Below are 67,273 nucleotides of genomic sequence, written 5' to 3' on the forward strand. Positions count from 1 at the left end.
ACTCAGCTCTGCAGCTGCATCTCAATCCTTTCCTGCTTGCCTTCTTCACAAGTCCTAGGCTTGGCATCTCTCTGTTTTTGAAAGGGTCCTTGATTCTTTCCACCTGAGTGCCACTGAACATGCTATTCCCTCAGCCTGGAATGTCCTCATCTCTACTTAGTAAACTCCTTTTCCTTAATATTTATCTCAAGCACCTTCTCTCTCTGGAGCTCAGCTCCTTGCCTCCTCCCGCTCCTGTGCAGTATAAACAACATCCTTTTCAGTGTCACCTGGACCTTAGGCATCCCTGGAAAGGAGTACTTCTTCTGCACAGCAATGATTTGTTGGTTCAACCAGTTTGATGGCCAGACCCTTGGTTCCTTGAGGAAGAAGCCTTGTCTTTTTTATGTTTATACTATAATGCCTAGCAGAGGGTGTGGCACACACTTGGTCTTCAAGAAACCCTGTTTGGTACATGCTAACTGAAGACAAAAGCAGGGAGGAGCAAAACAGAGGGGAACAGAGATAGTAATATCAGGTAAGAGTGGTCAAGAAAAGCTTTACAAAGTAGCTGGTTGGAGAGAAGGTTAGAATTAGGAAAGAATTTGAATTGGTTAGAATGAGGCATTGGACTCATGGTCAAGATGGTGTTGGTACCATGTTTTAACACATAATTGTGGTATGACTGAAAGAAAAAGAAGAAGAAGGGGAGAATGTAGATGCATTTAAAGTATATATATAACCCAAATTGGGATGTAAATTCACTCCAGAAGAGACGCAAATTGTGTAAAGTCTAAAAAGAGTTTAAAATAAACAAAACAAGAGCATATACAAAATGCAGAAATTAAGCAAGAACAATTGAATAGTGATATATGTTGAGCATACTGGAAATGAAAACTTTAGGTAAACCAGGATATACTCTAGATTGGACATAGTTGAGGGGGTAATTAGTAAAATGGAAGCTAGAATGAAGGAATTCACAGAGAACATAAAGCAAGGAGATAAACACAGAAGCAGTAAGGACAAAAGCAGTTTGAAAAGTTGTTGAGATGTGGAGTGTGAAATGTTCAGTACTGTGAAATGTTTAATAGGATTTCAGAAAGAAGAGAATAAAGGGAATGAGGAGATGGAATATTGGAAATGATCATGGCTGAAGGTTTTCCACAATTAAAGACACAAATGATCTCAGAGTGTCAAATAGGATAAGTAACAATATATACATCTCTGAGCATACTAAAGTGAACCACAAGGCATCAAAAGCAAGAGAGGAAGGCATCCCAGGAAGAAGGCATCCTAGGAGGAGGGCATCCCAGGAGGAGGGCATCCCAGCCAGAGGAAGCTGGGACAGTTTGAATTATGCTTTGGGGATCCTTAGTTGAAGCTTAGATGGGGTAGAGAGAGTAAGAATCTTGTCTCACCTAGCAATAAGCAATATTATCTTAGAGATTCATTAACTAATTGGACATATCCAGCTCTTTAAGAGCTGAATTTTCCCTCAAAGTTACTTCTTAACCAAACTTTTTATTTTGAGATAATTGTAGATTGACATCGCAGTTATAAGAATAGTGCAGAGAGATCCTGAATTCCCTTCACCCAGTTTTCCCCAATGGTAACATCTTGCTTAACTATAGTACAATATCACTAAAGGTGACTTTTTAGGTTTAATAATTAATTTTCAAAATGTGTAACTTATTCATGTTTTTTAAATAATTGTACGAGTTTGAATAAAGGAGTAATCTAAATAACTTTTTAATGCTTAGAAATTTGTGGTTACAGGAAATAAAATTTCAGCTTTTGTACATTTTTGGCAGAGAATAATAATCAATAAAAGATCTTCTAGCATATGAATCTATCACATTAGAATAAACTTCTATGGAGGAAGTGGAAGAGAATTTTTAAGTTTAAGGAGAAAAAAGAATGATGAAAAATTGCCAAGTTACAGAAGCACTTGTTCTTGTATTTTTAAAATAGGCGATGGTTGAAATAAAATTTATAGGTTATTTATTTATAGTCTATTAGAAACAAAAAGAGTGATGTAAAGGTTTTGCTTTAAAATATCGATAAAACACGTTGGAAATGACATGTTTTACAATTATTAATGATGAAAAGTGATTGATGTCAATTTAAAACTGAATGAAGAGCACACCCAAGTTAATAGCAGCATTATTCACAATAGCTAAAACATGGAAGCTACCTAGGTGCCCACTGACAGAAAAATGAGTGAATAATTAAAATGTGGTATATCCATATAATGGAATATTATAGTCTTAAACAGGAAGGACATTTTGACATGTACTACAACATGGATGAGCCTTGAGGACTTTATGCTACGTGAAATAAACCAGTAACGAAAAGACACGTAGTGTGTGATTCTACTTATATAAGGTACCTAGAGTAGTCATAATCATAGTCATAATAGAGGTGGAAAGTAGATTGGTGGTTGCCAGGGGCTGGAGATTGAGAGAATGGGGAGTTATTGTCTAATGGGTATAGAGTTTCAGTTTTGCAAGAGTTCTGGAGATGAATTGTATAACAATGTGAATGTACTTAACTATGACTGAATTGTACACTTAAAAATGGTTCAGGTGGTAAATATGTTATGTGTATTCTACCATAATAAAATTTTTTTTTAGTAAATCTAGGAGTACATCATAGCCTTTCATACTGTGAGAGAGGGTGATAAGAGAACAATAAGATTTAATCACAACTGCCACTGTTTATTTATCCATTCCTATGTTGATGGACCTTTAGGCCATTCAGTTTTTGTTGTTATAAACAAATACTACAGTGACCATCCTTATACATATTCCCTAGAGTTCGTGTACAAGATTTTCTCTAGGGTGTTGGCCTGAAAGAGGAATTACTTAAGGAGGATGCTGACTCAAATCATATGCTTCTCTTCAACCCTGTAGTTATTGGCAACTTTTGCTTCAAAGTGGTGGTATCAGTTCATACTCATGACAGCTGCAGATGAATTTTATTTACCCATATGGTTTATAACTCTTGGTTTTGTCAGACTTTCAAATTCTGCCAACCTGATGGATATGAGTTGGTACCTTATCGTTGTTTAAACTTACATCTCTCTAAGTTTGAGCGTAAGCATCTTGTTATGTGTTGGCTATTTAGCTTGCCTCTTTCTGCAAAGTGATTGTTTGCTTCTTTGCCCACTGTGTAACTTCCAGAACTGTCCCCAACCTTCCAGAACTCACAAATTTTGTTGGTACTTAGAGAACTTGATTTTTTCCCAATAATTGTGCACTACTAATTTCAACAACCAAAAGAGCTCTTTTTGTTCATAGTGGATGCTGAGTCCTGTTGTATTCACAGTTAAGGCTCTGGCAAAAAACATTGTGAGACAAAATAAAATAAACGTCAAAATGTTCATTTCTTATCTCTTTCATCATCTCCCTCCCTCCCTCCCTCCCTCCCTCCCTCCCCCTCTCTCTCCCACACTCCTTCTCTCTCTCTCTTTTCAGTTTACCCCAAATAGAAATTTTAAGAAGTCAGTGGAAATTTTTCTTTTTATACAAAATGGTTCATTCTTTAGTGGGCGCTGGCTGAGGATCCATGAAGTAACCTCAACTCAACCGTAAAGCTTTTCACTCTCACGTTTTATGAACTGTGACCATGCCAGTGGGAAGCCTCTGCCCTCCCCATCCCCTGTGCTACTTTCCGAGGGGACCTGAGAGGTTCTCTGGTTCTCTTGGGTGCCTGTAGGGTGAGCTGTGGAAGCTGGAGGACGCAACAGTGGAAACGCTGCAAGAGGGGAGGGCAATTGTTTCCATCGGCTAATGGCCCCCAGCCCGAGGAAGGCTGAAAAGGCTCCAATTTGTCCTGTAGCACGCTGACCCATATTAAAAGAATTTTCTCTTCTGGGAAGAGGAGGAGGGGGAGATGTCACCCTGGAAAGAGGAAGGCAGAAAAAGTGGATCTTGGGAAGGAAAGGGAAGGCTAGTCCTCCAGCTCCTCCTCTTTCTCTTTGGGTGGGGTGGAATGAAGGGGATTAGAGAATTTCTCAGGACTGTTTTCACTTTTTCTGTTTAGCAAAGGAGAGAAATGAGCTGCTTCCTCTATACCTCAGACACTGAGGTGCACTGTTCATCGGGGACGGTCTTACATGTGTCCAGAGGCAGAGCCATGACATAGGATCTTCCCTATCCCCATAGTCAGCTTCTTACTTGGACTGTAGAGAAAGTGTTTCCAACCCCGCCTCCCACCCCTTCCCCTCACGCGAGTGTGCGATGGAGAGGAGCTACATGGAGTTGGGGTGCAGCGGGGTTTGCTGTTCGTGTCCTACTTCATGGCGTGCTGCTTGCTACCCTGGGCACTGAATCTAGTTTTGCAGGTGCCAGAAATGGGGACAATCAAGGGAACACGTGAAACCACCCGCTGTGGGGGTGCCAGGAAGTGGTGAGTGCTGTGAGGACAGGCACAAAAGGAGCCCAGTTCGGGTTGGCACCCTTAGCAGAGGAGGGATGGCTGCGGAGGACGACCAGGGAGACTAGGACCACGGTGCCTAAACTCGATCTTAAAGGAAGCAAAAAAGTAGTCCTAGTGGAGTAGTAGTGGGGAGCCAGGCAGCAGGCAGGCATCATTGCAAAGGCACGATGGCCAGAAACAGCGCAGTGTGTTTGGGAAATGAGCACCAACCAGGCCCATCTAGGCGGAGTTGACACTGCGGGGCGGGAGGAGATTGCGGCCGGTCCACAGCAGCCCATGTCAGGAACTTACACTCCTTCCTCTTCTCATTTGCTCATTCTGTACGATTCTCGATTCTCTCGACCAGCGCTGGCGAGGTCTAAGATACCTACCTACCCTGGTTGATCCAAGGCCTTGATCCCTTCCAGCACGTCTCGGTGGAAGTTATTTTTCTGTGCAAAGCATGCCCCCAATTAGAGGCAGTCAGCACATTTCCCCAAGAAACAGTGGCCCAGTCCTGGTCTCACACAACTGCACCCTTAGAGCACCTAGGTCAGCGGCAGCACTAAGGCATAAACAGGCGTCCCATAATGGGGTGGAGGGAAAGAGCAAGAACCTCCTGAGGGTTCCTGGCCGGAGGAGGAGAAAGGAGGGATGTAGAATCAGGACTTGGAAGTGAATTCAGAGAAGCTCCAGTTCAACACATTAATTTTATAGAGGAAGAAAAACGGAGGCCCCGGGAGAAGGAACTTTTACAAGTAACTCAGGAAACTGACCGAGCTGGGACTAGCTGCCCAGACGCAGCCTACCACACGCCGAGCGCCCGCCCTGAATTAAACGAAAGCTCCATTCAGTCCAGCTGGCGGCGACGTAGCTACAGTTCGGGCCTAGCTGGGGTCAGGGAGAGAATCGAAATTCAGTCCGCGCGGGACCACAAGCAAAACTGAAGCATGTGCACGTTTCTTCCCAGCCAGCCGCCGCCAGCCGGGTTCACGTCCTCACCTAGCCCGTCTCCTCCGGCTGCGGCTCCGGCCCTTGCCTTTCCCAGGATCCCCGACTCCCACGGATTCCTTGTCCTTAGGGTCCTTAGGGTCCTACTTTCTTTGGCGACTAAGGTTACCATTGGGCGTAGGGGTGAGATGTAGGGAGAGATTTGCATTTTGACAAGTGATCAAATGACTTTAATCAAAAATGCAATTTCTGGCCCCACATAGAGTGGGGGATATTTCGGATAGACTCATAACCTTCCTTAACCCTTCAGTATCTACTAATTAGTTCTAAACTGCCTGTGCTATGCACCGTCCGTAGAAATAGCTAAAATGTCAACGCTTTAATGATGGGTAGGAGTCCCCAGTTTGAGAACTTTTCTTTGGCCCAGGCTGAAAGTTCTCCCAACTCTCCTTTTCTCACTTGTCGGAAAATGAAAAGGGACAGACTGGAGATCCAAGGAGACTGGACCGTCGCAGACGCCTGGAGCCCCGCCGGGGCTGACCCAGCCGCTGCCCGCCGGTGCCCCGGCGGGGACCGCTCGACCAAGGAGCCCAAGGGCCGCCGCGGGCGTTTCCTCGCTGGTAGGTTCGGCCCTGCAGCGCCAACAGAGGGCACTGCGCCCCGGGAAGAAGAGGGGAGCATCAGGCAGGAAACAGACAGGGTCAGGGGGCTCGGGGATGTCCTGGGAGCTGGTGGAGTGTCTGGACCCTGGTCCTCGAAGGTTGCAGAGGTGGCTTGGAAGAGAAAGGTCCGGGGACCGGGTCCAGTCTCGCGCGCCTTGGGCTTGGGTCGGCCTGGCAGAGGAGAAAGGCTCGCGGCATTCAAGTGCTAGGTAGGTTTTAGGAACCAAGACCTCTCTGAGGTTCCTTCGGTCCACTCACCGATTTCACTCTGTTCTTATTCTGGCCTTGATGGTGCTTGGAACCAAAGCCCCTTGGTCAATCTGTGTCCTGCTGTCAGCCACTAACAAGCCATTAGGCCCAGCCTTTTTCTTAACTATGTGAATCATGGATTTTGGTTCTCAGAAGTCCCGAGATAATTAGACACAGCAATGGGATAGGGAGTAGAGTGTGTGTGTGTATGGGGGGGGGGGGAGCAGGGGGCGGCGGGGGGAGGGGCGCTAGGAGGTGCAGTGGTTGCCCTGGGCCTTGTTCTGAATTTGTGATTTTAGCAAATCCCTAAATCCCTCTCTGCCTCAGATGTGTACAATTAATATTTAGCCTAAAAAAGTTTGCCTTCTTTTTTAGGTTAAAATATTTTGGAAAATAGAAAATAGAGAAAAAAACGCTCATAGTGAGAATATAGAACTACACTCACTCATAGTTAACATTTTGGCGTAATTTATTTTGTATTATTTTTTGTCTTTTTTGTTCTTCTATAGTTATGTATTTTTAATTTTTTTCCATCATTGTCATCATATTTCCTATTCAGGGTTTCAGGCTGCTTTTCAAAATTCGTACATCATACACATTTCTTTTATATGTAACATGTTCTTCATGAGTCTCACTGGATACCTGCATAACATTCTGTTCATATTTTGCCCATTTATTCCTCAGTTAGTCATTAAGTCGTGTTTACTTTTTCATTGTGATACAGTGATTTCTAAGTAAAATGTAATTTTAATTTTTATTTCTTAAAAAGTGTTACAGTTTTTTAAGTGGGTTAGATTTTCCTCATTTGCTTTTAATTTATTGCCCTGTGGTCTGAGAATTTGGACCGTATTTATGTTTTTTGAAGTGTGTTGAGCTTTTGATTGATGGTTGATTTTGTAAATAACTTTAAGCATAGTTCTGAATGAATGATTGAGTATAAAATTTTATATATTAGATCAAGCTTAGTAAAATATATTATTCATACCTGCTATGTTCTTTATTTTTATATACTCGATCTGTTAATTTCTGAAAGAACTGTAAATTTTCAGAATATGTTTGTGGATTTTTCTTTTTATATTTCTAACAAGTTGTACTTTACATATTTTATTAATTTATCCAGAAATTTCCAGCTTTATTGAGATGTAATTGACATGTAACATTATGTAAGCTTAACAAGTATACAATGTGATGACTCGGTAAAATGATTATCATAATGTTAGTTAACGTAAAATGATTACCATAATGTTAGTTAACGTATCTATCACCTCACATAGTTACATTTTTTTTCTGTTTGTGTGAGTTGAGAATATTTAAGATCTATTCTCTTAGCAACTTTCAAACATAAAATACAGTATTGTTAAGTATAGTTACCAAGCTGTACATTATTATATCCCAGAACTTATAACTGGAAGTTTGTACCCTTTGGCCATTTTATTCCCATATTTTAAAGTGATATAAAGTGTAAAAATCACATGGCTGTTAAGATGATAAATAAAAATATTGGCATATACATTTTTTATGCATTTTTTGAATTATTTTCTTGGGCTGGATTTTCAAAAGAAAATTGTCTTTAAAGCCAAATTGGCTTAAGGATTTGACAAGTGCACAATTTGGCTGCCACATAGGAATGCTTGCTTCATTGAACCTTGGTCATCGGCAGGTATAAAAGGCCAAACCAAAACAAAACAAAAGACCAGAAAACAAGAAACAAACAAACAAACAAAAGAAACAAGACAATGTGATTTCAAGAGATGTAAGAAATGGGAGACTTGAAAAAATTTTTTCTTTGATGTTTATTGACATTGACTTTTTTTCCCCCTGTAAGTCTGATAATCTGTTGAGTTTTGTGTGTGTGTGTGTGTAAATGGTCTGTTCTTGTCATTTTGTGCTTATGTTTTCTAACTTTTAACTTGAGGAGGTTACTCTATTCTAGTTCTTCCATTCTAAGAATTATGTTTATTCTACCATAAAACACCTTATTGAAAAAGAAAAAAAATTAGCCCATCAAACCAGATACCTCAATTTCACCCTGACTGCCTTCCTCCCCGCTGACCTGAGCAGACCTTTCAGTGTGGCACACGAAGCAGGGATGGGTCCTGTGGGGCCTAAAGCTTACACAGTGATGGTGGTGGTGGCTGCGGGGAGGGCTTCTTTAACTCTTTTTTTTTTTTTTTTTTTTTTTTTCAGAGTGGTGAGCATATAAAGTGATTGGGCTGAAATACAGGGGAAAATTATGCTTGGTGAGATTATACTGTTTTCTTGTCCCTCAGATAAAGGGAGTGTGGTAGGAAAGGAGGAGAGGGATGCTGGAGATCTTTGCTTTTTTCAAGACTAAGAAAGAGGAGAAATGGTCTATCTTATCACCCAAAGTTGCCCCTTGATTGACCATATTCCTTCAGTATCCTTTTAATGTCTGTGCGATCTGTAGAGATGGACCCTTCTTTCATTTTTGGTATTAGTACTTTGTGTCTTCTCTCTTTTTTTGTTAGTTACCCTGGCTAGAAAGTTATCAATTTTATTGATGTTTTCTAAGAACTAGTTTTTAGTTTATTGATTTTTTCTATTGTTTCCCTATTTTAAATTTCATTGATTTCTGCTCTAAATTTTTTTCTGCTTGCTTTAGGCTTAAGCTGCTTTTCTTTCTCTTGTTTCCTAAGGTGGACTTAGATTATTGATTTTATATATTTCTTCCTTTTTAATACACACATTAAATACTATAAATTTCCTTCTAAACACTGCTTTTGTGACAGCCCACAAATTTTATTAAGTTGCATTTTCATTTTCATTTAGTTTTAAATTTCTCGAGACTTATTCATTGACCCGTATATTATTTAGAAGTATGCCATTTAATGCTGAATTTTGGGGAGATTTCCTGATATTTTTCTGTTATTGATTTTGACTTTAATTTTATTGTAGTCTGAGAACATGCTTTGTATGATTCTTTTAAAGTTGTTAAGATGTGTGTTTTGGTCCAGAATGTGGTCCGTTCTGGTGAATGTTCCATGTGAGCTTGGAAATAATGTATATATTACTTTTGTTGGATGCAGTATTTTATAAATGTCAATTAAATCAAGTTGGTTGATAGTGCTGTTCCAGAAAATTAACTCATTATGGATTTTTTCCCCTAGTGGATCTATCAATTACTTAAAGATGTTGAAATATCCAACTATAATAGAGGATTTCTATATTTCTCCTTGTAGCTCTGTCAGTTTTTGTCTCATACATTTTGATGCTCTATTATTGGGTTAATATATGTTAAGAATTGTTAAATCTTCTTGGAAAATTGACCCCTTTAACATTATATAATGCCTCTTTTCAATCCTTATATTTTTTCTTGTTCTGATGTCTACCCTATCTTAAATTAATATAATGACTCCAACTTTCTTTTGATTACTGTTAGCATGATATAAATTTCTTCATCTCTTTATAACCCATCTGCATCTTTACGCTTAGGTAAATTTCTTCTAGACAACCAATGATTGGGTTTTTTAAAATAAAATCTGACAACCTCTGTCTTTTAGTTGGTGTATTTAAACCATTCACATTTAAAGTGATTATTGAAGATGGAGAAAAAACATTTGATAAAATCCAACATTTATTTACAATAAAAACTCTCAACAAAGTGGGTATGGAGGAGGGAGTGTAGCTTAACATAATAAAAACCATATATAACAAGCCTACAGTTAACATCGTACTCAAGGATGAAAAACTGAAAGCTTTTCTTTTAAGATCAAGAATAAGACAAGGATGCCCACTCTTGCCACTATTATTCAATATCATATTGTAAGTCTTAGTGATAGCAATTAGGCAAGAAAAAGAAATAAAAGACATCCAAATTGGAAGGAATAAATAAAACTGTCACAATTTGCAGATGACATGATACTATATATAGAAAAATCCTAAAGACTCCATCAAAAACTGTTAGAACTAACAAATGAATTCAGTAAAGTTGTAAGATGCAAAAGCAACATACAGGAAATTGTGGTGTTTCTAGATACAAATAATGAACTATCAGAAAGAGAAAGCAAGAAAAGAATTCCATTTAAAATTATGTCAAAAAGAATAAAATACTTAGCAACAATTTTAACCAAGGAGGAGAAAGATCTGTATACTGAAAACTGTAAGGCATTGTTAAGAGAAATGGAAGAAAACATAAATGAATGGAAAGATATTCCATGTTCATGGACTGGAAGACTTAATATTGTTAAATAGGTTCTACTACCCAAAGAAATCTACAAACTCAATTCAATTTCTATCAAAATTTTAATGCAATTTTTCACAGAACTAGAACAAATAATTCTAAAATTTGTACAAAACCACAAAAGACCTTAAATAGCCACAGTGATCTTCAGAAGCTGGAGGTATCATGCTCCCTGATTTCAAATTATACTACAAACTTGTAATAATAAAAATAGTATAGTCTTGGCATAAAAAACAGGCGCACAGATCAATGGAACAGAATAGAGATCCCAGAAATACCTAAATATATATGAATGATTAATTTATGACAAAGAAGCCAAAAACATACAATGGGGAAAGGATACTTTCTTCAATAAATGGTGTTGGAAAATCTGGACAACCACATGCAAAAGAATGAAACTAGATCATTATCTTATACCATTGGCAAAAATCAGCTCATATGGATTAAAGTCTTGAATGTAAGACCTGAAATCATAAAATTTCTAGAAAAAAACATAGGTGTTAAGCTCCTTGACATCAGCGATTTTTTAAAAAAATTATAACTCCAAAGGCAAGGGACACACAAATAAACATATGGACTACAACAAACTGAAACGCTTCTGCACTGTGAAGGAAACTATCAACAAAAAGGAAAAGGCAACCTACTGAATGGGAGAAGATATTTGCAAATCATGTAAGGGGTTAATATCCAAAATATATAAAGAACTCATACAACTCAACAACAGAAAAACAAAAAACCTGATTAGAAAATGGACAGAGTGTCTGAATAGACATTTTTCCAAAGAAGACATGCAAATGGCCAGTGACACATGAAAAGATGTTTAACCTGAGCATTTTTCAGAGAAATGCAAATCAAAACCACAAAGAGATATCACCCCGCACCTGTTAGAATGGCTATTGTCAAAAAGACAAGAAATAAAAGTAGTAGAGAGGATATGGAGAAAAGAGAACTTTTGTACACTGTTGATGGGCATGTAAACTGGTGCAGCCACTATGGAAAAATGTATGGAGATTCCTCGCAAAACATTAAGAACAGAACTACCATATAACCCCAGCAATTCCACTTCTGGGTATTGATTTGAAGTACTCTGAAACGCTAATTAGAAAATAAATATGCACCCGTATGTTCATAGCAGCATTATTTATGATAGTCAAGATATGGAAACAACCTAAGTGTCCACCAATAGATGATTAGAAAAATAAGTGGCACATATATGCAATGGAATACTATTCAGTCATAAAAAAGAAGAAAGTCTTGCCATTTGTGACAACAGAAATGGACCTTGTGGGGACGATGCTAAGTGAAATAAGTCAGATGGAGAAAGACAAATACTGTATGATACCACTTACATGCGGAACCTAAAAAAAAAAGATTGAACAACAGCAATAAAAACAAACTCAGAGATAACAGAGATGGGTGAAGAGGATCGATGGTATGGTCATGTCTGATAACTAAACTTACAATTGTAAACACTATGTAATGAATGCAAATATCAAATTAAATGTTATATACCTGAAATATATGCAATCTTCTATGTCAATTTTACCACAATAAAAAAGAAATCAGATATTAGAAAAGTAGTGATTATTGATGTAGTTAGATTAATACCTATCAGATTTGTAATTGTTTTCTATTTGTTGCACTAGTTATTTACTTTTTTCTCCTCCTGCTCCATCCATATAAACAACTATTTATTAATGTTTTCCCAGCTCTTTCTTGAACAACATTATGTGTAGCTCTGTGTGCAGCAAAATGTGCTTCCTCACACTCCTACACAATAAAGCAGGTACAGAGATGTTCATGCAACACTGCCTAGAAAGTGAATTTTGGGAGAAAACCAAGGGGGGAATGGAGACTTAAATTATAATTCATTGACCTAAAGAAATACCATGTAGCAGTTAAAAGTAAGCCAATACATTCATATGTCTTGGAATAAAGCAAACTCTAACACATGTTGTTAAGTGAAAAATAAGGTGTATAACAATACATACATCATGATTCTTTTATGTGAAAATTATATGTATATGTGTGTATATGCAAAGAAGCAGCTCTGGAATACAAACTGATGTGCTAATGGTGGGTTTGGAAAAGCAATTAATTGGTGGGCCAAAGCAAATAATTATTAGTTATATTTATTTTTGACAAAATTGCTTTCATTAAGCTTTTAAAAAACGAAAGGAGCATAAAAGCGCTTTTTGTCAGAAGGAGAAGGTTGCCTGACATAAGTAACCTTTTCTAACTTTACTGTTTAGACAGCTCATCTGAAGTGGGTGCACCATCCCTCTGTGGTCCAGTGCCAGAGATGCAGGGAGAGATGTTCCAAAGTGCCTGCCAATCCCAGTCTGCCCTTTCTCCCATTCTCTTGGACTTTGGGCAAATTTATTCAGGATGTACACTCTGTAGTTCACAGAGATGGGGGCATGGCTCCCCAGGGCAGAGTGAGAGCCTTCTAGGATTCAAGGTGACAGTGGTAGGGAAGGCTTTGTGGGTGGGATACTGGAAGTGGGGTGGAACCCCTGATGGGACAGGGAGGGAATCTGGTCAAAGCATGAAAGCTCCACTCGTGTGGACCTGCGCTTTTTGCCCCTGATTCTCAGAGACTGAGGGTCTGAGCAGTTTTGGTGAGGTCACAGCGTGGCTATACTTTCTTGGGAGTCATCAAGAGACTGGAAAAACTGAAATACCTTCCTCTTGAGGCCCTGCAAAAAACCCCAGAGGACTTCAATATATGCACTGAATTGGCAACAGCTGTGGTTACTTGCTAGCAAATGACAGAGGATTTTCTCTGTGACACAGATGCCCAGTCAGATGTGTCAATTTATACATAAAAAGAGCCAGGGTTATGGCACTCAATAGGCCTAGGATTACAATGATATGCAGCTCGTTTAATTCAGGACCTCAAAGCCAGAAAACTCTGTTTCTGTTTCTTCTGAATTCTCCTAAGAGGAAATCATACACACAGAATCACTTATTGTAATTATGCCTCCAAAGTAAGCAAGTTAATCTCATTTGGGTAAGTGAAGTGAGGGTTTTATGCCTCCTTCTTGGGCATCATTCTGGAGTTTTTTTCTGTGGTTAATCAAGGTGAATTTCAGGAGTATGCGACCTGCAAATTAGTTCCTTGTCATTTGGAATCAAGTATGTAAAGGTCTATAGTTGTAAGATACATCCTAATGTTTTTAAAATTTCTCCCAAAAGAGTTGTGAGGTAGGTTGATATTGTCATCTGAGGTTGGAAGACAACCGAAATGTCTGTCCCAAATGTCAGTGAGTTTGTTCTGATGGAAACTTCCTCTCAGAGGTACATTATATTGGACATGAAGACTCAGTTTCAAGGTGTTCAAGATGTCAGTTTCCCCAGGTAATGTACCCATTCAGTATATACTAAATGTCAACCATATATTCTTGACAAGCTGTTTATAAAATATATATGGAAGTAAAGGACCAAAAATAGCAAAAATAATTTTCTGAAGGATAAAGAGGTGCCTGCTTTTACAAATATCATATTTTCCAAATATGATTTATAAACTATAATAATTTAAATGCTAATAGATCAATAGAAGAGAGTAGAGGGCCAAGAAGAAATATATGAAAATGTCAGAGGTCTCTGTTAACAGCAGTGAGTAAAGGATTTGGTCTGTGGTGCTGTAATCATTGGCTTTACATGTGGGAAAAATGTAAAACTTGACCTCTATCTCAAACCATTCACAGAAGTGTATTCCAGGAAGAATAGAGAGTGAATGTGAAAAGCAAAGCTTTAAAACTTAAAAAAAAATTTTTTTATAACATAATGTAAGGACGGAATTTCTTGATCAAGACATAAAAATGCAAACCATAAAGGTCTCATGATATGTTATCATATTAAAAAATATATTTTAAAATTTATTTATTTAAATTAGTTTCAAGTATACAGTACATAGGTTAGATATCTATATAGTTCATAAAATGATCCCCCCAATTGCTCCCTCTCTCTCCTGGCTCTCCGCCCAGCCATCTTATTAATGCTGACTGCATTTCCTCTGCCACGTTCCCCATCCCCGTGACCATCCATCAACTACTAATTTGTACTTCTTTAACTCTTCGCCCCATTCTCCCAGCCTCCAACCCCCTCCCCTCTGTCTGTCACCAAATTGTCCACTATATTTATGAGTTTGTTTTTTATTGATTTGTTTTTTTTGTTCCTTAGATTCCACATGTAAGTGGAATAATATGGTATTTATCTTTCTCTGACTTATTTTACTCTGCATTATAACCATGTCATTGCAAATGGTAGGATTTCTTTTTTAATGGCTGAGTAATATTCCATTGTATATAGGAACCATAATTTCTTTATCCAACCATCTGCTGATGGGCATTTAGGTTGCTTTCATATCTTGGCTATTGTAAGTTGTGCTGCCATGAATATTGGGGTGCCTAGATCTTTATAAATTATTGTTTTGGTTTTCTTTGGATAAATACCCAGAAGTGCAATTGCTGGGTCAAAAGGTAGATCAATTTTTAAGTTTTTGAGAAGCCTCCAGACTATTTTCCATAGTGGCTGTACCAATTTGCAATCCCACCAACAATATATGAGGGTTCCCTTTTTTCCACATTCTCGCTAACACTTGCTGTTTTTGATTTATTGATCATAGTGATTCTGACAGGTGTGAGGTGATATCTCATTGTGGTTTTAATTTGCATTTTTTTGATGATTAGCAAACTTGAGCATCTTTTCATATGTCTATTAGCCATCCGTATTTCCTCTTTGGAGAAATATCTGTTTAGGTCTTCTGCCCATTTTTTAATTGGATTATTTGGGGGTTTTTTTGTTGTTGAGTTGTGTAAGTTCTTTATATAATTTGGATATTAACCCCTTACCTAATGTTTCATTAGCGAATATCTTCTCCCAATCAGTTGGTTGTCTTTTTGTTTTGTTGATGGTTTCCTTTACTGTACAAAAACCTTTTAGTTTGATGTAGTCCCATTTGTTTATTTTTTCTTTTGTTTCCCTTGCCTGAGGAGATATATCTGAAAAGAAATTCCTGTTAGTAATATCAGAGAGTTTACTGCCTATATTTTCTTTTAGAAGTTTTATGGTTTCGGGTCTTACATTTAAGTCTTTAATCCATTTTGAGTTCATTCTTATATACAGTATAAGAAGGTGGTCCATTTTCTTTTTTTCTTTTTTGCATGTATCTGTCCAATTTTCTCAATGCCATTTATTGAAGAGACTGTCTTTACCCCACTGTATATTCTTACCTCCTTTGTCATATATTAAGTGAATGTATAGGTGTGTATTTATTTCTGGGCTCTCTATTCTGTTTCTTTGATCAATATATCTGTTTTTATGCCAGTACCATGCTGTTTTGATTACTATAACCTTGTAGAATAGTTTGATATCAGGTAATATGATACTTCTAACTTTGTTCTTCTTTCTCAAGATTGCTGTGGCTATTCGGGGTTTTGTATGGTTCCATATAAATTTTAGAATTATTTGTTCTAGCTCACTGAAAAATGCCATTGGTATTTTGATAGGGATTGCATTGAATCTATAGATTGCTTTGGGTAGTAGTATGGCCATTTTAACAATGTTGATTCTTCCTACCCATGAACACAGTATATGCTTCCATTTATTTGTATCTTCTTCAATTCCCTTTTTCAATGACATAATTTTCTGAAAACAGCTCCTTTACCTCCTTGGTTAATTTGATTCCCAAGTATTTTGTAGTTTTCAACGCAATTGTAAATGGCATTGTTTTCTTAATTTCTCTTTCTGAAAGTTCATCATTGATGTATAAAAATGCCACTGACTTCTGATTATTTATTTTGTAACCTGTTACTTTACTGAATTCATTGATCAGTTCTAACAATTTTTTTTTTTGTGGAATCCTTAGGGTTCTCTCTATATAGTGTTATGTCATCAGCAAATATCCAGAGTTTTCCTTCTTCCTTTCCAATTTGGATGCCTTTTATTTCCCTTTCTTGTCTTACTGCTGTGGCTAAGACTTCCAATACAATGTTGAGGAGGAGTGGTGAAAGTGGGCATCCTTGTCTTGCTCCTGACCTTAAGGAAAATGCTTTTAGCCTCTCCCAATTGAGTATGATGTTACCTGTAGGTTCGTCATATATCGCCTTTATTATGCTGAGGTATGTCTCCTCTATTCCCACTTTGCTGAGAGTTTTTATCATAAGTGGATACTGGATTTTGTCAAACACTTTTTCTATATCTATTGATACAATCATATGGTTTTTATCTTTTGATTTGTTAATGTGGTGTATCACATTAATTGAGTTGTGGATCGTATTCAAATTTTTAAAAAAGAGTGTATAGGAGACTCCCAGTCAAGGTGGCAGAGTAGGGAAAACGCTGTGCTCATGTCCTCCAATGAGCACATCAAAATGACAACTAGATTACAGAACAACCACCCGGAGAACCACCTGAAGACTAACCGAACAGAGAACTCTTATAACTAAGGATATAATTAAGAAGCCACATCGAGACTGGATGTCAGTTGCACGTGAGCGGAGACCTGTGCCTGCTCCACCCACTGCTGTGCCCTGGTGTCTGGAACTGGCTGGCATGCAGTAGCTCTTCAGTACATGGGTGCTGGAAACCACCATACAGGTCCTGTCCACGGTTGTTTCTGCTCCCTCTGCCTCTTGACCAATCCTGGTGCTTCCCCCATGTGGTCCTGTGTAGTGTGGTATGGCCCCTCTTCTGGGAACTAGGAGTTGCCCTCATCCACATGGGTCAGGATGGAGCCCCAGCCTCAGGGCTCACCCTTCCAATAGCAAAACAGAAGGAGAAGCACGAAAAAGGCCCTGCTTCTCTCTTCTAGGAAATATCCTGGAAGTTGCATGAATTGCTTCTTTTTCCACCAGGTGGGAGAGCTTGGTCACACACCCAGCCTACCTATGGAGAAGGCTGGGAACTCCCTTGTCTTGGGTGGCCATGTGTCCAGCTGTAAATCAAGTTGGTTGTTCTGAGAGAGAAGTGGACAAGGCTATTGGGAGCTACCCGGATGTCTATGCCACACCCATTCTAAAGTTTCCTCCCGCCACCCAATCACTTCCCACCCTGAGCTTATGTTTTATGAAAGATTGCACATCGGACAAATTACATTAAGTAATTCATAATTCAGGGACCAGCTGAAAATCATGGGCCAGTGGGTACTTTTCATTTGATATGCTGACAAATCACTGGTGGGACTACATAACTGATTCTGAGACCCCCTCCACCCAGAGCCCACTGTGCGCAAGCAGCCAGAGGCATCTTGTCCAGTGGCAGTTGACTATGTACCTCCCTGCTCAGGATCCCTTACTCTTCAGAACAAAATCCAAAGCCCTTCCTGTGGAACTGAGCTGGGACTAATGAGAGAGGGCAGAGGCAGCCACTGGCCCAGCCCACTGGAGAAAGTCTCCTTCCAGAGTGTCTGTCATCGAAGGTGACCACTATCCGGTCCTTGAACTGGGGGCTGTTTAAGTTTGAAGACACAAAGCAAAATGCACCAGTGGAGGTGGTTCTAGAAACAAGGAGTACTGGTCCAACAACCCACTCCCCAGCCTCGCTCCCCACCTCTGTCCTGTATGCACTCCAGCTTTCTCCTGCTCCTGTACCTCCTCTCCATTTACTGTGGTCAAACCCGTGCATTGGGCCTACCTCACAGTCAGGAAACTCAGCTTGCACAGGCAAGTAACCACTAAGCCACTTTGAGACCACACCCATGCCACTTCTCTGACCTCCTCTCTCCACCCAGGCTGGGTCATAGAACACTGTTATCCTATTATAGACCTGTTGGTCATAATTAACATAAGCCACAGGCCCAAAGGCCCCTTAGTCCTTTTGCAAATGTTAGGCAATGTGAGTGTAGGAAGCTAACACAATTTTTGCCTTCCTGCCTTGGAGTATGGCTCACAGCCTTTTCCCTTAGGAACCACATTCATTGCTGTTGGGAGTTCCAGTGATTATTCTCTTCAGTCATTTATTCAGTAGTTGTTCTGATTTAAGTCCAGGTACTATATCACTATACACATCTCTAACTGGAGAATGAACAGCCCCAATTCTTAGCAGGGAGAATGGAAAACAGAATATCATGTATATCTTTCTGAAGCATCAAATTTATTACATGATCTGGATGAATTTAGTGCTTTAATAAGAATTGCTCCCTACCCCACAAACATGGAAGAAAAGACAGAGAAGGGCCCCAGGAAAAACAGTCCAGTCTCTGAAGTTTCACCCTGGTGGGGGGCCAAAGGGTAGACCTGCAGTGAGGATGGTCCCTTCTTGTCCCCCAGGGGGCTTCAAGTTGACCAGGTATTTTGGATATAATACTTCTGTAGGTTACAGAGGTGCCTGATTTTAATCCCATGCAGGGAACCCGCAGCAATATGCACACCTCCATCACCTGCTGGGCCAAGTGCTCTTGCCCAGGGGCCCTTCACACAGAGCTGTACTTCTTGCATCATGCCCACCTGCAGCTCTTTATGTTTAGCCTCTGGTCAATCTCCCATATCCCATTGCCAGCCTCCCTGGAGCTCAGCATCTTTGAATTTTGCATTTAATATGCAGGGAGCATGGCTTGATTTCTCCAGTCTTTGCTTGTGACCTTGCCTTGGTCATCCACAATTTAAGTTGGCTTTATTCTGTCCCATTTGCCATGGCTCTTCTTGCTGGACTACCTAGAGCAGAGCTTTCTTAAAACAGTGGAGGGAATTGTTCTTGTAGGACAGATGCTGGGGGCAGCTGTTTCCCTCTGGGGTTCCACTGATGCTGCTGCTGATGCTATGTGTAGAGGGGGAGCCCCCAGGTCTGCACTGTGAGGCTGGACTGAGGGTTACAGTCTTTAACTCAGGGCTGGCTAGGGAAGTGGCAGGCTCTTTAGCTTTCTATCCTGACTCCTGCTCCTTGCACCGCTGATTTTCCCTCGTGCAGATCCAGGTGGAAAATGCAGGCCCACTACAGCTGCATTTCCCTGGGTGTGCAGAGACCTCCCGGCTTGGGGCGGGGCTACAGCTGCTGAGGTCAGGGAAAGGGAGGGGACTTACCACGGTGGTGTCCCCTTCTACCTTGGCTTTCTTGATGCTCAGAATGACATAAGTGGCCATCATGTGGTCATACTTCCTGCCTACTAATGAGTCCTGGATCTGGTCCCACACAAACCCCATGTTTATCATCACCTCTGTCACCCAAGGGTCCATGTCACAGTGCAGCTGAGTTCCTCTTCCTGGCCCACGTTTAGTCATGGGTCACTCATTACTTTTTATAGTTTCTCTTTTCCTGAAGTCAAGCGTCATCAATTTCTTTAAGAGATTTTTGCATTCAAAAGATAAAACTGGCACGTGGTATTGCCTGCTTATAATCCACTGCTGCAGCTTCCAGGAGTCCTGTCCCATGAAAGGCAAGGTCCCAGTAACCACCTTATATAGGACTACTTCCAGACTCTATATATCTACTGTGGGGCTGTCAGAGTTTTGGCTCAGGAAGAGTTCTGGGGAGGTTTATTAAGGGCTGCCACAGAATGTGCTCAGCTTATGGATGATAAACTCATTTCTGAGGCCAAAGTTTGCAATTTTTATGTTCATCTGAACCTCAAAGAGCATGTTATCTGGCTTTAGATCTCTGTGGACAATGCTCTTCTAGTGGAAGGACTGCGCAGCTGCCAGAAAATGCCTTGGGCCTCATTCTCAGTCATGTGGCCATGGTTCCTGTAGATAAACATGTTCCTTCCACTAACATGCTCCATAATGAGGAATAATGTTTCCTTGGTGTCAGTCAGCTCAAATAATTTTATGATAGTCCGGTCATTAAACGCCTTCATGCAGAGGACTTCTCAGAAAACTCTGGAGGAGCCCTGCTGATTAATAACTTCCCAGTCAGAATGTACCAGGCCATCCTCACCTTGACAAAGGTTTCCTGGCCAGTGGTGTTCAGGAACTCGTAATGGCCAACATGGGGCTTTCTCATCAGCAGAGATGGCTACAAGGTAGGTCATACGGCATGGTGACCTGCTAACTCCACTAACTGACAACACTAACAATGCTAACTATGCTTACTAACTCTGCTAACAAACAGTACTAACTCTACTGTGCTAACCAATACTAACAATGCTAACTATGATTACCAACTATGCTAATAAACAATAATAACCATACCAACTATGCCAACAAAACTAAAAAAATTAAAGAAACAAATGAGAAAAAAACAGAAAATAAAAAATGAGAAAAGAACAAAAGATTGAGAAAAATAAAATATAAAAAATGAAAAAAGAGAAAAAGATGAAAAGAATAAAGAAAGATGAGAAAAAGAACAAAGAAAAACAAGAAAAAAATGAAATTATTAAAGAAATATGAGACAAGGGGAAAAGGATAAAGAAAAAATACACAAAATAGAAATAGAAAAAAAAAGAATTAATAGTTTAGTCACCAGAAATCAGCATCCTGGGCTATAAGGACAAAAACTTCAGTCAATCCAGCATCTTAAATAGAAGTTTTTTGAAATTCCATCACAATGACACCTTCTGAGGTCAGAGCAAGAAATGGACCAATCATGGCTAGGAATTAACTATAGCAGCTTTCCCACTTTTTGGTCTCAAGACAGCATTGCTCTGAAAAAAAATCCCAAAGAGCTTTTCGTTTATGGGGGATATTAAAGACTGATATTTACTTTATTAGAAATTAATATCTGTGGACATTTTCATTTATAATTTGAAAATCTGTAATAATAATTGTGTTTTAATAAAAGACCTCATAATATACTTAAAATATTTAATTCTTTTGAATTCCAACTTAACTGACATCAGGATACTGAAGGAAAATGTTCTGCTGCATAAGACATGATAAGATATGTTATGAGCATCTATAAAACTAAGAGAAAGATAGCTTTCATATTTTCGCTAATAAGACCATGAGCAGATTTTCATCTGAAATCCTGGAGACCAGAGGGCAGGGATTGATGTATTCAAAGTGCCGAAAGAAAATATCTTGTGTCTGATAGAACTGTCCTTTAAAAATGAGGGAGAAATTAAGAAATTCTGAGAGAATTCTTTACTACTAAACCTGCCCTGCATGAATGAAGAACTTCATGTCAGAGTAAAAGGACATTGGAAAGACTTATGAAGAGAGAGTTCTTTCAATAACTGGATGATTATAAAAGTTAGTGCTATTATAAATTTTGTTTGTAGCACCACATTTTTCATTTCTACTCGATTTAAGAGACTAATGTATTTAAAAAAACAATTATTACTCTATGTTTTAAGACACAAAGCATAAAGATGTACTTTTGTGACATCAATAACTGAAAGGGGATGGGGTCAGAGCTCTGTAGAAGTATAGTTTTTATATCTCCTTGAAGTTAAACTGGCATAAATTTACATAAGAGTATTATAACTTTACAATGTTAAGTCATTCAAATGACCAAAATGTATTTGTCATACGTATTTAGTCTTCATCCTGTGTTCCTGGCTCACAGAACCCAAAATCCTTGGAATTTCCTGAGTGATAAGGACAATGGGAGCATATTTTATTACAATATTTGGCTTCAGTTCCTAAAAACTCTTCAGAGCCATAAAGGTGATATTGGTGTCTTGTTATTCATAACAAGTCCCTTTCCACAACAACTGGGTTTATGTAAAGAAGGTGACTTTCAGAAAGCACCTAGGGATGGGGGATGATTGCCAGGGAAACCAACCACGAACAGAGGGTTGGAACTTTCAGTCCAACTGCTTGATTTCCAAAAAGAGGAGATGAGAGATGGAGGTTGGATCAATCATCAATGGCTAATGAGTAATTCATTCATGCTTATGCAATGAAAACTCAAAGAAATCCAAAAGAAGAGGGTTCAAAGAATTTCCACATTGGGGAACCAGAATGCTTCCATGAGCCACCATGCCTGGCCCCAAACTCCACCGGGACAGAAACTCCTGTTTTGGACCTCACTGTACATATCTCCTCATCTAGTATCTCGTCACTTAGATTTGTACCTTTTAATATCCTCTGTAATAAACCAGTAATCTGGTAAAAGAAAAATATGAAACAAACCCAGTAAGTACAAAGTTAAAGAACAAGTCTCAGATTAGGAAAAGATATTTATAATGCATAGAAGCAACAAAAGATCGTTATTCATAATATATAAGAACAACACAAAGAAATAAGATAAAGACTAATAATTCAATTAAAATGAGCAAAGTACATGAACCAGCCAATATTCATATAAAAGACACTAAATCGTCTTTGAATAAAGGAAATGAAAATTAAAACAACTGCTATACTTTATAATCAGATTAGCAAAAATTAACAAGACTAATTATATCAAGCATGAGTGAAGAAATGGCCAAAGGACTTTCATGTAATATTGATGATGTAAAAACTTCACTTCTTTAAGATGACTTTTATCTTTTCTTTCTTCTTGATTCAAACTGGCCTCATTTTTTTCTAATAGCACCATAACTCACTTGCTTTTTTTCTTTCCTTATCCTTCCACCTTTGCATGTACTGCAAGACCACTCCCTTAATTATTAAACCCTTTGGACATCAGATTCTGGTCAGCATCAGTCTTAAGAACAGCGCCTCAAGTCTGTTGACCAAAGAAACAGTTTCGGTCAAACTGAAGATTTCATCTAGGCCTAAGCTAAGTTTCAGCTCCAGACTCATGAAGGTGGAATGACCCTATTGATCACATCCACTCAAAACCAGGAAGAACTATGCTATGATTGACATTAGGACCTGATGCCATTATCAACTGCCTCCTACTCTAGCTCTGACTAATTAGTAGAGCTCACAACCCCAATTCTCTTAGCTATCATGACTGATGAGTTTTCCCCTATATAACTTAACTCTTAGAGACCAAAAAGGAGCCAGATCTTTGAGCACTAGCTTATTTGTGGCTCTGGGCTTGGCATCATGTCCTTAAATAAACCCTTAATTCCTTTGCTGCAAACCCCTGTTTGTATGTCGTTTGGCTTTGATGCATGTAAGCAAATGAATCCTTTTTGGTTAGGCTATAATGGAAATATAAATTGTTACAACCACTTTGGAAACAAGTTGGCAATATCTAGCAAAAATAAAGATGCTTACCATTTCTCCAACCTTTCAACCCCAGCACTTCTGCTTTTAGGTTCATTACTCAGAGAAATTTTGAAGTATAAGAATGTTCGAAGAACAGATATTGGAAATTTGTAATAACAAAAAATGGAAAAAACATAAACATTGAATAATAGGGGAATGAGTAAAAAATGGTAATAAATGAAATAGCACCATTAATGAGATGGATCCACAGGCATCAAAAATAAATCTCAAAAGTGTGATGTTCAAAGAAATAAGTAAATTTTTAAAAAATAATTTTTATTTTTCAATTATAGTTGACACAATATTATATTAGTTTCAGGTATATAATATAGTTATTAGACATTTATATAACTCCTTAAGTGATCACCCTGATGAATCTAGTACCCATCTGACACCATACATAGTTATTACAATATTATTGACTATATTTCTTATGCTATACTTTACCCTCCATTGTAACTACCAACAACACCTCCATGTTGTTGCAGTTGGCAAGATTTCATTCTTTTTTATGGCTGAATAATATTCCATTCTATATATGTACTACTGCTCTATCTGTTTTACTATTGATGGACACAGGTTGCTTCTATATCTTGGCTATTGTAAACAATACTGCAGTGACCATAGGGGTGCATAGATCTTTTTGAATTAATGTTTTGGATTTCCTCATATAAATACCCAGAAGTGGAATTACTGGGTCCTTTGTTGACTCTTGTTAAAGCCTTTATTTTAAAGTCTATTTTGTCTGATATAAGTACTATTACCCCAGCTTTTGTTTTTCATTTCCATTTTCACAAAATATCTTTCTCCATTTCTTTTTTTTTCAGTCTTTGTGTGTCTTCTGATCCAAAATGAGTCTCTCGTAGGCAGCATATGTAAGGGTCTTGTTTTCTTATCCATTCAGCCACTGTAAGTCTTTTGATTGATGCATTTAATTTATTTACATTTAAAGCAATTATTGGTAAATACGTAGTTATTGCCATTTTATTATTTATATTTTTGATATCCTCCTCCCCCCTCTCATTCCCTTCTCCCTTCTTCTCCTTCTCCTTTTCTCAAAGAAGTTTTGTAATATTTCTTGTAATACTGGTTTGGTGGTGATAAACTCCTTTAGCTTTTTCTTGTCTGGGAAGCTCTTTATCTGTCCTTTGACTCTAAATGATAGTTTTGCTGTGTAGAGTAATCTTGGTTGTAGGTCCTTGTTTTTCATCACTTTGAATATTTCCTGCCAATCCCTTCTGGCCTATAATGTTTCTTTTGAGAAATCAGCTGACAGTCTTATGGGAGCTCCCTTGTGGGCAACTAACCGCTTTTCTCTTGCTGTTATTAAGAGTCTTCTTTTCTCTTTAACCTTTAGCATTTTAATTTTGATGTATCTTGCTGTGGGCCTCTTTGGGTTCATCATGTTTGGAATTTTCTGTGCATACTGGGCTTGTGTGTCTATTTCCTTCAACAGGTTAGGGAAGTTTTCAATAATTATTTCTTTAGTTTTACAATTCCTTGCTCTCTCTCTTCTCCTTCTGGTACCCCTATGATGTGAATGTTTGTATGCTTGGTGTTGTCCAAGAGGTCCCTTAAACTATCCTTATTTTTTTGGATTATTTTTTCTTGTTGTTCTGATTGAGTGGTTTCTGATCTTGTCTTTCAGATTGCTGATTTGGTCCTCTGCTTCATATAATCTACTATTGATTTCCTCTAACAAATTTTTCATTTAAATCATTGTATTCTTCATTTCTGACTAGTTCTTTTTTATGTCTCTATCTCCATTTTTTATGTTTCCTATCTCTTTGTTAAAGTTTTCACTGAGTTCATCTTCTCTTCCTCTAAATCAGTTGAGCATCCTTACAACCAGTGTTTTGAACTCTGCATCTGATAGATTATCTCCATTTTGTTTAGTTCTTTTACTGGAGCTTTGTTGTGTTCTTTCATTTGAGACATGTTCTTTCTTTGTCTCCAGTTTTGACTACCTCTGTATGTTTGTTTCTATGTATTAAGTAGAGTTGCTATTTCTCCTGGACTTAGTAGAGTGGCTTTATATATTAGGTTTCCTGTGGTTCCCAGTGTCACAGTCTCATTGGTCACTTGAGCAGGGTGCCCCACGTGTCTTCCTTGTGTGGGTTGTGTGTGCCCTCCTGTTGTAATTAAGCATTGATTGTTGTTGACATGTCAGTGGGAGGGATTGACCCTGAGGCTGATTGGTTCTGAGAACTGGCCATGACTACAGTGGAGGAGATTTGTGCTGGGGCTGACCTTATGAAGCAGGATTTGCTTTAACAGGACTCTGGTGCCTGCTGAGTCTGCCCTTTGGACGTGTCATTTATGAAGGGGGTTGAGTGGCGCTCTGTTGTAGTTCGAAGCTGGCCATAGGATGTGTTGATTCTGGTGTCTTTTGGGAGAAGCTATGGTGCAAGTCAAGGTCAGCTGCTGCCTGTGTCCTGCCCAGGGCCACTTGGTATGAGCTACAAAATAATCTTCAGATGGTTGCCACTTGTGCCCGGTTTGAAGGTGCCTGGGAGAAGCTGGGCTATCAACTGAGGGCAGCTCTTGCTATTACTAGGCTTGGAGCTGCTGAGCAAGAGGTGTGGGGCACGCCAAGGCCAGATGCTGCTTGTTTGGGGTTTGTGAATCTTTGAGTGATTTTAGGAAAGTCTGCAGCTCAAGCCAAGACAAGACATTTGTATGAAAAAGCCAGTGGAAGCGGCTTGGGTAGGCCTGCAAGTTGGGTGGGGCAGAGTATGAAGGAATCACCAGGGTGGGGCAAATGTGTTAGCCAGGTTGATGGAGACTCAGATATGGTGGCTACCTGCATATAAATGCTGGGAGCAGGGAGGGCTCAAAAGAGAAACAATGCTTTCTGCCAGCACTTCTGTCTGAGGGAAAGGTTCCCCCCTGCTCAGCATTTATCTACTCCATTATCTTGACATGAAACCAGCAAATTTCTTAAGTATACATGCAATCTGACATCATTTATAAAAAATAAAATGACATGTAAATAATACAATATATAATTTATTATTATATCATTATTTATAAGTATATACTTATATAAGTACTACAAGTGTAAAAATATAAAATCCTGGACAGGTAGAATTCACAAACCTCAGGATAAGAATTACCTTGGTAGTGAGTGGTAGTGGAGGATGAAATGGTGATAAAGTAGGTACTAACATTTTATTTTTTACGAAATAAAAAATTGAAGAAAATTTGACAAAATGTTAAAATTTGCAAATCTGACAGTGGGTATTTGGGGATCTATTTTATAACTTTTAGCCATATAAAGAAAATAACTTTTCTTTACATTTGACATATTTCATTTTTAAAACAAAAATTTAAAAACTATCCTCTTTAGAAGATTAATAGAATAATTACATGTAATGAGTACCTATTGTATTTCAGGCAGGATTAAACTACTAGTTATACTTGGATTTCAATTCTGTAGGAAGTCAGTGGCCTATTATCTACCTTGTGCAAGGGTCAACAGTACTAGAATTTTGAAGATTAACAAAACATCTTTTGCTTGCCTTGAGTGGGAGTGAGATTTAAGCTATTCAAAAGTAACCAGACAAATCATACATCCTTTAAGAGATTAGTATTCAAAATATATAAAGAACTCATATAACTCAATAGCAAAAACCCACAAACAGTTCTATTAAAAAATGGGCAGAGAATTGAATAGATATTTTCCCAAAGAAGACATACAAATGGCCAACAGGTATGTGAAAAGATTTTCAACATCGCTGATCATCATAAAAATGCAAATCAAAACCTCAATGAGATATCACCTCATAAGTGTTAGAATGGCTATCATCAAAAAGACAAGAGATAATTGTTGCTGAGGATGTGGAGAAAAGGATTATTGTGGGAATGTAAATTGAACAACTACTATGCAAAACAGTATGATGATTTATCAAAAAGTTAAAAGTAGAACTATCATGATTCATCACTTCCACTTCTGAGCATATACTCAAAGGAAACAAAATTGCTGTCTATATTCACTGCAGCATTATTTATAGTAGCCAAGATATGGAAACAACCTGTGTCTATTGATAGACAAGTGAATAAAGAAGATGTGGTACATATATATAATGGAATACTGTTCGGTCATATAAACAAAGAAAATCCTGCCATTTGCAACAATATGGACAAATCTTGAGGGTATTATGCTAAGTGAAGTAACTCAAACAGGTAAAGACAAATATTATATGATCTCACATGTGGAATCTAAAAAACTGAACTCATAGAAATAGGGAACAATTAGTGGTTTCCAGAGGTGAGGGTGGGGGTGAGAAAAATAGGTAAAGGGGGTTAAAAGGCACAAATTTACAGTTATAAAATAAGCGGCATGGGGATATAATGTATAGCATGGTGATTACAGCTAACAATATCATATTGCATATTTGCAAGTTGCCAAGAGAGTAGATCTTAAAAGTTCTCATCACAAGAAAAAAAATTTTAACGATGTATGGTGATGGATGTTAACTAGACTATCGTGGTAATCATTTTGCAATATATGCATATGTCAGATTATTACATTGTGCCCCTTAAACTAATACAGTGTTATGTGTCCATTATATCTCAATAAAACTGTGAGAAAAATTGCCAGGGTCACTTGCCCAGGGTTACAGAGGCTGCCCAGGTCAGCCAGGTGCCAGTTGCTGCCCTAACTACTGATCTATCCTGTCCGCCCCATTTGCTCCCGCCCACCTTCCCTCTTCTCCTGAACCACTCTATGTAGCTGGGTTTGAAAGGGCCAACTTATTTGGTTTTTTTATCCCCCCCAAATAATTCAATAACTCCAACTTTTTTCAGGTTACATAGGCTTTCTCCTATGTTCTCCTCCAAACTCTCAGGCTTGTTGCTCCTCAAAATCTCAAGGGCTATTTCTGGCAACTATGTGGGAAGTAGGTAAGGCATTGTTGTCAGGTCACCTGGAATTGAATCCTAGCTTCCAGTTTATTAAATGCTGTAGAGTCTCTCTGAGCCTTAGTGTCCTCACCTGTTAAAGGTGTCGCTGATATTTGTCATATTAGGTTGTTAAGAAAGCAAATAGAAAAAGGGACGTGCAGCTCCCAGTATGGCGCTGGCACCTGGGAAGTACGTGGCAGATGGGAGCTTTATTACTCTTATGTCTTGTGATGAGGAAGAAGATGGATCTAGTCCTGACAGGCACACTCAGGCTAAGAGGCAACAGGGCTCTTTCACACTGTAGCCCAGGCTGGGATACAGGGCAAGTTGGGGCCCATTGCAGTGAGGCCTGAGTGATTGTTTTTAAATCAGTGTGGACCCCCAGTGGAACATCTTCCCTCCCAAGGAAAACCCCTTTAAAACCTTTGGAAAATCACATTTTCACTTTTAGCAAACCCCTGTTGCAGTGAGGGAAAACCCCCACAGTAACCAGTAACCAGTCTCCTCCAAAGGAAGCGCGTTCTCTCTACAGAGCGGTGCCTACTGCCTCCTGCTTCCTGTACCCTTCCCTTCCACGGCTTAATTCCTGATTCCTTTATTCTGTTGCATTTCCTGGTCCCACTCCTCTTTCTTTTGGGAGGGGTGCACTTTGGGCACTGCTTTCAGGTTCTGGATTATTCATCTGCGCATCCTGAGTGAGGGGCCTCTGCCTGGCAGCCTCAGTGAGGTCTCCTTTGCTGCCTTCCCAAGCAACTCTGTGCAACTCGGCACTTAGATTAGAGTTTCCAAATAAGCCTGCCCTGATATGCTCCAGGCATGTGGTAGAGATGAAACAGGTACCCTATCTATGGTTTGAGTTCCTGCCATATTTATAGCATAAGCTGTATGCTTTATCTCTATGAACACAGCTGGGAGGTCTCTGCACTACAAGGAAAGATATTCCACTTGGGGAAACATAGAGTTTTAAAAGGCTGCCTTCTTCTAAGAAATGAAAGAAACAATTGATAAATTGAACTTCATTAAAATTAAAAGCTGTTGCTCTGTTAAATCAATGTCAGGAGAATGATCAGACAAGCCATACACTTAGAGAAAATACTTGCAAAAGACACATCTGATAAAGACATAAAAAGCTCAACAATAAGAAAATAAACAAGCTGATTAAAAAATGGGCCCAACATTTTAACAGGTATCTTACCAAAGGAGACAAACAGATGGCAAATAAACATAAGAAAAAATGTTCCACATGTGTTATCAGGGAAAGGAAAATTAAAACAACGATGAGATACCATTATATACCTATTAGAAGGATCAAAATCGAAAACACTGACAATACCAAATGCTGGTGAGGAAATGGAACAACAGGAATCCTCATTCATTGCTGGTGGGAATGCAAAAAGGTAGAGCCACTTTGGAAGACGGTTTACTAGATTTTTTTACAAAACTAAACATACTCTTATACGATCCAACAGTCACACTCCTTGTTTTTTATCCAAAGGTGCTGAAAACTTATGTCCACACAAACATCTGTGTATAGACCTTTATAGCAGCTTTATTCATAATTGCCAAATTGGTAGCAACCAAGACGTCCTTCAGTAGGTGAATGGGCGATAAACTGTGGAATATCCAGACAATGGAATATTATTCAATACTCAAAAGAAATGAGCTATCGAGCCATAGAAAAACATGAGGGAACCTCAAATGCATGTTACTAAGTGAATGGAGACAATATGAAAAGACTCCACACTGTAGGATTACAGCTATATGACATTCTGCAAAAGACAAAACTGTGGAGACAGTAAAAAGATCAGTGGTTGCCAGTGATTAGAGGGGAGGGAGAGATGAACAGGAAGAGCATGAGGATTTTTAGGCCAGTGAAACTACTCTGTATGATATTATAACGATGGGTGCATGCCATTACACATTTGTTCAAAACCATAGAATATACAACATCCAGAGTGAATCCTCATGTAAATTATGGACTTTGGGTGATAATGATGTGTCAATGTAGGTTCATGTATTCTAACAAATGTACCACTCCGGTGGAAGATGTTGGTAACGGGGAGATTACACAAGTGTGGGACCCAGGGGTATATGAGAAATCTCTGTACCTTCCCCTAACATTGCTCTAAAAATCGTCTTTTAAAAGATGTGGCAATCTTCTAGTACAAAATCATATCAATGCTTACAAAGTATTTCCCACCTATAACCTTGCAGGGGTTAAAAAAGGTGACACCTATTGTGGGTAAAAGGGGGGTAAAACTGGTTACATACTGGTGGCCTGGAACGCAATTTGATACCAAGTATTAAAAGCTATAAAAATGTTTACACCCATATATGCTCAGTAATTCCAATCTGGAAAACTTCCCCAGTCGATAGAATCTTAGACTTGGCACAATGCAGTATTAACAGAGATGTTAAATATTGGAAGCAAGTGAAATGTTAAGAAATAAAGGATTATTTAAGTAAACTCTGATAATCCTTTCAACATAATTTTAAGCATTAAAATTATAACGTGTTATAATTATGAAACTATGTAAGAACAAGAAAAATACTCTGGTATATTTTATAAAAACGTACATTCAGCATGATTAAACTATGTAAAAAATGTTTCGAAAACAGAAGATGATTTTCCTTTACTCTTTTTTTCTAGTTTCTAAATTTCTTCAATGTATTTTGCTGCAATTATATTGCTTTTACAAATGGAAGACTTAAAAATAACTCGCTTCCCTTTCAGGGGGAGAAGAGCTCGGCACAAAGACGCACTCCACTGCAGAGACAGCCTTCAGAACTGGGCGTTTTTCTTCTGGGGGCCGAATCAAGCAGTGTGTGCGCCACTTTTTGCCCCATACTATCTATGCCATTTATTTATATGTTGTCTCATAATTCTCTGGTTTCATGTATTTATATTTTTCTTTACAACAATTAAGAATTTTTAAAATCGTGGTAAAAGATGGAACGAAATTTACCATTTTAACCATTTTACAGTATACAGTTCAATATCATTATATACATTCACGTTGCTGTTGCAAACCATCAGCACCAATCCATCTCCAGGACTTTTTCATCATTTCCATTTTCCTTCCTCCCAGCCCCTTGCTACTACCATTCTGCTTTCTGTCTCCATGAATTTGACTATTTTAGGTGCCTCATATAAGTGGAATCATACATTTGTATTTCTTCCTTAACCAGTTTTAAAGCTCTCTGAAGATAAGAACCAGTCCCTGATTTGTTTCCATTTTACAATGTTTATTTGCTCATCATTGTAATATTATTGTGCTAGGCCGGTGGTTAAGCAACACTCAAGAAGCATATGTGGTCTCTGAGGCTGACAGAGTAGCAGAACAGAGATAACAAAGAAAACACAGAAGAAAGAACGGAGTGTGATAAGCTCCTAAGCGTGGTGACGAACAACCCCGTGGAGCCTTCTGGAAACTCTGAATGCTTGTAGGATTCTGGTGAGTGGTCCCTCAGGAGGGTGAAGAGGAGCCCTGGGGCTCTGGGCAGAGGGAGGAGAGCACAAAGCCTGAGGAGGGAGAGGCCTTGCTGCAGTATGTGTGTTTGTGTGTGCAAGCGTGTAAGTGTGTGGAGAGCCTGTGTGCAGAGGTCCTGGGGGAGATGGCAAGCCTTAGAAGAGGAAGGAGGGTCCTGGGCTCGGCCAAGCATACAGGAGGATGAGAAACAAATACCAGCACTTCATGCTGGGCACTGAAGCTGCCACACTTTGCACCGTTATGACTTCTTGGGCCAGGTACCCAGCAGCCAGGCTTCTCAGACACAGAGACTGAGGCGCAGATCAGTGCAGCCTCTCCACGGCCCGTGCCGTGGCTACCGCTTTGTTCTGAGTCTTTGTGCATTGTTAGGGGGCTGTGTTTATGGTGTCTGGCATTAAGCAGGGAGGTAATTGTTATCTCCAATTTGTAGGAATGGAAACCGAGGCTTAGGGATGAGAAGCCAACTGCACAAGGTGAAGGAGAAAAGTAAATAAAAATGAATATGAGATTGGATGAATGAGCAAATGAAAAGAGTAAAACGGTCTGCCCCCATCCCCAACCATTTCCTCCCAAGGTCCTGGGGTAGGGGGCTTCTCATCATTCCACTGGCCTGGGGGAGAGAGAGGAAGGCCTGTAGGTGGAGGAGGGGAGAGGTGGGAAGAGCAGGGCCCACCATAGAAGATGAAAAAAGATTTTAGTCTCTTCAGAGCACACTCAAATGTGCTTTCTTGTGCTTCGTTCCTAAAGCCTTGACCTAACTTACTGTAAATGAAATGAATGTCCTCTTTTTAATTTAGTTATTTGCATAAACATTCTCTGAGTCTCATAAAACCTTTATGACCACAATTTTTGAACACCGAATAATGATCTACCAAGTAAATGAATGACGTTTACTAAAATTCCCACTTACTGTCGATCATTTAGGTTGTTTTCCATATTTCTAAAATACATAAACAGTGCTATTAAATAATGCTAATAATACTAAGAGTGATATTTCCCGAGGCTTGATCTCTAAATTGGGTTTCAAAAGTCTTAGCAGTTTTTTGGGCCCTGTGGTTTTTGACCCTCCGCAGTGCTTTAGGCGGCTGCGGGCAGGCCGAGGAGGCTAGGGACAAAACCCGGATGACATGGCATCTGTGTTTGTAAGTGAACTTGTTCCTCCTGCCCCAGGCAGGTGGTTAGGGGTGGGGGTGCTGGAGGAGGGAGGGGCTGCTCTACATTACATTCCCACATGAAAGGGGCAGGTGCTCAGGTGGGATCCAGGGTGACAGCAGCTCTGCCTGACACCCCCGATTTGTGGGGGGAGATCACCTGCTTCAAGCTATCCCCTCAACTCCTCCTTGGGAGATTCCCTTTAACTTCTTCGGGAAAGGGCCCAGGGCTCAAGGCCCAGGGAGTTTTATACATTTTAACCTGATTCTGTTTCAAGTGTAGCCCAAGACTGTCACTGTTGCAACAACCCGCAAGCATGTACGTAGAACCTTGTGGACAGCTTTTGGTCAGGGTGATTACTCTGGAATCTGAGAATGGCTACTCTGGCAGACACCACCCAGCACCACCATCTCAGGTGGGAGAAGCTCTGAGCTAGAAGGATGTCCCAAAGCTCAGGGAGAGACCGCAGCCCTGGGACCCTGGGGTCCAGCCAGTTCAGCTTCCTATAGGCTGATCCCCATCGGCCAGACACCTCAGGGGAGAAAACAACAGAAAATGTGTGCAGGAACAACAAGGGAGGAGAAAAGTGCTTGACCACTCTTGGCTGCCACCTCCAGGTCTGAATGGTCAGCAGACCACAACCAGAGCTTCTGAGAAAGGGCTACTTTCTTCTCATGCTGCTCACCTCCTGCCCATCCAACCCTGCCCTTTATTGCCATTACCTGTCTGTGCCAGGCTGCATGACTCAGCACGAGTCTGTCAGCACCCGCAGGGACACATCGTGGAGAGCAGCCACAGACCCTTCCTCAGGAAGGAGACACGGGGCATGTGCCGTCATGAACAGGAGCACGTACCTGGATGTGTAGATGTGGACGTCTAAAGCTTTTGGAGGAAAAGGTCCCGGACGGCTCCCCCAAACTTTGATAAATTTGTAGACCAAACAGGCTGAGGCACTTGCGTTTTTAGGTGGTTTTTAGAGAGTCTCATTTATTGATGTGCCCTTGAAAACCGGGAAGGAAGTGTGGTCTCGTGGGGGAGTGCTGTGTAGGCAACCAAAGGCCTGTGCTGTCCTCTGAGCTTTACCCCTTGTTGTCAGAGGGGTCCATGTGGGCCACTGAAGTGTAGAGGCAGTCACACCTGCCCCCTGCTTAGCCAGGGACATCTCCTCAGTTGTGTGGCAGATAATGGAGTTATAAAGTTAATATGCACCTCCTTATAAACAAAACAAAATAAAAAATGACACTAAAAGGTGATTTTCTTGCAAACAATAAAATATTCTGAGAATCTGTGACATTAATTTGTAAATGAAGAGGAAACAGGAACCACTGATCAATTCATAATGATATCATTGACTGCTGCAGTGGCTCTGGACCGAAGGAGCACCAACAGACTGTGCTAGCACTGGACACGTCGCCTGAGCCTCGTCACGTGAGGAGAACTGCAGTGTGCCTTCTTACCCCTCTCTGTGTGGTACCTTACTGTGTCACTGCTGGGTGAGAAGTGTGACAATCAAAAATACCCTCTTGCAAGAAAGGAGAGCAGGTTAAGATTATTTCTGTAGAATACAGTGGCATTTGCTGCCTTGTACTGTTGGTAGCTTCCTTGAGTGGGCTAGCGAGGGTGGAGTGACAGCTGGCACATTGGGAACTGTCAATGGAAATGGTCACGCATGAACAATACTGAATTTCACAGCATCAAAAAGGTTGTCTTGGTGCCTTAGTGATTCAAAACTGCAGTCAAGTGAGTAGACATGCTTTTGAGGGGTTCTTGGAAACTTGCAGGGCTTCCTTAAAGAAAAACGCTTTCTGGTAGAACTAGTTAAATGTGAAGTGAGTTGCTCAGAGAATGTGAGTTCCATGCTACAGGAGGTGTTTAAATCCGGGGTGGACAAGCACTTGGTAGGGTTGTCGTAAAGTATTACTTGGGAAGGTGAATTAGATAGACTTTAAGTTCCTTTTCCAACATAGAGGTCTATAATGGTAAAGGATCAGATTGATCGGTCACAAAGATTTTTGAATTTTAGTTACATCTTGCTGCAGCTTCAGCCACAACTAGGGTAGATAAAGAGCTCACAGGATGGCTTATATGCAGGGATGACGAGCTCTGGGGCTTCGTATAGTGACAAGATTAGGTAAACTTGTGCAAAAGCTAAGATTAAACTGTTCTTGCTCTTGTCCGCATGGGTCAGGGTTAGGGGATAGGACATTTCATCTTGGGTGATGATTTTTGGGTAAATCCTACCTCTGCCTTTCGTTTTCCAGCCTAGTGACTTGATGGAGCTTAGGCTTACGGTCCTGCTCGTAAAATGGCAAGCGTGCAGACATGCAGAAGGGGTTAACTGAGAGAAGCAGGTAAAACAGTACGGTAACAAGCCATAATAAGTGCTTAATACATGGAGATTGTAGCTGGCAAGTGAAAGTAAACGTCAATAAACAATGTGTAAAGGGACGGATCATCTGGTCACTTTAAACTTAGTGACATTGAACATGGTCAACCCTTCTTTGAACACAAGGAGAAATGTGTGTTTCTGTATGAGTGTGTGTGGTCAGACTCACAGACAACCTTTTAAAATAAATGTATAAAGTAGATAATCTCATTTATATTTTGGACATTCTAAACTTGTTTTTGTTGTTTGTTATTCGATGATTGTTTTTTTCCTCTCCAAGGAGATTTGCAGCTGCAGGGGATGCTGTAGTTGAGCTCACTTCTGAAGGTCAGACGTCTTTTGAACAGCCCTGGACACAGAAGTGAAACCCTCAGAGCAATGAGAAGCCTGTGATATTTGGAGCCAACATGTAAGAGAAAAGTTCTATTCAAGTATGTTTTAGATAGTTACAGCCATATAAAGATTATTTTCTTATTATCAAAATCATGAATATTTTTAGAGAAAATCCAGGATATAGCAAAGCAGAGAGAAGAGGAAAATAAAATATTTGTAGAGCCCTACCCCTAAATATACAACTGGCAACCTCTGATCTATTACCTTCCAGATTTTCTCTTTAAAATGGGGCAGTACTCTAGTTACTGTAATAATATTAAAAAGTTTTTAAACAATACCTTTTCTTGTCATCACAATTCTTCTCATACATATTTTTTTCAAAATTGAAATTGCTTTATTGTTTTGCCTGGCTATAAATGTAATACACAGATGGAAGTCATGCACATGCATAAACAAGAAGGTAAAAATTACCTCTAATTTACCTCCTCCCCCAGCCTCTGTAACAATCAGAGTTAACATTTGGGAATATATTCTTTCTGACTATTTTTTCTAATGCATGTGTTTTACAAACAGATAATTCCCCTCTCCTTAAAGATTGAATTCATATAACATCTAGTGTTTTATAACCCGATTTTTAAATTTAAAAATACATTGTGAATATTTTCCAGTTATTAAATATTCTTGCACAGCATTATTTTAATGGTTCTCATTACCTTGTATGGATACATTATTATTTATTTCACTCTTGATTTTTCGCATGTTCTCAATGCTCACAATAATCTGATGCATGTCTTTGCTGTTAAAAGCCTGTGCATAATCATAATAATCTTCTCATAATAAGTTTCTAGGAGTAGAATTGCTAGGTCAAAAAAATATACACGACTTTAAGCTTCTTGATACATATTACTGAATTTCCTTTACGGTAGTGGTACCAGTCTGCACTCCCGGCGGCAGGATGAGAATGGGGTCATTCATCAGCACTTTCATCTACCTGAAATATTATATTCTAGTATAATCTGGTAAAATGTTTTTTTTTGTTTGTTTGCTACTCAACTTTTCTCTTTCTGTCTCTCTGTGTGTGCATGTGTGTGTATATACATATATTAGAAACAAGTTTGAATTTAATTTTTATTAGAGTTTATTATTCTTTAAATTACTGACTTTCTGATTTCTTTCAGTATATTTTTAAAAACATCGATTTATTTAAACCACCTGAAATTTTTTTGGTATAAGTAAGATGTGAAAGCTAAACTTATTTTTTTCCCAAAGAGTTAAACAATTGTCTTAGCACCCTTTATATAATCCATTCTTTCCCCATGTATGTGCATGCCACTGGTATCATGTAATCCATATATGCTGATGGGGTCTATTCTTGTATCACTTTATTTTAGTCATTGGAAATAGTAATAGTAAATTGACCAGTATGTATCTAGTAGTCGATAATCCTGTTGGGAGGGAAAAGCTCTTGCCTTTGAGAAAAGAAACCTTTCTGACTTAAAAAAGATGGACGAGTCACATTCCTCCATCTCTGAATTTTTTTTTTCTCTGCTAGGACCTAATGATGGGAAAAACGGAACATTGCGGTAGGACCCAGAAACACAGCATGCAGAACATGGCCAACCAGGAATGAAGCTTGTGGGAAATCTGCCCTTCTCTCTGCCCCAGGGGTCATAGTAGAAACTGAAGATCAGCCTCGGGGATTCTGACACTTTGATAAGTCAGATAAATTCTGGGACCCTGGTAAGAAATGGAAAACTAGCAGTTTAGGCAGTTGAAGGAGGTATTGTTCTCAAGCTTTCAGAAAAACAAAACAAAACAAAACAAAACAAAACAAAAAAAAAACAGAAACAAACAAAAACCATAATCCATAGAGCCATGCTTTAGTAAGCCAATAACTTGGTTGTACCTATGTTTGAAATGCCATCTTTTTAAATGTAGAAACTAATAATAGGCTTAGCTACTGTAAGAACAAATTATACTTCAGCAGAAAAATGTTTAAATGAGTGGAAATTGTTTCCTCTCATCTAACTGTCCTTCTGAACAACCCTGGGCATTCACACCAGGAACCCACAGCCAGAGCAGCAGGGTATTTCTGAGGTGGTGGATTGTAAATTGAGGTAAATATAGAGGAGAAAATAAATTACCTTGAACAATCAAAAACTAAAAGTAGAAATTAAGAGGAGATATATAAAATAAGGTAAAGGGTACAATAACATTACATTTTTGTGTAGCATCAAATGAACTGGCTTGGGTGGGAAACGAACGTTGAACACCAGTAGGTAGTGTGCCATTATGATGCAACTATTTCGTCCCCACCTTCTTTCCACCGTTGTTTTGCTCTTATTTACTGCTCCCCTTGTGTGTAAGCTTGGTAAACTGTCCAAATCCTATTTGGAATTAGGCGGTGCAAGAAGAAATAAAAATATTGACTCTTAGACATTTTCTACTGTGTTGTGAAATTGAATTTTCACAGCCAACAATCAAAATAGTGGGAGGAATACTTTTGTTTTAATCTCTCATTACTTAAGTGAAACTGGTTCCTTTTCCAAGAGGAACTGTGGCTTTTTAACACTCACATCCAATGTCGGCCATCAGGCGCGTGTCCTGCAGTGCCGTTTGCCTATTCATGCACTCATGTATGCTCAGCTATAGACGTGCATAGGGTTTTCTGCAGGTGATTATTTGCTTTACAAAAATAGAATCATATTTTAAATATGTTCTGGCATCCTGCTTTTCCTCCCTAAGGATACCTGGCAACCTCGCCAAATCATTCTTTTAAATCATTCTTTTGATGGCTGAATGATATGTTAGGATGTGGATAGATCAATTTATTTAGTGACTCCCTATTGATGCACTCGGGGTTGTATCCGGTTTTTATTTTTCCCAAACAAATAAAATTGAAATAATCATTTTGTATATTTATTCTTATGTAGCAATGCTTTTGCTTTATAGGGACATATTCCAGGCGTGCTGGATTAGAGTATGTGGTTTATATTAGACGTTACTAGATATCATTAAACTGTTTTCCAAAAGGCTGTAGTGTCTCATGATACCATCAGCCACCCGCATGAATGTCCTTGTTCACGCCCTCTCCAGCAGTGAGTGGGATCACTTTTTTCACATTTTCACCCACCCAGTGACATTTGTATGCAAATGACAAGTGTCCACTTTTCTGGAAAATGTATTCTTAACCTTGACTAAGTCACAAAGAAGAAATTTTGGTGTAGAGGTCACGGGAGGAGATTGAGAACATGGGAATCAACCTTCCTCTCTTAAACATGCAGATACACTCAAAGGTCTTAATGCAGTTTGGATACTAAAAGCAGGACAGGGAAGAAAGTGGGGAGATTTTGAGTGAACATTCGCAGGGTCTGACAAGGCTCAACTAGGGGAAATTTGTCTATTGAAAGGCCATGTATGTCACAATAATCAGGAGTAGTTTACAAGGCAAACATCCCTGCCCCACCCTCAGTCGCCAAACGCAGGAACACACTCACCCGGATATGACATAGATAAAATCCCAATAATATTATTCTTTCTTCCATTGAGAAGCTCCCTATGTGCTAGGTAGGCTGGCAGAGTCCTCAAAGAGGAAGACGTGAGGAGCCGTTAGAGCAAGGACTGGTTTCCATCTGAGCCCCAACACGTGTTTCTTCTTATCCCCTCAGTCCCCCTGCACCACAAGACGGGCTGCCGGGGATGGGATTTTGAGCCTCTGGAGAGGCGGGCTTTGGGGACCCAGGAAAGGACCACCACACAGGCCTTCTTCTCTTGTGGAGTCCACCCTTCCTCCCCTTCCTGAAACCAAAGCATCAGTGTAGCTGTAGGGAACACGATGGGGTGGAAGGGACAACTTAAACTCCGCCTTCCTCTGCTCTGCCCTCCCAGAGGTTCGGGGATCTCCAGCCAGTCCCATCTTTTGTGCTGACTGAATCTCCCATTGCTCTTTTCTCCCCAGGCCCCCCAAGCTTGGCTGAGGCCTGGAGTCGGGTGAGGGTGGAGGGACAGGAGTCATGGCCTCGCTTTTGCTTGGCCTGGTCCTACCCAGCCAGCAGATCTAGCCAAGCAGCAGCTTTTGGCCCACAGGATGCCGAAGGGGCACCTGTGAGGGTTATGTTGGGGAAGGTGGGCCTCTGCCTCCCCACCAACACTTCAGTTCTTCCCCTCTCTACTTTGCCCCCACCCAACCACAGAGACCTCCACAAAATCTACTGTGAGAAACTGCAGACTATTTTTTTTCAGCAGAGCACAACTTTTTTGAAGAGGCAATTCATGCCTTCTACTTGTTAATATAATCTAGGCATTTGCCTATTCACTTATTTATTGTCTGTCCAAGGCCGGCATTAAGATGGGGCAAGTGAGGTGCTGAGGGCCCGCACTCTCAGAGTCACGAAGGTGCTAGTTTTTCGTCTGTGTCCCCAAGGATGATGTGAGCCCATGGCACAGTATCTGTCCATATGTGCACATGTTAGTGCCAAGAACACAAGAGGTGCTCAAGTAATATCTAATTCGTTGAACTTGTGTTCTCCAAGGTGTTTGTTGACTGTGTTTGGCAGAGTAAACATTCGGAAATGTGGGGAATTCGAGTCCTCACAACCTGGAGGAGCCTGGAAAGGTTGGGTAGGGACGCCTGGGAAAGGGGTGCTGAGAGGGGCACCAAAGGAGGGCAAGGCCCCCAGCTCACTAACATATGGAGCAGAACCTGCCTGTGGGAGCCTGAGGACCTCTTAGATAAGCCTTCTCCTTTATTTATTTATTCATTCAGATTCTGGCCATAAGGCTTGGGAATGCTGACCGTTTGTATAGGCAAGACAGGTCCAGAGGGCTCCCACAGGCGTTGGTCCCACCTGGAGATGAGGGATTGGCTAGTAAGGAGGGAACTTAGGCCTAGAAGCCTATTTGTTAAGTGCAATGAGCAGGACAGGAGCCTTGGGGGCTATGTCTGTCCTCCTGGCCATGCCCAGATCCAAACACTGGGCAGGCCAGGCACATAGAAGGTGCCACAAATAATTATATTTGAATTGGCAGCAAGAAGCATATGAAAGAGGAGCACTAACTGCGAAGAGAGGGGCAGAGTGAGTTGTTCACTCATACAGGAGGGACAGAATGAGAGATGGCTCGCAATTAAAAATATGTGAAAAGAAATGTAGATGGCTTTGGCTCAGGTCCGGAAGCCTAAGCCGAGCTCTAAAATGGGTACTCGCATGTAAAATACAGTAATTTAATGGGAAAAAAATTCAGTCCTGGCTAGCCAATAATACTGTACAGGACTAGAAGTGCCTTTTCAGTATTTCTGTGTTCATCTTGATAGGAATCACACTTCTGTGTTCAGCTCGATAAGAATCACACGTGTCATGCACATTTCTGTAAATCTCCAACTGATGTGGTGTTGGAGAATATGGTTTCCTTCTGTTCGAGTTGATGCACTGAGTTATGTCGTCAGGAGGTCTCTAGGAATCAGTGACTCATGGTCACCAAGGAGTGACGCATCTGAGGAGGTTTCCCAAGAAGTGACAGAGGAAATCTCTTTTGTCCTCCACACCTGGAAAGGCCTCTGAAAACAGGGCTCTTTCTCTCTTTCCTTTTGACTGGGTGGTAGATTCGGATGAGCTTTGCGGCCCACACAGGGCTGGGGATCACTTTCTGAAAACAAGTTGCCACTTCCTACAGGTAGAGACGCACACGCTGCTGGGGCCGGGGTAGACATGAGTAAGGATGAAAGAAAGAGGGTGGTGTAGGAACCCTCTTCCTCCTTTGAACATGGCCCTGCTGGGCAGCACAGCTGCAGGCTGCTGCCCAGAATTCTTAACCCTTGCCGAGAGCGAGGGAGTAGAGGAAACCAGCCCTGTTCCTAGACCTTCTTATCTGTAGACATTCAAGGCCCACAGCAAGACGGAGCAGGGAGGCTACTGGTGTTCCCATTCCATAGGTGAGAACAGAGGCTCACATGGGTTAGTAGCTTGCCCGAGGTCGCACGGCTAGTAGAGTTAGGCCACCTCAGCAGGTACCACAGAGATTTCTATGGTAGAGACTTTAAAAAATTCATAATTTATGAACAAGCTTCTCACTGATGGATTTTAAAGCTGATTCCAAGTTTTTTAATATTAAAATGAACAGAGACTCTTTTTAAAAAGGCTGTTGTTTTTTCCCAAAACTTTCATTTTCTTCCACAATTACAAAAGTTGTTCACTGAAATGAACAACTCAGAAATGAAATTACCCGTAGTAACTGCTATTAACAGCTTAGAGTATATCTTTTTAGACCTTTCTCTATGGTTATACAAATATGTTTACAGGCTTCAATATAGTATTAAGAAAAAAATTAAATTTGCAGAATACTATTATAAGACTCAATTTTCTATTCTATATCTAATGTATTATATATTGTAGTTGTAAGATTGCAATTTTCTCTTTAAAAAAGTATATGCAGAAAAAATCTAAAAGAGCAAGAAACTTTTAAATACTGATTTTACACATTTCCTAATGTTCTGTACTTGAATTAAAAAAAAATCTCCTTATTGAAGTATAATCCATATTTATATTCATATCTATATTTGAAAGTCGACAAAACACGAGTGCACAGCTCAATGACTTCACAAACTGAACGGACCCTATAACCAACTCGCAGATGGAGAAGCAGAACATGCCTATCCCCAAACCTCGTGGTCCCATATAACGATCACCCTACACTAAGGGTAACCATGTCCTGGCTTCTAACGTACATTTGTTTTACCGGTTTTTATCTGTGCTTAACTATTAACAGTATTGGATTTAAAATGAAAATACTCAGTACAGAGTTGTTAAAATATATGATATATAATGGCCATCACTTGAGGTCAGCATGTATGGATCTAGCTCATTCCTTAATAAGCCCATCTAGCATAGACTCCCTCATAAGGTTGTATCATAATTTATTTAACTGGCTTCTTTCGATGAACATTTGAATTGATTCCAATTATTGACTAATATGCAATATTACAAGAAACAATTTGATGTGTATTTCTTTGTGCATGTAACTTTGATGTGTGTGTGTGTGTGTGTGTTTTAAGATAGATGTTAACATGTGGAATTGATAGGCAAAAGACAGCTAGATTAGAATTTTTTTTTTTTTTTAAATTTTACCATAATGGTCCTCCAGAAAGAAGTAACAGCTCGGTTTCTTCTTCAAAACAAAATTCAGGTGCTGGGTGCAGACCTCCTCACCGCAGCCCCAGCATCTGGCAGCCAAGCCTGCTCCCTGGGCAGGCCAAGCTGAGCCTGCCCCCGCAGGTGCTTGCTGCGCAGAAAACAGACCAAGGAGCATACCACCTCCACCCCCTGCCCCCACAACCTTGCCCCCCGAGAGCTTGTAAAGAACCAAACAGGACTGCAAAGACAGCAGCAAAGAGACACTGTTATATGACAGTCTGTAGAGAGACGAGGGGCCTTGAGGCCTGTTCCTTCCGCTGTGGACTGGGTGTGAGCCCTCAGGGAGTGCAGTCCGCCCTTCTGGGCCTTAGTCTCTTATCCTTTACATGGGATGCCTCTGAGCAAGAAGCCCACCTTAAAAGTGAGCCCTGGAAGAGTCTGGTCCCAGCGACCCTGACCCTTTATCCCCTCCCCCCAGCCTTGGCAGGCAGCCTGTCCTGTTGCCCTTGAAGCCGATAGGCAAAAACCATTTGCTTCTCTTGAGCACCTCCCCCACATCTACACCCTGCTAGCCCCCACCCACCATGCCTAGTTCTACTGCGCCCTCCAACCCCATGGGCAGCGTCTCATTGTCCCTTCCTCACATTAACAGAAGCTGGTTTGCCAATGCCCTTCTTAAATCACACCTCCCAGTCCAGAGCTGGGCTGAAAAAGCACATGGGACACTCTTTTCCTTTGACCTGGGCATGGTGCTTCTGTTAATGCAGGCTAAGGTTGAATTCTTTTTGCTCAATAGCTCTTAGCCTGCTAAAGCCCAGGGTAGGCAGCTAAGATAGGATCCCTGGACTTTTTCAAAAGGCATGGGATCTTTACCTCGACTCCCCTCTCCAATTTAGTTATTTTTTCCTCACATTTTCCTTCTCTGAATATCAAAACTAAGAGACAGTAAAACAATTAATGGAAATCTGACAGAGACCTTAATGCCTCTCACCTTGGCTTGAGGCCAGGAGTCCCTGGGGTTCCACCCTCAAAAGTTGAAGGCAGCTTGGGGGCAGGCCGGAGGACCTTGGCTCTGGCTGCCCTGGTGCTTACTAACCTCTCAGGCCTTCTCTACACTTACAATATGGATGGAGTATGGCATGTTGTGGGGGCAAGTGAGGAACTCGGACACAAAATGAGGATACACACATTTTATCCTTATTTCTTTTCAACTAAGCATTAACGTCTTTGCTGTATAGATGGGCTTTTGCCCTTTTACATCACATGAGCCATTTTTATCTTTTACTCAGGAATTTATTTTTGCCACCAAGATATTTTCAAAAAAAGAAAAGAAAGTAAAAGAAGAAATATACCAGCCTGGGAGAGCAGAAGTGAAAGCCGAGAAATTTCAGGTGGGAGATGAAGGGAACTCCTGCACCCAAAGCCACAAGTTCCCAGTCCCAGAGGAAGTCCTCTGGGACTGCGAAACCTAGGTCAGCCCTTCCTGCGAGCTTCATTTTCAGGCCGGGTCTGGTCTCTGAAGTTCTCTGTGAAGTCAGCCCACCCCAGCCTGGGAAGAACATGGGGAAACCATTCGAACACAATCCCATAACTCAGAACTCAATGTCACTGCTGAGAGCAGAGCAACTTGCAAGGCGGTGGCTGGAGAGCCAACACCAAAGGTCCCGGCCCGGCCAGGGTGAATACAGCAACTAAAAGTGGAATCACTGGTGGCATTTCTTGCTCAATCTTCCAGGGTGCCCCTGGGCTCTGAAGCGTTCTCTCTAAGTCTCCTGATGACCATCTATCAAGTTGCTTCCATGTACGAGGCCCACAGAAACAGTGTGCAGTAGTTAAAAGCAGGCGGTTCTCATAGGTCAGTGACATTTCCATTCGGTGTGTTCCTTTTCTCTGTTTTTTTTTTTTTTTTCTTCCAGATCTTGCTCATTACTTGACCAACACTGTCTTTGTAGCAAGACACCAAAAGCATATTCTCTGTTCACTTATAAAACCTGAAAACAATAGCAAGTTTTGAAACCACTTATTATCGGGCAAATGCTATTGAATTTCCCATAACAGAGACAAATGGCAAATGAAGATGCAGGGCTCTGTTCCAAGTTATCAGTCTGAGGCCTGGAGTTTTCTGTTAGTACATTTTTAGGGACAACTGTAGTAATTAAAAAAAAAAAGGCAACCCAAAGGACTCTAGCTTTGAATAGTGTTACTTCCTGTTGTACCTTCTAAGATAAGCTATTCACAAATGTACACCAAGGGGCCAGAAAAAAAGTGGCCTGCTGATAGGATGATTTCCCAAGGCCAGTTAGAAGCTGGGGAACATCTACCCCAAACCGCAACTTGAGTTTGGAACAGCTTATTATTAGTGAGGCTCACAGACTATTTGGATCGAAATAGCTAAACCAGAAGTGGTTTTCAAACCTTTTTTTAGCCACAAACCCTTTTGTTCAAATGATATCTCACAGGTAAGTGTGACTATAGGCAAAAGATGAGAGAGCAGAGCTGTGAGCAGAGGATAAGGGGTGCTCAGGGCCTCCATCATGACCACCCCAACTCCTTCCCTGCCTCAGCCGATCCTCAGAACCCTCGCGTTTGCCAAAGCATGAGCTCCTGCATCCAGCTCCCCAGAAACTGGTGTCAGATCACTGGGGGACAAGTTAAAATGAAGGGGCAACGGGGACAGAACCACAGGCAGTCCTCCGAGGCCTTTTTAGCCCCTGTGTCTATGGGAGGGGGTCAGGTCATTGGTTTGCCAACTCCTGGGACCCAGGTGGGGTCTCGGGTGGGAGATGGAACCAAGGCAGCGCAACGCCCAGCACCAGCAGAGAAGGAAGCAGCTGCTGGGGGAGGACGCCTGCCCTGGAGGGAATCCAGTTCTGCTCTTTAGTATGCCAAATGCTTTCGGTACCTTTTTCAACTGTAAAAACAACCCTCCTATGCCATGTAGGACCAAGTCAAATGAAATAATGGGCAGGGAAAGCGCTTGGGATCTCCCTCCTTTATGCTTGCAAGAGTTGCTTGTTATCATCAGGAGGGCTAAGAGCTGAATCTTACTGTACTCGAAATACACTTAAACAACTAATCAGCGTTTTTGTTTGTTTAAGTTATTTCTTTTCCTGAACTCGATCCTCCCTTCCCCGCTTCCCCGCCTCCCATAGGTTAATACATTCCATGGTGTTTTTGAAGGTGGCATTTGGCTTTGGCTCCTTGCAGCTGGAGGCTGTGAGCAGCAGAGAGGGCTGAGGAAGTCAGGACCGCACCCAGCGCCACTTACAGGCAATGTTCCAACCCCCAAGCACTTACTGTTTCATGAGGCGAAGCCGGGCTCTCCTCTGCAGGCCTAAAAGAAGCAACCAAGAACATGGGTCAGCATAGGCTGTCGGCCAGTGACAACAAGCCCCAGAGAGCAAGGAGGGTGATGAGAAGGACAGCCAACACCTGAGACCACCTCCCTGGGGCCAGGCTCTGCTTCATTTCCACGTGTTTTAACTCCGTTCATGCTCACAGCAAACTTATGAGCTGGATACTGCTCTTACTACCTTTCTTTCACATTCTGAAGACTCTGAGGCACGGAGCAAGTGTGTTACTGAGTAACTTGCCCAAAGTCATGCAGCTAGCAAGTGATAAAATCAGAATTTGAACTCAGTTAGTCTACTCCAGTCTATGTATCCTTAAACAGGCCCTCTTGCCCTCCACAGCAGGTCAGGAATGAGAGGTTGTACAGAGAATGGTCTTAAACTACAGCATGTGTATTCAGGAAATATGCAAGATATCCCATCGGAATGAAGGAAGAAAATATGAGCGTGGCTGTTTACAGGTTTATCTCATCCTTTATTACTTTTTATCTTTGAAGTACATTTAATAACATACATAATATATTAAATAAATAAATACAGGTAATTGAAGTGTTTATTATTTTTAAATTTTTTACTAATGAGGTCCTTGATCAAAAAAGTTTGCAGACCACTGAACTACAGAACACAGTAAATGGATCCCTTCGTGGATGGGAAATGTAGGCAAAAATGTGCCCGTGATACATTTCTCTAGGGAGAGGGTCCATAATTGTCATCGCATGTTCAAAGGAGTCTGTGATCTACAAAACAGCCACTGATTTCATCTACGCCCCTTCAGGCCACCCTCTCTGATCTCTGATTTTATATAAGCCGAGAAAGGGTAAATGACTTGTTTGAGGTGATGCAGATGAGCCTGAAGCTTTGGACTCGTGGGCAGCTGTGTAGGCTTCCCCCGCAGCTGGGGGCCCATGGAAGAAGATGATTTTTCTTCTATGTGGTTGAGAGCAGCAGCCATCTCTGAGTTTCCCTACAGCCTCACGGAGTGGAAAATTTCTCGTTTCTGGGAACGTAACCCAAACCCCACTTCAATCTCTATGTCCTGCTTCCGCCGCAAACTGTTCACAGGAGTTCCCATTTATTGAGCACATATCCTAGCTGGGCATTTTGGGCAGGACTTTGCAAACAGCAACCCTGGGAGGTAGATGATATTGTCTTTGGGTGGGACGGCCAAGGCTCAGAGAGGCCAGGGCACACACCCAAGGTCCCTGAGTCAGGGAGTAGCATGGTGGGTTCAAACTCAGTTTTGTCTGACTCTAGAGACAGAACGGTCCCCTACCCCTGCAGTATAGCCTCAGGCCAAGAATCATTCCTCAACTACCTCCAGTTCTCAGGGGGCAAAATTCTATCAGGCTCACATCTGCCTTGCTCCCCTAGAGAAGGAAGGACCCTCAGGGACACCTCTAACAGCAAAAAGGGGTCACCATGACTGCCCAAGAGGGGACAACTTACAGTATAAGCGGAGAGCCACACCCAAGGACACCAGCAGAATCAGGACACCAGCCAGCAACAGACCAAGGATAACGAAGCTGCAAGGTGGGCCTGGAAGGCACACATATTGAACATTTGAGACACACAAATAAATAGAAAAAGGGAAAAATCAACTGGAAGCCACCTCTCAGAGAATACCCGTTTGTATATTTCCTTCTAGTCTTTCTTCTAGACACTTCAGATATATTGAGATTATTTTATATGTAAAATTTCATGTCCCATGTCCAAATTTATAACAAACTTAAACTCAAAAGCTTTTATGTTCAAAGGAAATAGACAATTTTTATGACTAATAATGGGATTTTTACTATTTATTTTTTTAACTTATTTTAATTTCATAAAAAATAGCTGAATATATTTTTACTGTAAAAGATTCACATATATAAGTGCCCTTTGACATCTTTGCTCCTTCACAGCAGTAAATGCTATTAATTTGGTATCTTTTTCTCTGTATTTTCACACACATAATTTACATAGACACATATAATCTTTTTAAAAAAGAGAAGATTATATCGTATGAATTGTTCTGCAACTATTTTCTTTCTTCACTTAAACATTTCAGCATATTCTTTTTTTCTAGCAGAGTAACATCGGAAGTATAGATATACAATAGATTATTTCGCCATCAGAGGACATTTTATTTCCTGTGTTTTATTTTTACAAATAATTTTGCGGAGAACATCCTGGTGTGTTTCTTCTTATGCAGGGGCCTGCCTGACACAGATACTGAAAACAGGAACTAATAAACCATAGACAATGTCCATTTTAAATTATAACAGATACTGTCAAATGTCTTCCAAAGAGGCCACCCTGATCTCCATTTCAATCGCCAATTGTGCACCCCGCCGACCCTTGATATTATCAAGGATTTTAATTTCTGCCAGTCTAGTGGGTGGAAAATGACATTTTACTTCAATTTCCTAATTATTTGTCAGCTTCAGCCTATTTTTATATATTGGCTAGGCTTTTTTCTTCTATGAGTTGCCTAGTTGTTCCTTTGTCCATTTTGTATGCTATTTAAACAGCAGAATTTATATTATCGAAGCCCCAATCTTTCTCTGATACCCTCCGTGCCCTATGCTTATCCTTGCGGGTGACTGAGGGGCAGAACTAGGACACATGGGTGAAAAAGGAGAGGCTGCAGATTTGGGATTGAGGTTTAAAAAATTAGAAAGAGTTTTGGATGTCAGGAGAAGGAGAGAATTTTTACTGAATACTTATTACATGCCAAGTACAATACTAACTGCAAACTTTCATCTTGTGAGGAAGGAGGGTACTACTATCATTTTTATCTCTCATTTTGCAGTTCAGAAAAACCAAGATTCAAAGAGGTTAAACGACATTCCCAGGGTCGCCCAGGTACTAAAAGGCAGAGCCAGGCCATGAACACAGATCCTCCAAGCTCTAAAGCCCCTGCTGGTCCCACCCTGACAGCTCACAGCTCACAGCTCACAGCCTGGTAGTACAATAGCACTGAGAGGCAGGGAGGGAATGGAGTGGGCCCCTCCGGGGGAGCAGCCCAGGAGGGAGCCCACCACTGCCAGGGCTGGATGGTACACTGTGGAGGGGAGGCTGGGTGAGAGGCCCTTGAGAGTCCTTCCCACCTCTGAGATGTAAGAGTTTCTATCTGGCTCCATCTTACCTCTTTCATGTTCTCCCAACCTGGATGAACCTCGAAAACACGATACTAAGTGAAAGGAGCCAGGCATGAAAGACCACGTAGTTTTTTATTACATTTATATGAAATGTCCGGAAGAGGCAAATCTATAGAGGCACAAAGCAGATTAGTAGTTGCCAGGGGCTGGGGTGGGAACAGAGACTGGCTATAAACAAGTACAAAGAAACTTCTTGGGGTAATGGAAGAGTTCTAAAACTAGATTGTGGTGATGGTTGTGTAACTTGATAAATTTACTAAAATCATTGAGTTATATGTTTAAAATGGGTGAATTTTATGATCTGCAAATTATACCTCGATGAAGTTTGTTTTGTTTGTTTGTTTTGTCTTTTAAGTACTGGAGGTGGGCGAAGGCTGCAGGATGATGTAGGAAAGGAAGGTCCCTTCCTTCTGTGGGAGGGTGGGGCAGGGGAGGCTTCCTGAAGGGTGGTCATAACCGAACTGGAGGCAAGCAACATATCTGCACACAGCACGGCCCAGCAGTCTGCCCCAAAACGTGGCTTCTAGAAAAGCTGTTGCTTCTAATAACGGCAGTGAAAAGTCTGCTTGGGCATAGAGCTAGCGGCCAGAGCCACACATTGACACATCACCTGGCTTCCTTGCCTCATTTGGGTTTTGGGGGCTCCTAAAATCTGGATCTCACCACATTTCTCCTGAGATAGTAGATTATAAATTGTCCCCCCTCCCCCGACCTTCCAATGTCTTTCAAAGGGCAGTCCTAAGCCTTAGGGAGCAGCTCCCTTCCCATGGGGGGCATGTGGGTTTCATTCACAATAAGAAGCTTTGAGCTCTGTTGGAGTGCCCTGCCAAGCTGAATGCCTTATAATAGTATCTCATTTAATCCTGTCTTCCTTTTAGCCAGGTAAACACCCCCATTTTACAGATGAATAAATGGAGGTTCAGAAAGGCTGACTCACTTGCCTAAGGTCACACAGTACAGCCTGTATGATTTATCACTAGGCGACACTTTCCCATGGTCTCTGCCTTAAATGCAACCTCCATTTACTCCCCAACTTCCCCACTTCACTTGGCTTCCTGGTTTTTCTTCACCTACATCCTGGTTATTCTAAATAGGCTACTAAGGCTGTCTTTTCATTTTACCCCGGGATTTTACTGAGGCTTGATATAATGATATAATGATATAATGATGCAAGAAATGCAAAGACCTTTCCTCCATCATTTATAAAATTGTTACTGAATTTATTTGCATCCTCATCTTCATGGCCCTATTGTATTTGCCCTTTGTATCTTTTTTTTTTTTTTTATGGTACCCTCCTTAGAATTCTTTAGGCAAAACTTTATAAAATTAGGTCACTCTGTCTCCACCTTGATGTTCCCCAGGATGCTGCCCTCTGTATATGGATTCCGATGTTCTTTTTACTGTGACCTCACATGGCAGTTTCTCACTCTCATCTCCTAGATCTTGTTAGATGCCTCTTCCAGACTCTTTCGTATATATTTAAGACAAAGCAACCCCAGCAGCATGAGGCAGTCTGGTGTGGCTGCTTGTGGTTTGTTCTATGGATTGGAGTTGATGGCACTTTATGTTTGTCACCAGTAACTTCTGAGGAACAGAGGTCAGTATTTTCCCACATTTGGCTGACAGGTTCAAGAAGAGTGAGTGTGTGCATGCATTCCAACTGCAGTGTCTGGTGCTTATAGCACAGAGAGGCAAGTTTGCTCACTCATTAACAAACACATTAGGCACATACTGTGTGTTAGGTCCTCTGTTAGCATCAAAACTGGGGAAGTTTAAAGTTTTGGTCCTTTGGGTTGGGTTTTTTGTTTGTTAGTTAACAGTTTTATTGAGATGCAATTTACATATTGTAAAATTCTCCTGTTTTAAGTATATAACTTAATGTTTTTTGGCAAATCCACGGAAATATGCAACCATTCCCACAATCTAGCTTTAGAACATTTTTATCCCCCGCAAAAGAAATCTTGTACCTATTAGCAGTCACTCTCCATTCCTCCCCCAACTAATCTACTTTCTGTCTCTACGGACTATCATATCCTGAACATTTCATGTCAATGGGATTATATTATGCATGGTCTTTTGTGACTAGCTTCTTCCACTGCATAATATTTTGGAGATTCATCCATGTTGTAGCATGTATCACTACTTAGTTCTTGATTATGACCAAATAATATTTTATTGTATGAAAATATTATGACCAAAAATATTTCATATTTTGTTAATTCATTCACAGTTGGTGGACATTTGAGTTGTTTCTACTTTGGGGCTATTATGAATAATACTGCTAGGAAAATTTGGGTGCCTGTTTTGGGTAGAAGTATCCTTTTTTAAGTTTTATCCTGTGACAGTTGGTGAGTGTGTCCCCCGCTAGGCTGTGAGCTGCTGAAGGATAGCACTGCTGTCATACTCAGCTTGCTTTCTGAGCCCTGCTCAGGGCCAGAGAAACAGGCTCAAGAGTTTGCATTTGGGAAGAGCTTATAAAAAGAAGGAAGGAAAGAATGAAGGAAGGAAGGAAGGAAGGAAGGAAGGAAGGAGGAAGGAAGGGAGGAGGGAGGGAGGAGGGAGGAAGGGAGGAAGGGAGGAAGGGAGGAAGGGAGGAAGGGAGGAAGGAGGAAGGGAGGAAGGGAGGAAGGGAGGAAGGGAGAAGGGAGGAGGAAGGAGGAGGAGGGAAGGAGAAGGGAGGAAGGAAGGAAAGAGAATGTTTGCTGTGCTTCTGACAGTCCAGGGGCATGGGAGAACTTACCCTTCTTGGTCACTGTGCTTGGGAGCTGGCACCTATTCTTCTTAGGGGTGGACTTCTTGGTAGGCTGGGCAGTGGTGGGAAGGACATTGACTACAGAAAGCAAGCAAGACATATATTTTAGCCAGATAAATAGTAGATGGACTTAATGACAAAACTTAAAACTATATGTCTTACCTCCAGGTACTGAAGTCCTTATGACTATTCTTTGGCTGCTATAGAGTTTGAAGGTCACAGAACAATAACATTTTTGATCTACTTCCCCAACTCTCAGATCTATCTGTGGGCCTAGGGACAGGGGTCAGGTTGGTGTCCTGAAGAGAGAGGGGCTCTGGAGCTAAACAGACCCGAACAGAGAACTGGCACCCATGATTAACTACTCTGTGACTAGGGGCAAGTCCTATCACTTTTCTGTTCCTCAGTTTCCCCACCTGCTGAAATAAAGATGATCCCCACCTCCTCCTTGGGGTTGTTGGGAGAATTAGAGGGAAGAGTGTTCCCAGCAAAGTGTGAAGTAGACACGGCTCCACTTGAGCTGAAGCCAGAGTCCCCAAGCCCTTGACATGACCTGCCAATCCTTAAGCCAGTAGAGGAAGTTCATGGAAAGGAGGTGAGTGCTTTTTTGCTGCATGTACAATGCCATACAAATTGTATATATTGGGATTTTCTTTCCTTCTCAGGAGTCTTTAAAAATCATGTACTATCAGAGTCAGAGAGATGTTTAGTCTAGTCTCAACTTTTAATTTAAAAGTGAATGTCAGTGAAATTAAGGGGAAGGGCTGACCCCAAGCCCCTCTCCTGACTCCCGGATGGGTCACTCCTCTATTTTGTTCTAATTCAGTGTTTCATGTTAAAGTGTTGTAATAAAGCAGTGAGACAAGTATACAGGGCAAAGTGAGATGCCCGAGGCACAGAGGCACTACTTAAATCAGCCTTTGCCTGTGGGTTGAGGAAAGACATTTCACTGAAATGAGTTTTTACAAAATGATAGGAGAGGGAGTAGGGCTACACCATGAACTAAACTCTAGAGTCAAGGGTACATGGGGGGAGGGCAGCAAACTGACCACTTTGAGGCTGTCTTCTTCCATATAAAAAGTGGACACTTCGAGCCCTTCCTTCCCTGAGCTTCCCAAAGAAATTGTAGGAAACATGTACTGTTCAACCTGCTTCACAAGGTTTTGAGAAGAGCCCACTAACTAGAATGAGCACTTACTAAGCTTCTATCATGCACTAGTGGCGGTGCCAAGCACTTCAGCGTGTTCATTGGATGTGACGGCTTTTGGGACTATTATAGGCATTACCATCCCCATTTTACCCCTGAGGAAGACTAGGTGTACGGAACTGAGATAACTTGCCCAAAGTGTGGCAGGCAGGAAATGGCAGAACCAGGATTCAAGTCAAAAGATTCCAACTCAAGGCTCTCATTGTGCTACACTGCTTTGGGTGCAAGTGCTTTTTTCACAAAAAGTTATGCACATCAGCAATCCAAGGTCCTGGTCATCAGAGTGCTGGGGGAAACTAGTGTAAAAGGAAAAACAAACCAGCCGTAGTGCTCGGAGGGTGCGTGAGGGGCCTGGCCCTTTGCCAGTGGTGTTATAATATTCTGCTATCTCTCTCAATCCTCAAGGCCCTAGAAGTGTTCATTCCTCTTACTTTACATACGAGGGGACCCAGAGGTCTCTCAGTGGGTCAGTGGTGAGCCTGCAAGGGAGCCAGATCTGTAGGACCTCTGTGCCTTGGCTAAACACAGTGGCCTAGGGCTGATGGGAGTTTGTAGACAGGTTTGCTCCATTTTAATTTCTTCTTGCCCAGAGCCAGACCCCCTTGATGCCTCCTGACACCTCCTCCCCTCTCCAAACCTCTAGTTCAAATCTTCCCTCTTCTTTCCTCTTTGCAAAGGACAGGCCTTTTGAACCCATCATGTGCTTCAGGGCCTGAAAAAGCCCCTGTCTTTCCCCAGATACTTTATCATCTGGTTCCTTCTTCAAAATGCACTGGCCTCCGGCAGGAGGTGGGCTTTAGCTCTGGTTCTCCTGCCCCTGAAGAAATAATGTGGTCACAAGCACATGCCTTGGGGAGGGATTGCCATTCCTGAGAGCTGGGCAGCAGGAGGGGTTTGAAAATGTCAAGACCAGGAGTGAGTGGGTGGCGATGGAGGTGTGGGAGCGTCTACAAACCGGTGGTGCTTATTTTACCATCCACCTTTCACGGACCCTGAAATCTCACGAATGAGAAGATGTTGGACTCACAGAGACAAAAACAATAAACCAAACCAAAACCCCAGCTACCTAAGGTCCAATTTTCAATACAGGAATTAGTTGACAACCCCCAAGTAATGTTCAGATTCTTACCCAGAGATCTCATGCCTCCCGCCCCTCAACCTCCTGATTTAAGGCCCGTGGCTGATGAGATGCGGCAGAGCATCACTATTTTTTCCCTTCCTAATTGTGCTACTGTCCCCAGCTATCCTTGTACCTCCCACGCTGAGTGGTCTAATTCCTGGAGGGTCCCTTTGTTGCTCTCAGTGCCCCTAGTGTGAGAAGAACCCACATGAGCAGGAAGCGGGATAGTAGGAGACCTGCAGAGGATTTGCCCCGGCCACGGGCTAACCTGGGGAGGGGACTAAAGCCAGATGACTCCTTTGCACCCTTGATAGCTTAATCCTCACAGTCCAATATGGCAGCCATTTGCCACGTGTGCTACTGAGCATGTGGAACACAGCCAGTCTGACACGAGATGTGCTCTATACGCAAAACATACATGGAATGCTTAGGGAATATAAAATATTTCAGTGATAATTTTATTTTGTTTATATTTTGAAATGATAATATTGATAAACTGGGTTAAAATACATTATTTAAATTAATTACAGTGTTTCGTTTTAGTTTCTTAAATGTGGCTATCAGAAAATTTTAAATTGCATTCATGGCTCACAATAAATTTCTACTGGATGTGCTGACTTAACTTATGCAGAACTGTAGCTTCTAAAGGCTGGAGGGGGTCCTGGAGGCCATCAGCAGCCCCACAATACAGATGAGAAAACTGTGGCCCAGGGAGGAGAGTGACCTGCCCAAAAGGACACAGTGAATTTGTAGTAGCACTTGCAACTGGGCTTGGGGTCCAGTCTCCTCATTCCCTGTGACTTTGGGTGTGGATTCAAGCCATTGGCCTCCCTGCAGAATATCAGGGCATCTACCCCTCCACTGTGTGCACACTCGGAGGGGATATCTGAGACCATCGTCAGGCCTGGGGACGCAGCCCAATCCAGTCACAGTCTCAGCTGGGCCTGATGTGGCTGAAGGACAGTGTTGTCCTGTCCCTGTAAGAAGCAGTGATGATAATAAGCACCACATTTACAACGAGATCATAGCAGCACCTGCCTCCCAGGGTAGTTGGCAGCAGTAAGCGAGATTAAAAAAAAAAAAAAAAAAACATGAAACACTCACACGGGCTTGGCCCTGGGCAAGTCTCAAAATATATTTTCTGTTACTATTAGCTATAATGCTATTGCTCACGCTGTCGTCCTCTCCTGCAGAGCTGGGCTTGCTGAGAGTGTGGCAGCCCCTGTGTCTGGCATACACCTGGATCATGTGGGCGCTCAATGCTCATCTCTAGCATTGCACCAGAGTCTTACCCACAGTCAGCTGAATTCTCTTCCAGAAGGTCAGCTCTGGGTTCCCGATGGTCATGCAGAAGTAGACACCATTGTCCGAAATATCCACACTCGTGAGATTGAGAATGGAGTGGCTTTTCTCCTGAAACACAACTATCTTCTCTTGTTCCACACCCTCACCATACACAGCTCTTTTTATGGGATCGAAGAAGGCCAGGAACTCGGGGTGACTCTCTGTGCTTGGGGCCTGGCGTTGTCTCAGCCAGTAGACGCGTGAGTTACCGGAGAAGGATTTGGCTTCACAGGTCAGCTTTATCTTACTGTTGATCTGAGCTATTTTGTTCTCAAGAGTCTGCTGTTGTGCAGAGCTGTCAGGGAGAGCTACAAGAAACGAGAAACGAGAAATGGAAGGAGCAGAGACCGTTAGCGCATTTTCCTAGGCCACAAAGGAAAAGCCATGGAAGAATCGGCCCGGTTGCAGAGTCCAAGGGCTGTTGTAAATGCAGCTGCTGGCTCCTGGACTCAAGAGCTCAAGCATCCCAACTTCCAGGAGATCACCTGTAAGGTGGATGATTACTCCGTCCAACTTTATAAAGGGAACAAGGGAGAGAGCTGCCCCTTGTTGACTACATGCTTATAAGCTTAGCTCTTTGCATAATTATCTCAATCAAGCTTCGAACTTACTTTAGGATTTTTATCCCCATTACACAGATGAGGAAACCGAGGCATGAAGTTACTTGTTCAAAATTCCACTTGCAGCTAGTTAAGTGACCTGGGATTCAAACTCAACAATTCGAAGTCTGAAGTCAAAGTCTTTCACCTTGCCCTGCTGCCACTCAATCTATAAAACTTTAGTAGGGTTTCGGCAGCTGAAGGAGACCCAGGGCAAGCTGGGAGAGGAGTTCAGAATCACAGGCAGAACACAGGGATGATTTGACCGATATAAAAGAGGGCCAGCCTCAGTTTCTAGACAGCAATGACAACCAGTAAGAGGAAATCACTATCCCCTGGTTGGCATAATTAATACCTATCACTTGCTAACTCGGCAATTGATAGGTCACTGGATTCCCTTCTTGAGTGGAAGGACAGACATGTCAGAAGCAGGGCTGAGAGTTCATTTTAGTCTCAGATAGGAAGCACTTCAAGTAAGGAATTGTTCACAGAAAACGAGGGCAGAACTCACAGACCTGGCCTTGAACCCAGCCTCTGTCTCACAGCAGCTGTGGAACCTCAGGCAAGTCATGGAGCCTGTCATTTCTCTTGAAAAGAAGGGTGAATTGAGGCTGTTGTCCTATCTGCCTTTAAAGGTTAGAATGTCCAAAGAAGCCAATGGTGAAGCACTGTACAGGCAAATCATTATCCATGTGTCTCGCATATCAGGGGTTGTTACTGGCAGCAAATGAAATCTTAAGGAGAAGGATTAGAATGGGTCTGTCGTGGCCAAATTCAACAAACTAAATCTGACTTAGTGCCCTTTCATCTTAGCTGTGGGGCAGAGAGAGAGCCTGCAGGCCAGGGCAGAGACCCAGGAGCAGCCAGGAACAGACTTGAGTTGGCAGAAGAGAGACCAGAGGGTGTGTGTGTACGCGTGTGAGTGTGTATGTGTGTGTGCGTGTGTGTGTGTGTACCTAAGAGGAGCTGGCTTACTGAGGTGGTGGCCCATGTTCACAATCCTACCTATACTGCTCCATGGCCCCTCAAAGGACTTCTCTAACACTGATGCAATGGCCTTAAAATTTTTGACTCCACTCACAGACCACTCTGAGCTTCCATTTGCATCAAGAATGAAATGGTACCTGGGGCCCAAGTAGCTGCTGGGCCTTCTCTTTTGTCCCTAAACACCATACTGCCTTTTCAGCAGAGTAGAGATTCTTCAATGTTTTGGGTCACTGGCCCCTTGGGGGAGATAATAAGAACAGAAAATGCCAATATTTATCGAATTGTGCTAAGCATGGTGCATGCATTATACCATTTAATTCTTACCAAATCCTGTTTTGCGCCCATTTTACATATGAGGAAATGGAGGAACAGGAAGGTCAAGGTCACACAGCCTGCATGTGGTAGATTCAGTTTGAAACCCAGGTCTGCAACTCTAGAACCTGAGTTTTGGGCCGCTCCCTGAACTGAGGAAACCTAGGTTCCAGGATCTTGGTCACCTGCTCGTGTACACATAGTGGGGCCGCAAATACATGGACTCATGAAAATGTTCCAGGAAAGACCAGATATGGCTCCTCAAGGGGTAAAAAGGTGAGAAGCAGCACCAGGTTGTTAGTGTATGTTCTCCCTCCTGTGTCCTGACACGAAGACTTCCTGGCTGACACACCCTGGTCTCACTCTCGTGATCACTTGCTTTTCAGTCCCTGGGGACTGAACACCGAGCCATGGGCGAGTCCCATCTATGTGCTGGACATGGAGCCAGGCCTTGTCACACGCGTGGTCTCATTTGATTCATCTGATTCTCTCAGTAACCCAGTGACTCCATTCTCAGAGGGATCTGCTGTTTCCAAAATGATTGGCAATAACTTTAGGAGATTTGAATGGCCTAGAGTAGCTTCTACTTTAGATGTTATAGCTCGCTGGGTGAGAGCCCAGGCTGGCAAGACTTATCAACCCTGGCAGGATGACCAGCTTTGGGCTTTTGTACAAGAGAGCAAATCGAGCACAGGTCGGTGCGCAGTTTGGGGGTGAAGGGGTTTCTTCTAAAAGGTGGTCTGACAAGGCTTAGTCAGAGGGACAGTCTGGACTCTCCCCTCCATTCCACTTCCAGGATTTCAGCTCCAACACTGCTTGTTACTGGAGTCACACTACATACCCAACCCTAGGGACTATTGGGGTAACAGGGGACCTGGAGGGAATATCAGGCCAATCTGTCGGGTAGGTGGCAACAAGGCAAACAGCCTGGTATTTGGCAGACTGTATTACAAAAACTTGCCCGGAAGTAATAAAAATGTATCTACAGAACCCTGGGCCAAGTGTGAGGCACCAAAGACAGTACAGGGCCTCTGGCACTTTCTTGGACCCTGGGCAAGAGCATTTTTCCTTCCTCTCTGGACCTCCACCCTCTTTCTCTTTTCTTCTTCCTATCTTCTTCCATCCTTCCTTCCCTTTTCCCCTCCCTCCCTCCTCTCTTCCTGAGTCTCCGTCTCCTGGCTCCGGGCTTTGGGCAGAGGTGCCCTCAGTCCTGGACACCCCAGTCCCCCGAGTAATGAGCTCGCCGAGGACTTTCCTTTCTACCCTCAGGGCCCGTAGCTGCCGGCTGCTTCTAGATGCCCCGCAGCACGGGGCTCTGGGATCTGCCGTCCGCCGGGACAGCGCATCATAAACTCCAGCGCTCATGTTCTTCCCTACTGCAGCGCAGACCACCCGCCCAGCCCCGCACGCCGCTAGTCTTCCCGACTTACCGGCCAGCTGTGTGGCGAGGAGGAACCAGAGACGCAGTTGCATCTTGGCCTAGACACCTGGTCCTCGACTGAAACAGTACGGGCTCGGGGGTGGGGGACGGGGGGGAAGGTGGGGAGGGGAGAAAGGGGTGGAGAGTAGGGAAGCGGGTGGAGAGGGTGGGGACCCAGTCAAGGCGGGGCGGGGAGGGGCGGGGAGGGGCGGAGCCCGGTGGGCGTCTGGTGTGAGGATGGCAAGGTCTCCACTCTCATTCTCCCCGCATTTTAAAGATCTTGGCTGCGTTTGCAAAGAGCCCACTAGAAGCCCTGCTTCCCGGCAAGACCTGCGCCGAGCACTTGCATGTGTGTGACCGCCTTCTGTCTTGGGAAGTGGTCAGAACAGGGTCATGGCTCCATGGGACAGTTCAGGCGACTGAGGTTCGGAGGAGTCAGAATGTTCAAGGTCCCGGAGGAGTGAGTTGTGGAACGGGACCCTAACTTGGGTCACTTCTTTCCTTTTTGAGTAGCTGTTGGGAGGCACTCTCCTGGATGCCTCTGGCTCAGCTGAGCCTGGAGTGACCAAGACCTGGGCCCTGCCCTCAAGGGCACACACTTGTGAGGGAAAAAGGAAAGTTAATTGACTGGGACACGCGGTATGATGCCTGAGGATGGTGAGCTGGAACTGGGGAGAGGGGTCCCCAACCCTGCTTGGGGGTGGGTCAGAGCCCAGCATAGCCCTTCAGAGTCTGAAAGAGCTGAGAAGATTATGGGGCTCCCTGCCCTTCTCACAGGTGCAATTCTGGTTAAAACAACATTGAAATGGGAAATTAGCAGATGAGCAAAGATGCCTACTTTGAAACTATATGAGTGTGTGCGTGTGTGCGCCCTGCTTTCCTGCTCTGCGCGCATTGCCAGAGACAGCTGACTAAAGTCGAACAGCACCTGAAAGAGGGGGGTGAAGCCTAAGAAAAAAGAAGACAGGAAAGAACTTTCGGGAGGGCATACAGTCAATGCTGCAACCCTGAGTTTGTTTAGCACAGCATATTTATAACCTATCAAGTGTGTGAGAAGCAACACTCACAAGTATGCAAACAATAGCTGACATTGTCCTAGGAAGCCTGTGGTTATCTTAACATTCTCAGGGCTAAAGAACATCAGAAGCTAAAGAATATCAGATACTTTCCTTGAGCTCTAAGTGTACTTTTTCCTGAGTCAGCAGATTAAACAGTGTGTCAACTTTGCAAAACATCTTGCTTTCCTGGGAGTTTAATACTGCTTCCCGACAGTGCATGCCCTGCAGCTGTGCCTGCAGGTTTTGTCCTCTGGCCCTAGGCAGGGAGACTTGTCTCGTGAATCTTCATGCCCAAATGCAGGTTACAGAGGAAGGAGGCTGAGGAATTGGGAGTAGGCATTCGGAGGGGGAAGGTGAGGGCCTGCAGGGGAGAGGGAGTCTGGGAAAGGCTGTAGGAGTGTGGGAGAGGCCACAATATCAACAAGGACCTAGACAAGCAGGCCCTGTGGGTCACCCGAACAGTTTGGAGTTTGTCTAAGAAGGAATGGCGAGTCACAGGGGATGGAAAGCAGGCAGTGGGGCAGGGACACTGTCAGCTTCGGGGTCCAAAGCCAACACACTTCCCATCCCTTCCTGCCCCAGCTCTGCCCGTTGCTGTTAACAGGCACTGCTGAGCTAGGTGCAGAGAGTTCAAAGTCACTAAAGGGGAAGGAGCAAGTATGTCCTGGGCTCCTACGGCCCAGTCAGAGGCCAGAGTCTCCCTTGAAATTTTCCTTGTTCCTGGGAGCTGAGGCCTGTGCATACACAGGGCAGACAGCTCGGGGAGAGCTTTTTAAAAAAATTTTTAAGTTGAACTGATATTCACGAACACAAAATTGACCATTTTAAAGTGTACAATCCGGTGGTATTTAGTACATTCACAAAGCCATGCAAACCACCACCTTTATCTAGTTCCAAAACGTTTTCCTCTTCTGCCCCCAAATCCCCGTACTTATTAAGGAGTCACCCTCTATTGCCTCCTAATCCTCTTCCTAAATCCTGGTCATCACTAATCTTTATTTTGTTTCTTTAAATTTACCTACTCTGGACATTTCAAATAAATGGAATCATACAATATGTGGCTTTTATATATGGCTTCTTTCACTTAGCATAATGTTTTTGAGATTCATCCACATCGTAGCGTGTCTCAGTACTTCCTTTTTATAGCTCAGTAATATTTTTATGTATGTATATACAACATTTTGCTTATCCATTCATCTACTGAGTTGTCTTTATTTTTTTGTTTAACTTTTTGGAGAACTGCCCAACTATTTTCCATAGCAGCATTTTACATTTTCACCAACAATATATTAGGGTTCCAATTTCCCCACATACTCAATAACAGTCATATATATATATATTATATATGTATATATATCACCATTTTATATATACAGCCATTATATATATGTATATGTGTGTATGTATGTATATATGTATGTATATATATATGTATGTGTGTGTATATATATATATATACAGCCACTATATCTATTTATCTATCTATAGTGGCTGTAAAGTGATATCTTTTTGTGGTTTAGATTTGCATTTCCCTAATAACTAATGATGTTAAACATCTTTCATGTGCTTCTTGGCTATTCGTATTTCTTCTTTGCATGTCTATAAAAGTTCTTTATATATTATGGATACTCTATGATTTAAAAATATTTCCTCCTATACTGTTGATCGTCTTTTCATTTTGTTGATAATGTCCTTTAATGCACAAAACTTCTTAATTTTGATGAAGTCCAGTTTATCTATTTTTCTTTTGTTGCTTATGCTGTTGTTGTCATGTCTCAGAATTCACTGCAAAATCCACGGTCATAAAGATTTACCTGATGTTTTCTTCTAAGAGTTTATAATTTTTGTTCTTATATTTCAGTTGTTGATCCGTTTTGAATTTGTTTTTATATGTAGTATGAGGTAGGGGTCCAATTTTATTCTTTCATGTGTGGATATTAAGTTGTCCTGGCATCATTTGTTGAAAAGACTATTCTTTCCCCATTGAATAGTCTTGGCACTCTTGTTGAATATCAATTTATAATAGATGTATGAGCTTATTTCTAGACTCTCAATTCTATTCCTTTTACTTACATGTCTATTTTTATGCCAGCAGCACACTGCTTTGATTATTGCTGTGTGATAGTGAATTTTATGCTGGCCACAGATACCCAGATAGCTGATTAAACATTATTTATGGGTATGTCTGTGAGATTGTTTTTTGAAATAGACTAGTATTTGAATTGGTGGACTGAGTAAAGCAGATGGCCCTCCCTAGTTTGGGTATCATCCAAACCTCTGAAGGCCTGAATAGAATAAAAAGGCAGAGGAAACTTGGACATGTCCCTCCTCTACCTGTGTGCCTGATCTGAGGCACCAATTTTCTCCTGGCCTCCTCACTCTTTGCTCTCAGGCCTGTGGGCTTACACAGGAATCTACACCATTGGCCCTCTGGCCCTAATAGGGCCTTCAGACAACATTACTAGCTTTCCTGAGTCTCCAGTTTGCAGACAGCAGTTCAAGGGACTTCTCAGTCTCCATAATGGCATGAGCCAATACCTTTCAGTCAATTTCTTATGTGTGTCTATTAGTTCTTTTTCTCTGGAGAACACTAATACAAGCAGCTTTGCAGCAAGTTTTAAAATTAGGAAGTGTGAGTTGTCCAACTTTGTTCTTTTTAAATATTGTTTTAACTATCTGGGATCCTTTATAGTCTATATGAATTTGAGAATCAGCTTTTCCATTTCTGAAAAAAAAAAAAGTCGGAATTGCGATAGGGATTGCATTGAATCTGTAGATTGCTTTCAGTAGTATTGCCATCTTAACAATATTAAGTTTTTCAACCCATGAACACAGATGTCTTTCCACTTACTTAGGTCTTTTAAAATTTCCTTTGCAATGTTTTTTTTTAGTGTTCAGTATACAAGTTTTTCATGCTCCTGGTTGAATTTATTTTTTGTATTTTATTATTTTGATGCTGTCGTAAATGGAATTGTTTTTATAATTTCCTTTTTAGAGTATTCGTTGCTGGTGTACAGAAAAACAACTGATTTTTGTGTGTTGATCTTGTATGAAGGTGGTTGGAAAGAACAGTGGTTCAGGCCTGAGGATCTTAGTTGGATCATTATATCACTTGGTTCTTCCGGCCCCTGGTGTTGTAAAAGTGAAAAGTTCTCCAGTAAACCAGTCCCAAGGATAAGACAGGGAGTGATATCTTCAGACACCAGCTCTCAAGAAAAAACAACATTGCCGCCTGGGTGCAGATAACAAAACTGTCTACCAGGCCCCGATTGCTATAAGATTTAGGAGTCCCCCTGAAACAGTGTATCTTTGTACTAGACACTAATAGCCAACTTCTGCTTTTGTAATCTCCTTGCTTGCTTGAGCAAAGCCCACCAGGTTGTAGTTTCAGGCTTTATAAGCTGCCTCCTCTGGAAGCTCAGGGCTGATTCTCTGACCCCACATGGTGGAGAGAGTCAGTCGCCGGCCGGCTAATAAAGGCTCATAATTAATCTCAATTGGCTCCGTGGGTCTTAGATTTGAACGCGCCACAGCAGTGTCTTGATTTCCTCATTTGATCAGTGGGGATAAGATACCAGCCTTGCCTGTCTCATTGCATTCCTTTAAGGGACGAAGGAAACCAGGGACTTGATTGTAAAATATTTGTTCAACTGAATTCTCAAAGGCTAAGCCAGACATTCTCAGAGGGAGCAGGAATCTCTGGAAAGGGGCACATTTCATAGATTTATGTTGATTGTCTCAATGTTTGGGTAGGGAGAGGGAGCTACTAGCACTTAGAAATGGGGACTAAGGATATTCTACAACTGTGGAGTGGTACCAAAGAGCAAACAACAAACTCGCATAACTTGCAAGACTCTCAGAGTTTTTCCAGACCTACATCCAGGTGAGTTATCTGCTTGTGTTGACCCGAACCCCAAAACGAGCTCCATTTTATACATCAACAAAGCCTTCCCTCCTTTCTTTCATTCTATCTCATTTGTATTTTATTCTTGGCTTTATCCTAGTGCCCAGAACAATGACTGGAATTCAATATTTGTTATCTAAATGAACAGGTAAATGCCTATTTTCCTACTGAGTTGTTTATAGTTTCTTATTAACTATTGGTAGAAACTGCCTATTAGGGCTGTATCAATCAGGGCCAAATCAGGAGACAAGCTGTACCAGTGATATACACAGAGAAAATTGAATTTAAAAAATTTTTAAGTAATAAAATATGGTTAACTATCAAAATGGATACAAGAAGACTCTGAGGCAGGCATTGGCAAAAGCTTTTTCTGTAAAGAGCCAAGTAGTAAATATTTTAGGATTTGTAGATCAGGCGGAATCAAAGATATGTAGATAATTACATAACAACACAGAAAACAAATTTCCACACCTTTCTAAGTACAAGCTTTGGAATAAAGTTCTTTAATGAGCAGAATGGGATCCACTTTGCTGGGATAACATTTTGCTTAGTTGAGGTTCGAATGTAAAAACATTCTTAGATGAAGGGCAGTACAAAAAGAGGCAGAGGGCGGGACTGGGCCTGTGGGCAGCAGTTTACCTACTCTTGGCCTTTGACGGAGGTGAAAAGGACAGACTGAAAAACTTGGAAGAGGTGCTCCCCCACGCGACTGAGATTCAGACCTCTGCAGAGAGAACATGGATGTCACAAGTAACAGAAGCCCACCAGTGACAAAGAAATTTGTCAGAGGACACGTGCCGCAGCTAGATTACATACACAGGCACGCACGCACACACACACGCGCGCTCACATACAGACTTAATGCACAGGAAAACTGGCGACCCTGGAAAAAAGGAAGGGAAAGTCCCTCCTGCTCCCAGTGTACGATGTTCCTCTGGCGCCCTCTACTGGCAGAGACAAACATGAAGCCAGCTAATGAAGGAGACAGGGTCCAGTTTCACAAAGCCAACCAAAGAAGCAGCTTGGAGGTAAGAGGCAATAATTTGATAATTGGCACAAGAGATATTAATATAGAGTGTTGCAAATATTTCCCCTAATATGTTGCTTGCCTTTAAAAATATTTACTTATGGGAAAGGTACCAGTCTCATACAGTATAGAAAGAAATGTACACTTTGGAAAGTTAGTTCCCCACCCACTCAGTTCTTGACCCCTAGAGCTCAGAGTTATCAGTATTTTGTGTATCTTTATGGAACTGTTCTATGCATATGTACAATGCTTTTATTTTTTTAAATTACAACAAAGTCTTCTGTTATACACAAATTGTAAATGTTTCTGCAATTACATTTATTAATTTTTCTTCTTTTCTAGCTCCTGGCTAATGTGTATTGTTTAAAAAGGCCATTCATACTCCAGATTTAAAAACCAATTTCCTCTAATAGTTTTATATTTTAATTTTTACATTTATAGCTTTAAAACATCTGGATTTTATATTTGAACAGTGTCAGAATTGGGAATCTAAATTTGTTATCTTGATGCTCACTGAATTTCTTCAATGTCATTTAATTCAGGCTTTCCAACAGATCCAAATTGGTTAATATCAGAACAATATTGCTACTGACTTAATATCAGTAACAACTGCCGACGATAGCTTCGTCCCACAGGTCCGTCTCCTGCGTGCTTTCTTTGCTAGGTGGCTGCTTCTCTCTGCCAAGCCTTCTTCCCTTCTTGGTGGCGTCCTGATTTGGGTAGCTCTTCTTCATGTGTTGGCGCTGTTTTGCGCTTCCTGGCTCCACCTCCGCCTCGCTCCAGTTCTCCTTGTAGGGCCCCTGATCCCCACCCAATGCTGCCGCTTCCCCTCTGCCTGCTCCTTCTCTCCATATCCTCCTCTTTCCTTCTCTTCTGCGACTTGACGTCCTGCCTGATGGACGCTGGGGCAGCCCTCTGAGAGACGGCTGACGTCCTCTCTGCGTTGTGCTGCACGGGACCAGCAGTTTTCCTTGCACAGGTGGCCTTGGAAGCCACGGGTTTTTGAAGAAATGGCAGCGATTTTCCTGACAGTGGTTAGACCCTAAACTTTAGAGACTCCAGCCTCTGTCTGAAGTGATGAATTTTGGACCACTGTTCTTGGCCTTTTGTAGGAACCGATGGGGAAACTGGGAGTTTGTGAAAGAAAATCTGTGCTCCAGCATTAGAGGTTTGGGTGCAGCATGATCCTTTTCTCTGTAGCACGGTCTTCTACCACCTTTCTAAAGCAAAACTCTGGTTGTAACCCTCTGGCTTTCTGCTTTCTAAATATAATCTTCAAGTTAATGTTGAAAAAAGTCCTAAGCCTCAGAGTTTTCCATTAGAGTGACTATGGATGAATCTCTCTGGGTAAGATGAAGGAAAAACTTCATTAAGTGTATTCTTTCGCTACGAATGTATTTTTTGTCTTGCAAAGATCAGCTCTTAAATTTCTAGTGGAGATTGTACTATGCTCACATGTAAATACCAATGTAATAAGCCATTGATGATTAAAAATATATATTTTTGAAATAGACTGAGAATCATAAAATACAATGGACCAAGAAAATGAGTCTTAAAACACTGCAAATTTAGGATCTATATATTTATAATAAATGTATAAAATTTATCAGTGGTTATCTCTAGATTTGGGGATTATGGATAATTTTAGTCTTTTTTCATTATACTCTGATTTTTTTTTGCCATAAATATTATTACTTGTGTAATAAAAATAGGAAAATCAAGTCACTTAAAAAATAGAATATCGAGCAACTAAAATAAACTAAAATCACCCAAAATTCTATGGCTAGTCCCTGCACTTGTGTGCCAAGAAATATAGATCATCAGCATTGTTGTACATGCATGCTATGTGTGTGTGTATATAGCACTATACGTATATATGTTTTTTATGCTCATAACTGGGGTGAAAGTTAGAGGAAGACATCATTTACTGTGTTAAAATCTGAACCCATTGTTATTCCTGTTTTATAAACAAGAGAATGGAATTACAGAGAATTTAAATACTTATTTAAAGATCACACAGCCAGAAAGTGGAAGAGCCAAGACTTGAACCGGGCAGAAGAGGATTCAGAGCCTCTGTTTACCACTCCAATATTGGCACCAACTTTCAGCTTTTCAAGTGTTATGAGGACGAAAAGAATGATTACAAATGCAGGGCTTG

At 41.5% G+C, this 67,273-nt stretch overlaps 1 protein-coding gene and 1 long non-coding RNA gene across 8 annotated transcripts; one reads left to right on the forward strand and one right to left on the reverse strand.

Moving 5' to 3' along the window:
- Positions 1-3,430: 3,430 nt before the first annotated feature.
- Positions 3,431-37,806, forward strand: LOC107505950. Of its 7 annotated transcripts, none has more exons than XR_004952107.1 (6): positions 3,431-6,220; positions 31,687-34,789; positions 35,311-35,400; positions 35,716-35,844; positions 36,695-36,787; positions 37,321-37,806. It is a non-coding gene; the product is annotated as an uncharacterized LOC107505950 (long non-coding RNA). The 7 variants fall into 7 exon arrangements; XR_004952110.1 differs by having other exon boundaries at positions 31,687-34,542; XR_004952108.1 differs by having other exon boundaries at positions 3,435-6,220; positions 31,687-31,861; positions 34,411-35,400.
- A 6,982-nt stretch (positions 37,807-44,788) lies between these two features.
- CD8B (CD8b molecule) lies at positions 44,789-59,238 on the reverse strand. Its single transcript, XM_016136373.2, has 6 exons — positions 59,137-59,238; positions 55,757-56,116; positions 52,126-52,215; positions 47,692-47,781; positions 46,193-46,229; positions 44,789-44,886 (listed from the first exon to the last, which is right to left on the reverse strand). Exons 1-6 carry the CDS (start codon positions 59,177-59,179, stop codon positions 44,874-44,876), a joined length of 633 nt encoding a protein of 210 aa, XP_015991859.2. The 5' UTR covers positions 59,180-59,238; the 3' UTR covers positions 44,789-44,873.
- Positions 59,239-67,273: the final 8,035 nt, after the last annotated feature.

Source organism: Rousettus aegyptiacus, unplaced genomic scaffold (genome assembly GCF_014176215.1).
Source record: "Rousettus aegyptiacus isolate mRouAeg1 unplaced genomic scaffold, mRouAeg1.p scaffold_m13_p_7, whole genome shotgun sequence".
Lineage (NCBI taxonomy): Eukaryota > Metazoa > Chordata > Mammalia > Chiroptera > Pteropodidae > Rousettus > Rousettus aegyptiacus.

What these genes read in the sequence shown, in the direction of transcription:
- CD8B (XM_016136373.2), bottom strand. Translation starts at nt 59,179, where the DNA reads ATGCAACTGCGTCTCTGGTTCCTCCTCGCCACACAGCTGGCCG. An exon ending in CCTCGCCACACAGCTGGCCG is followed by an intron (nt 56,117 to 59,136) that starts GTAAGTCGGGAA and finishes CGTTTCTTGTAG; the next exon opens with CTCTCCCTGACAGCTCTGCA. An exon ending in GAGAATTCAGCTGACTGTGG is followed by an intron (nt 52,216 to 55,756) that starts GTAAGACTCTGG and finishes TGCTTTCTGTAG; the next exon opens with TCAATGTCCTTCCCACCACT.